The 70,719-nt window shown below is 47.6% G+C and overlaps 2 protein-coding genes and 2 long non-coding RNA genes across 9 annotated transcripts in view; 1 reads left to right on the top strand and 3 right to left on the bottom strand.

The window, feature by feature from the left end:
* Positions 1 to 2,103: 2,103 nt before the first annotated feature.
* On the bottom strand, positions 2,104 to 59,741 carry LOC134478855 (uncharacterized). The gene is made up of 2 exons (XR_005489261.2): positions 59,463 to 59,741; positions 2,104 to 4,436 (listed from the first exon to the last, which is right to left on the bottom strand). It is a non-coding gene; the product is annotated as an uncharacterized LOC134478855 (long non-coding RNA).
* Positions 8,794 to 52,472, bottom strand: Gpr55 (G protein-coupled receptor 55). Of its 3 annotated transcripts, XM_006245495.5 has the most exons (3): positions 48,969 to 52,472; positions 28,541 to 40,188; positions 8,795 to 12,330 (listed from the first exon to the last, which is right to left on the bottom strand). In XM_006245495.5, the coding sequence occupies exons 2-3, from the start codon at positions 28,581 to 28,583 to the stop codon at positions 11,363 to 11,365; spliced, it is 1,011 nt and encodes a 336-aa protein (XP_006245557.1). In that variant the 5' UTR covers positions 28,584 to 40,188; positions 48,969 to 52,472; the 3' UTR covers positions 8,795 to 11,362. The 3 variants fall into 3 exon arrangements, with proteins under 3 accessions (NP_001414365.1, XP_006245557.1, XP_063123703.1); NM_001427436.1 differs by lacking the exon at positions 48,969 to 52,472 and having other exon boundaries at positions 8,794 to 12,330; positions 31,570 to 31,803; XM_063267633.1 differs by lacking the exon at positions 28,541 to 40,188.
* Positions 59,742 to 66,157: 6,416 nt separating the features above from the next.
* The window catches only part of Srp14l1 (signal recognition particle 14 like 1), a 4,744-nt gene continuing 182 nt past the window's right edge, over positions 66,158 to 70,719 (top strand). Inside the window, exons 1-3 of one of the 2 annotated variants that reach the window (XR_010054844.1) lie at positions 66,216 to 66,676; positions 68,000 to 68,146; positions 70,599 to 70,719. The exon at positions 70,599 to 70,719 is cut by the window's right edge and continues 182 nt beyond it. Coding sequence is in view for 1 of the 2 variants with exons in the window: in XM_063267914.1 (XP_063123984.1) it covers positions 66,280 to 66,684 (405 nt within the window). In the remaining variant the exon portion in view is untranslated. Of the gene's footprint in view, positions 66,958 to 67,999; positions 68,147 to 70,598 lie in introns of those variants that run through there. The other variant, XM_063267914.1, reaches the window with a different exon arrangement.
* Positions 67,032 to 70,719, bottom strand: part of LOC120094730 (uncharacterized) — a 15,649-nt gene continuing 11,961 nt past the window's right edge. For all 3 annotated transcript variants that reach the window (XR_010054850.1, XR_010054846.1, XR_010054847.1), the window contains one exon: positions 67,032 to 68,162. This is a non-coding gene — a long non-coding RNA (uncharacterized LOC120094730). The remainder of the gene's footprint in view (positions 68,163 to 70,719) is intronic.

The following is a 70,719-nucleotide window of genomic DNA, read 5'->3' on the forward strand; positions in this document are numbered from 1 at the left end:
ACAAACCAGACATGTCCAGCGCTAAATCATGAGGCTGCTCTCACTTGATCATTAGGGAGATCGACGCTGGCCTGGGGAGATGGCTCAGCAGCTAAGAGCACTTGCTACTCTTGCAGAAGATCCAGGTAGGCGCCCCAGCTCCCACACAGTGGATAACAACCATCTGTTGATGCCTCTCCTGGTACTCCACACTTGTGCTGGTACACAGTCTTCCATGCAGGCAAAACACTCATACACAAAAAATGAAAATACATTTTTTTAAAAAAAAGATGAGCACACACAATACTCTTCCCAAATGAGTAGATCTAACTAGAATACACAAACTACTAGGGAAGCCCAAGCAATTGCTTAAATGTCTTGTGGAGAAGTTAATGCATTGGCCTTTAAGGAAACATTTTAATTCCTGGGACAGTAACTGATACACAGAGTTGGAGTTAGGACTGTCTTCCAGTGTCACTTGGTGCTGTTTTGTTTTGAGACAGAGTATCAGCTGGCTTGCAACTTGCAGCAATCCTCCTACCATGCCTCCAGAGAGCTGAGATTACAGGTGAGGACCACCATACCTGCTTCATTTTCACAGTTATAGAAACATTTTGTTGCCTTTTTGTGACTGAGTTTCAAGTAGACGGAGCTGTTCTCAACTCACTCTGTAGACAAGGACAGCCTTGACCTTCTGACCCTCCTGTCTCTGCCTCGCAAATGCTGGATTACATGTATGTGCCACCAAACCTGGCTCATAGAACCCTGTTGGGTGGAAGGGGTGTTTGTCTGTGTATACGGGAGCACATGTGTGTGCAGGTGTGTACACATACACAATGCATGTGTGAACAGCAGAGGGCATCCTTGGGTCTGGGTCCTAAGGTACCTTCTGCTTTGTGTTTGAAGCACGAGATCGTTGGCCCAGAATTTTGTCAAAAAGAAAAAGTATATATATGTATGTGTGTGTGTGTATATATATATATTTTTTATATACTTGTCATACGTATATTATATTTGTCAAATATATAGTATTTTATGTAAATTAAATATAATATATTCTCAACTCGTCACTAGCAACTTGACATCTGTCTCTGTTATTCTGAGGCACTGTTTGAGTCAGAAGTGGCTTTCAGTGACCTCCCCCACCTAGCTCAAGGAAAGAGATACAGGCCCCCTTGGGTCCCCATATAGCAATGGCACTATCAGTCAGAGAGCCCTCTCTAATGTTATTAGAGGGTTTTAGAGGTGTTATTTTAATCTTAAGAAAAATGTGACCATCCTGGTAACAGATGCATGTGGGTCACACCTACTGTGAAGGCTGCCCGCACAGAGAAATGAGAGGCTTGGGACAAGACCCATTCCCTGTTGTCATCTGTAGGTTCTATTGCCAGGATCTGGGAGCTGAGCCTCCCATGCCTTCTGGTTGGAAGTGAGACCTGGGGCTGTTGCTTGGCAGCACAGCATCGAGGAGCCTTGAGAGGTGATGAGCAGCATCCATTTCTAACCTGGGAGGCAAGCCTGTTCTGTGCACTGAATCATGGAGTTGGGCTGCTGCTCTGGCTGCCTTGAGAGGCATACATCATGGTGGTTTTTTTTTTTTTTTTTCTTGGAGCTGGGGACCGAACTCAGGGCCTTGCGCTTGCTAGGCAAACGCTCTACCACTGAGCTAAATCCCCAACCCCCATCATGGTGTTTTTAAGGATTGAGTTTATGGCTCCTGGGGTACTCTGTGTGTCTTTCAGTTCCTGAGAACCCCAGGTACCCTCTTAAGCAGTGAAGCATCAAGGCTACTTTTGTGTCTCGGTGTTCCTTAGAGGTACGGGAAGCATGCAGAACTTGGCTGAACACTTAACTTTAGATACTGATCTTGTATACCCTGTCAGGCGTGCGGACCACCATTACATCCTATTACAGGGAGCATGTAAAATGTCTGATTGCTTGAAATAAACTTGTCCCAGCCTTAGTCTTGCTGAAGTCCTTCTAATCCAGCCTGAGTTATTCATTTCCACTGACCATTTCAGGAGACCCTGATTCAGTAAGTAAGCTCTGGTACTTATGGTTCTGCAGCATGGAAGGGTTAAATAAGGTGAGCCAGATGAGAAAAGCATCCCAACCAGGTCTGGGTTGTGTTGTGTTGGCCTTTATTGGGTGCAGAGAAACTACCTCAGGTAGTGCAGGGCCTTTGGGGAGACCTAAGAGGGTCTTGTAGTAGAGACATTGGAAGAGGGCATAGAGACTTGGTACGCATCCTACATTCATTCAGCAGTCAACATAGATCTCTCTCTCTCTCTCTCTCTCTCTCTCTCTCTCTCTCTCTCTGTGTGTGTGTGTGTGTGTGTGTGTGTGCGCGCACACGCGCACGCGGTGCGTGTGCCCTCAGTGGCATACTCTTTGATTCACTGCTGTTCTGACACTACTGTCAGATACCATAGGTTGAGGGCTGGGTCCCCCAAACTCTCCACCTCCTTCTGTCACCAGCCCTGGTTGTCTTACCTAAGCTTCTGACCCTAGAGTTCTAAATTGGGGTTCCTCCAACTCACTCCTTAGGTTCAAATAATTTTCTAGAGAAGGTAGCTAGAGAAGGGCTCAGGAAAATATGAGTTTACAGATATAGTACAAAAGGTCCAAAGGACAGATGAAGAAATTCTCAAAATATAGTTGGAAGGAAGAGGTGCAGGGCTACCACGCCCTTTCTGGGTACTTTGTCCTCAGGGAACCTGCATACTCTATGAAAGGCCCAAGCTCTGCCCTCTGAGGTGGAGGGGAGGGTGTGCTGTAGAGGCTTCCTTGCAAAAGCATGGCTGATTAAAGCATTAATCACTGATTAACTCGACCCTCAGCCCTTACTTGCCAGGAGTTTGAGGATAGATCTGAGAGACCCAGCTCTTCAGTTCTGCTCAGGCTTTCCTATGAGCAGCCCCACCCGGAAGCCACCTGGACCCGACCCCCATCAGCCATCTCATTAGTATGCATATCCAGCTCGCCACTGTAGCGATTCCAGGAATTCTGGGAATTAGTTATATATCAGGAATATGTAAGACTTTTCACAGTATCACTTTGAGGGAAGCTGATGAAGCTCACGTGTCTATGAGCCTCACTGTTCTCCAAAGCTAGGTCCTGCTACATGCCAGTTTCCAGCCCCAACTAACCAGCTTTATGGGGTCATTCCTTCATCGGGTCTCTACACGGACTTGGGAGAGTGTTCATCATCCTCACAAGCCTAAGGGGAAACCTGGCTAATTATGTTTCTCATTCAAAGTAAAAAAAAAAAAATGTGCCTCCCCTCCGCTGTGTCTGACCCCATTTGGCGAAAGTACATTTCCCTCTGTCATCTGGATTTTCTCCTGAACAAACCGACGAAGACAAACGAAACCGGAGAAAAAGCATACAGATCTGTGAACGCGCAAACACGGAAAAACCAGATCACGGAAAGTCACAAGTGCATGGCCACCCACCAGCTCAGCGGGGTGCAAAAACTAGGCACACCCCACTTCTGTTGGGGAGGAGAGAGTGTAGACAATTTTGAGATGACTCATACATGGCTTCTGGGGGATCCTAATGAACAGCCCAGGACAGAGTCTCACGGGCCATAAAATATGACAGTGGTTTGTAAATGATTCTCCCAGGGACTGAAGGAGGACTCCGTGCGTGACAAGTCTATTCTGCCACATGAATAGATAATGAAAGCACAAGGTCAGAGAGACCTGAACTTTGGAAGTGTGGGGGATGTAAGACCCCTCAGCCTCTCATAGCTTTGATCTTCCGAGTTCTGTTTCCTGGGCTCTAACACTTTAGATTCTTTCTCACCAGAAGGACAAGAAACAAGGCTAAAGCTTGAGAACTTACTTCAGGCAGGATATACAAAAGGGCTCTAATGTGAAACAATGTAACATGCATCCGGGTTGCACTGGTTGCTGAGGCTGAGGACTTTTCCCACCTCCCCCACCCCTGCCCCCACCCCCGCAAATCTCCCCCCTGCTGTACTCTGGAGTTTGGTTATTTCAGCTGCAGCTTGGGAAGAGCACAGCATCTCACGGGTGCAGCCCGCTGGTTAAACCGCAGAGGATTGGGGGCTGTTTCCACGGATGTCTGCTCTTGGTTTTTCCTTCCAGTGACCTCTTTGCTTCTGGTTCCTATGGAAACAGCCCTAGGAGCAAGGACAGCTGTGGTCAAGAAGTAACATCAGGTGGGACCCTCTCCTAAAAGCGAGTGACAGAGCAGGAGGACAAGGATGAGGACAGAAGGGCTGAGAGAAGGGAACAGGGAGGTAGGAAGGACTGAAGGAGGGAATTTGAAAGGAGAAACTCTGAATTCACAGCGGGGGCCAAAGGCAGAGTCTGCAGGGAGTGGGAGGGCCTTGGGGATACTCTGGAGGATGGCAATTAGGGGCCCCCAGGAGCTTCCACAGCAGGTCAGATAAGGACGTCCTGGGAGGGTGGAATTGATGACATCAGCTCCTAGGAGGAGACAAAGACATAAATATCAGGAATAACGACGACAATGTAGCTAGTGTGACCTGCTCACTGACCTAGATTACAAAACTCCTCCCCTTATTCCTATTGCTGAAACTCATTGCTTGGGTCCTTATGTGTTCTTCAGACAGGAAGATTGTCCCCAAATTATTCAAGGTTCCCAGGGTCCTCCTTAGTCCAAAGAGTGCAATGGGAAGGTCAGCTTTGATTGCTGACTTCTGAAGAAGGACAAACAACGACTTCTCCATGCTGTCTACCCCTGAGGCTCCAGTCTGGATCCCTTCAAGGGAGAGGAACACTAGACCGTGGTGTGTGCAACAAGAGGGGCTGCTGGCTTCAGACCAGAACCCCACAGTCCCCAGAATCCCTGTGGATACCCACCACAGCTAAGTGTCACTGGCAAGTGAGAGGGGCTTCTTTGAAGAAGCAGGGGCAGGTAAGCCGAGCCCCACTGCTCACAGGGGCTCCTTTTTCATCCTTTAAAGTACCAGAGCCTGTGTCCTCCTGCTGAGGCTGCTGATGGAATTCTGCTACGTCTAGAAAACACTAGCCTATTGGAAGGTGTGTGTGTGAGGGGTACTATTGCAGTCACCTCAAGCAAAGCCAGGATGGTGGGCAGATGCGAGCACCTAATTAGCCAATTCTCTCCTCTTCAGAAACCACTGTCTCTGCCTTTCTTGTCCCATTCAAGAGTGGGCACGTGGCATTTGCCCAGGAAGCACAAATGCCTGATGATTTAGAGTACCTGTAGATGCTGGAGCGTCCCCATGTCATTCTGACACCATGGATTATTTCCCCACCCCGCCCCACCTCCAGGATCGTGATTACAAGGGTGGATGCTCAAAGCATTTATTTTGAACATCTCCAGGCTTCATCCTGCCTTGAAGGAAGGCCAGGCTTGGAGCTCCAGGTCTGGATGGAGAAAGAGCAGCAGGATCTGTGAGGAGAAGGCATGGCAGTGGTTCAGGGAAAGTAGCCAGACTCCAAAGTGTGAGCACCCTGGAAGAGACACTGGAGCTGGTGGGAGGGGCAGCTTGCAGCCATGAGGAAACTGAAGGAAAAGGCCTTGTACTCATGTAACATGGGAGCCTGAATTCATAGGCCTGATTGTTGGGTACTGAATCTGTGACCCCCATCCCCTATTTTACAAACAAGGACACTCTTATTTCTTTGTTTTATTTTTTTATGTTTTATATGTGTCTGGGTGCTTTGCCTCATGCTCATGCAGTTCCTAAGAAGGCCAGAAGAGGGCACTAGATCACCTCGGACTAGACGTCCAGACTGCTGTGGGCCACCAGGTGGTCACTGGGAATGGAAACCCGGGCTCTTAACTGCTGAGCCATCTCTAGGTCCTGAGGAGACTCTCTAGCTAGAATCCATGCAGGATTCCCAGAGCAAGAGGGAAGTCCAGGGACAACAGGACTGACATGTCTTTGTAAAATGTCATGAGCTCAGAGCCGAGTGTACTGAAGTTGAGGAATTAGAGGAAACACTCATGCTCTATCTATTCAAGGTCACCAAGTACAAGCCTTGTGGACTGAATGTTCAATTAAGGTAAAATGAAATGCTAACTGTGGAGTCCGACCCAGACAGTCCTCATCAGAAGGAATCAGAAATCTTGTTTTCTCTCTGCCATGTGCAGACACAGTAAAAAGCAAACATTTGCAGCCAGGAAGAAGAGCTCTCACCAGGGACCAGACACAGAGCCAGGCCAGACCTTGAGCATTCAGCCCCCCAGGATGGTGAGAAATGTTTTTCTGCCTCTTAAGCCGTACCCCATACACTCCATCAGTCCCTGGCTGTACTCTGATATCTGAGTGTTCTGCAGAGTGAAGTCCCGGGGAGGAAATAGCAACGGCTCTAAGCTCTATTAACCAATCACCTTAAACATCCCTGCCTCTGCAGCTAAACTGTCTTTAACACTCAAGGGATGTTGGCCCGGTGCCACTCTTCATGAATGTCAGAAGTCCGTTTGCCTGCTTGGTTCTGAAGGTTTCTCATCCTCTGGTCCAGCAGGTGCAGGCAAGCTTACCAAGTGCCTCTGTGTTGGCACGCGTTCCTGCCCCACTCTATAGCAACCCAATGTGCCTGATGGCCTTCGGTGAAAGCAAAGCCTCAGCTGCCCCTTCAGGGGAAAAAAAGGTGGTGCTGAGGTGTCGAATAATATGGCAGGGGTTTCCTGCTGCTGGAGATGGTCTTTCCCAGAGCCTAAGAACGTCAGTCTATAGTGCGCGCATGCGCGTCTTGTGTGTGTGTATCTCCCCATCTACCAGCTGATACTGGAGTCCCACCCCCAGCTATGCCCTGCCGTGAAGTATATCTAGAGTCTTCCTGAACCATCCCAGGGCTTCCCTCTACTGGAGAAGGTAGGGGAGGAAACCTGTCTTCTCCCTGGATCCTTGCCCCCAGCACTGGGTCTCTTACATCAGTCCCATCTGTAAGCAGGCTCAGCTTGTGTGAGAGGCACTGCCTCTGAGAATCAGCCATATTGGGATCCTCGGGTCATCAGGGCTGGCTTATCCCTGCACGATGGTCCTAACCGTCCTCACTATGAGTCTTTTCCAAGATGCAACTTGAACGAGCAACATAGGCGTGTGTTTGAATCATCCAAAGACATCCTTAGAAGAGAGGGGCTCCTTAGTGAATCACTCTCCTCAAATCACCCTAAATACCCAGCGAGTGTGTGTGTGTGTGTGTGTGTGTGTGTGTGTGTGTGTGTACTGTGCAGTACAACACCGCTCCCACCCCCTCCCACCCCCATGACTGTGTTACACCCCATGCAGACAAGTTTTGGTTGTAGTTTCTCAGGTGACTGCCTCAGAGCAAAAGCACTGTCTGGGGCCTCAAGGTGAACTGGGGCTTGCTCCCACAAGCATTCCTTTGAAGTGACACCTTCTAGTCTTTCCTCTGCAGACATCAAAGGACAGAAGGCCTCACTTCTGCTGTAGCTCACAATGGAGGCCCCCCACCCCACCCCCCAGCTCGGTTCACAAAGGGAAGAGGGGACAGGCATTTGCTCTGCTTACTTCTGTCTGTTCCTTCACTGCCTGTGGTAGCTCTGCCCTGGTCTTACCAAGTAGTGCATACTGTGGTAGTTTCTGGGGTGTGCACCTCAAAATCAACGCCTCTGTGAATCTTTTTTTTTTTTTTGGTTCTTTTTTTCGGAGCTGGGGACCCAACCCAGGGCCTTGCGCTTCCTAGGCAAGCGCTCTACCACTGAGCTAAATCCCCAACCCCCACCTCTGTGAATCTTTTAGTTCCCTGTCCTCAGAATGGGATTCTCAAAGTACCCTCAGTCAGCCACTCTGTTGCCCCAAAAGGATGTTGTCTATAATGGAGGTGGCCCTCTTACGATCATGGAGGATCTTGCAGATAGCATCGCCATATGGGTCCTTGGGTAGGGATGTGACTACCCCTGCTTAGTTGGCACTCTTCATCCCAGGCTGGAAAACCCATCTAGTGTTTTCCTCATTGACATCTTAAGCCAGCCCTTTCTAATCCTTTTGAGTCTCTGCAGCTGCTACTGGGACTACAGTCATTTCAAGCATCTTTGAAATTACTGGTTATTCCCAATAACTTTCTGTAGGGCAGAATTTTCTATGTGGGTGTTCTCAGAATCCTGGGGCATCTCCACCATGTTCCTGTAATGACTCCAACTTCAAAGGGTCCACAGGGAGGGGACTCAGGTGACAGAGCTGACCGAATGCAGCTCTATGAATAGGCACTCTCCAGTCAAATCCTCTGGAAGCCAAGGGGATAGGACCCAGCCATGAGTTATCTAGGGTTAACCGAAAAACCTCATTAAGGGATGAGGATGTCACATCCAAGTCACGGCTTGGAACTTGTGTGTACCTAGGGGAAAAGGGGTAACTTAGGCCTAAGTCTATAGGGCCATGCTTGTCAAGGGTTCTGGTAGGTACGGGGGAGTCCCCTGTAAAGAATAGATTTATACTGTCACTAGACAGTGAAGAAAAGCATCACTAGTGGAAGATGTGTGGTCTAAAGGCCTCTTGGACTGGACCTCTCACGGATACAGAGCCAGTGTCACGATGGAACAAGATGGAGAAACAGGCTGAAAGGGACTGAGACAAGTGTGTGGGACCTTTAAGACCCAGTGGCTTCACAGATAACTGAGCACACACGTGACTATGCATTAAACTGCACAGGGCCTGGATCCTGACCCATTGGGAAGACCAGCCGTGCATGATGACCACCTGTGACCTACCTGTTTGTTAGAGGTAGGACCCCCCCCCATGCCCAGGGGCCACACTGTTGAATCCCTTGGCAGGGGCCATTAGAGACCCGTTCTTCTCTGGAGCCAGAAACAGAAGCCCGAGACAAGGTACATTGAATGAATTTATTTGGTAAATCATGTTAATCGAATTGGTTTTCCAATTAATTTTGCTAGATCTTGCAGTTGTACATGTAGCCAACGTGTCAGGTTTTCCTAGGCTGAGTACGAATAAGGTCACATTTATGGCTAAACAATAGCTCCTAGCCCCACTGGCTTTAGTAACAGGAATCTGGGCCTTTTCCACAACTAAGTCCTGGGTTTCCCACTCTCACTGGCTGCATTCTACTACACTTCGACTCTTAATGCTGACCCACCTAATTTCTGGTACTGCTGAGCCAAGTGCCACTTGAGGACCCATTGGATTGGTGACATACACCAAGCATGTCTCCTTCACTTACTATTTTAGAATGAATTGGTGGGTGGGTTCTTAAACCCTACTCCCACCCACATCTCCTGGTCCAGGGTCATCAATCTGACACAGCTGTATCCCTCCAGGAACCCTGTCCTTACCTTTCCCCAGTTTATGGCTCTAGATTTCCCCACCCTCTTTGGTAATGATACTCTTGGGACCTAGATACATTTCCACCATAGAGTTTTGCTATACACATGCCAGATTTTAGCTCTGGTCATCAATGAATGGGGTTCTGAGTACTCAGCCTACGACTACAGCCTTTGCTCTGGGGAATCTTGCTAGGCAGAAACACTTGCACATGGAGGGGACTTCTCGACAATGTTGGATGGGCGAACAGCTCCTTACAGGGAGAGAACACAGAGGAGGTGGTCCTGAGACCTACCCACTCACGAATGAACCTAGATCAGACCCAAATGTTCTCCTGTATGTCCTGGTGTCACGGATGTTATCTCTGTCCCAGTCAGCTATGGGACAAAACAGCATTCAAGGCTGGGGGCCTCATTTCGGGGTGTGCATAGCCCTGAGTCACCACCAATGGGTTCCTGAAGGCCCAGTCCTGAAGTGGGGTTCTGATCTTCAGACCCTCACTTCCCTATAGCCGCTACCAAGGTGCTTAACTCTCTCTTCCTTAAATACTCCTTCAGTGGCCCACAGGTGGATCCACAGTGAACACTGCCACCTCCATGGCCTGTAAGTACCTACCCTTCGATGGCTTCCAGTGGAGTGGAAGCAGTAGACTCTCGGGAGGAAGCTGCCCTCCCTCTGCCCTCCCTCCTCACTTTTCCTATCTCCTCCATTCCTCAACCCTTCCTGCCCATCTACCTTCCTCCTGCTCCTCCTCCTTTATCCCCTCCTCTTTTTCTCCCTGTCTTTCCCTCCCTCCCTCCTCTTCCTTCCCTTCCCACTCCTCCTTTTCCTTACATCTTGCTTCACCTCCATCTTCTGCCCTGTGGGCAGCTCCCAGATTCTAGCTACAGCTCCGTCTTCTCATTCCCCTGCCCACGTGATCACCCCATCCCTAGCCTCTTACCCTGGAGGATCTACCTACTTAGCTCTCCTTCCCAAAGCGTGTGAAGAAGCCTCGTGGGTTTCTTCTCGTCCCACTCCTTCCGTCTTGCAAAAACACCCCACAATTTATCCTTCTAATCATTTCACCCTCAGCAATGGCTGAGTCATCACAAGCGAGGCTTTCAGCTGTCACGGGGAGCTCCTTCTCCAGAGCGAGAGGAGCCAATGAAGGTTCCAGGGTGGATTCAGCTGTCTATCATTTCCCTCCAGGAACTGATGAGCCCCTCACCACCTTCCTCAAATCTAGGCCTTCGTGCTGCTTGGTAAAGATAATCCTCCTCCTAACCCCAATCCCTGGCTAGCTTCCTAGATAGTGTCACCAGTGCCAACTGCCTATCTAGGCCCAATAAGAACCACTTCCTCATTCTGCTATGGCTGAACTACATTGAGACTAACTCTTTCCATCCTCTTCATATAGGTCTAATGAACTTCTAAGTTAGAAGGCTGGTCCCCTTCAAAAGAGCTCTCTTCTTAGGCCGAGTCTTAGTCTTGGGACAGCATTGCTAGCAGACAGCAATAGGAGAGGGGCATCCAGTTCCAATTCTAGCGAGTCGCTTTCCTTCCTGGGGTATTCTCTAGTCCCTTGCCACTCTGTCCCTTTCTACTCTGTCCCCATTGGCTCCATTGTGGTGTCTCCTGTTTCCCCATGACCTGCTTCACACAGCCCCCTCCCTCCACTTAATCCTTCTCAGCCCTTAAAAAAGCCCTTTTTGTCCTCATTTCTGTGAGGTCCTTGCCAAGAGAGCTTCAGAAGAGACTGGAAAAATGTACAAGCTTGCTCCATCTTGAAGGCATATTTCTTCCCTACCCCTGAATCACCCTGCCCTTTCTCTTCCTTTCTAGGCTCTCCAACAGAATGGAAAGACAGGGAGGCTGAGAAACAGACTTTTCGAGCTACATTTTGTTTTTTTGGTTCTTTTGCTTCATACATTTTAGACTTAGAAATGAAGACTTCACCTGGTTCTTTAGGAAACCCAAAACAAGTGTGACATAGGTCACCCATCCAGGTGATGTGAAAAGGTCATGGGAGTAAAAAGAACAAAGATGGCACCCAGCGAGTGTCCAAAGGCAAGCCTAGGATGGTCCTTATGAGAATTTGGGACTGCAGTTTCCTTCCCTTGAGAGGGGTACCTTCCTTTAAGCCCTGGAGACCATGGAATCCTGATGGACCAGCTGGACTTGGGAAGGCCGGTGGACCTTGATGCCCATGCGGAATTCTTTGATGGCAAAGTAATAGCAGAAAACATCGAGGCAGCAGTTGATGTTAGAGAAACACAGAGACAACTGCAGGAACAAGCTGATGCCCTGCTTCACTCTGCAATTCAAGATAAAGCCGTTCCTTACCAGGAACTGCAGGAACAAACCCAGGTGCACTGGGAGAAAGGAGACCACGAAGACGACAAGATTGGTAGCAATGGTCCAGATGATGCAGGCTCTCTTTCGGACCCACTGGTCGTCCCCCTGAATGCTCAGTAGAATGTGAATGCTCCTATAGGAACAAAAGCCCATGATGCCCATAGGAAGGAGGAAGCCAAAGATCTCCAGGGGGAAGAAGACTCTCGCACTCCACGTGCTGTCAGACATGTTGTGGAAGCACTTGTATCCCTCCACTCCCCTGTGGAAAGTGTAGATGGGGATGCTTCCAACCCATACCAGCATCCAGATGATGCAGCAGATCCCAAAGGTTTTCCTGGGGGACCGGAAGTGATTGACCAGAAGAGGGTACTGGATGGCGAGGAGCCTGTCCAGGCTGATGAAGCAGATGGTGAAGACACTCCCGTACATGCTGATGAAGTAGAGGCACTCCACAAATGTGCAGAAGACCAGTGAGGGGGAGGACTTCACTTGTGGCAGGATCATCTTGAATGGGAGGGAGAGCACAAGCAGTAAGTCGAAGACAGCCAGGTTGATCATGTAGATAGAAGTGGCCATGTATTCCAGCTGTCTCCTCTTCAGGAAGGCACCGAAGCCCCGGATGGCCAGGAGGTTGAGGACCAGGCCGAGGAGGAAGGTGGGAATGTGGACTGCCAGCTGCAAGGTTTTGGTCAGGTTGTCCACGAAAACGAACGAGCAGTTGTTACTGTCTAGCTGACTCATGTTCTGGCCTGCAACACCAACAGTAGATGAGAGTCTTCTCACTCCCATGAGCTGGTGAACAACAGAACTACTTGGCAGAGGATGGCGGGAACTTTGATGACCCCTGCTTTATGTATGGCAAGTAATAAACACAGAACGAGGGGCTGGGGAGGTGGCTTGGGGATGAAGCCATGCAAGTACGAGGACTGGAGCTTACACCTCTGGAACCCACATGGATGTGGATGGGCATGGTGGGCCACTCATAATTCTGCTGCATGGGAGGACGGGGAGACCAAGATCCCCAAACAAGTTGGTTAACTAGAGTAGCCAAATTGGTGAGTTCAAGAAGAGAGATCCTGCCTCGGTGTATGAAGTGAAGGTGATTGAGGGAGAAACCTGCCTTCAACCTTTGACCAGCATATTGCACACACACATGCACGCTCGCACGTACACCCCTACAAAAATTGGACCCTTCTTTGCCTGAGCCTCTCTCCCTTTTTAAAAATCAGAGCTCTCATTGAAAAGAATACCAACACAAGCTGAGTCACGTTGATTTAAGCAAAGACGTCACTGAAAACTGACAGGCCCGGTGGTGTGCATCTGTGCTGTGAACCTATCATCCAGAAACTGGATCCAGAGGCCAGAGGAGCACAAGCTGAAGACCAGCTGTGAAAACCCAGAGAGACCCTGACTCAAACGTTAGGAAAAAATAGAAAGAGGCCTGGGATACAGTGCAGGAATGGAGCACCACACACACAGTACCTCTGGTTGGGGCTCCAGCAACACAAACAGGGGGAGAGAGGGACAGGGAGGGGGAACGGGTAGGAGAGAAGAGGAGGGAAAGGAAGGGAAGGGAAAATATTGGGGCGCAGTAGGATCTGGGTTTCAGGCACTGTTTACAGGCTCCAGCTCTTCTTTAAGCATGGACCCTCTGTGCTCCTTCACCCACTTTTTTTTTTTTTAATGTTTAAACAGGAAGAGGGAGAGGGAGAGAGGGAGAGAGAGGGGGAGGAGGGGGAGTCCACCCTTGACTGCAGGGATGATCCTGACCGGCACATCACGTTCCCCCCTGGACACAGGAACTGAGTTGTCCACTGGTTCAAGGGAAGGCGTGTGACAATTGAGTCATTGGATCCACGCCTGGGCTCTTTCTGGGTGACTCGAGGTGACAAGATGGGAGCAGCTACAGCCTTTGCTGCCCTTGAAGAGGAATCCAGGCCGGAAATGAGTCTTTGTGGAAGAAGGGGCATTCCCAGAGGGAATGAAGTGGGAGACTGAGGTTTGCCTAGGACAAGGAAAGGCCTTTCTTTCAAACTGAAGGAAGGACAGGAGGGCCAGGGCTGGAGGTGTGCCTTCCTGAGGCAGGGCCAGGCTGGCTTATGAGTCTGCCACTTTAGGGAGGTAAGAGTGTCATTGTGGGGCTCAGTATAAAGGAAGGGGTGCTTGGATAAACAGCCCATGCCTTCGGGGCTAGACTTCTAGAAAAATGATGCAATTAGGACCTAAGACCTGCCTTTCTCTCGCTCATCCACCACTTGCTCACCTTTCCCTCCTCTCTCTGTCTTTCTCTCCATGTGTGTCTGCCCGTCTCTGTCTCTGTCTCTCTCATCCTTTTTTCTACTTCACTCAAGCAAGGACAAACTGCTGATGCACCAGGCCCTAGACACTGGGTGTCAACCAGCCCACAGGGCCCCTGAATTGAGGAAATGGTTTCCACATGGCCTCTTCTCTAACCACCTCAACACCAGGCACCTGGGGAACAGGTACAGCCAAAACCTACTCCATCTCTCTTTCTGTCCTTCCTTTACCCTCCCCAAGGTCCTGGCTACCATAAGATGCAGAGAAGGGGTGTCAACATAGCCTGTCACCAGAAGAACCCTGTGCCAGACGTCGGGGTGTTGCTTTTAGCTTATGCTATTATACTGGAGATTTTTTTAAAGCTGAAAAGGCAATTTGGACATTCAATAAACTATCTGAAGAATACAAACCCACATGGTACCGCCACGGTACCCCAGGGCCTCCGTTGTACTTTCCAGAGCTAACCATGCAGGACTTTCTCCAGGAGTTTCTAGTTATAATAACATTTTTATAAACATAGACATAAGCGTGGTATCCTCGAAGTTAAAAGCATAACCATACCTACAGTCCTGTCCCTTGCTTTTTCAGTGAACAGGGTTCCCTAGCAATTGTTCCCCATGAGTATGCATGACTCAATTCTAATAAGCCTCCCTGAATCCATTGTGTGGATGGAACATCACTCAGTTGACCAGAAGCTTAGTAACAAACATTTAGGCTTCCAAGTGTCTTCCTGGGTAACAAGGAATTCCACATCCCACATCCCTGTGACTTCTTTGCTGCATTGCCCCTGCCAAGAGAATTCCCACTCCTTGGTTGTTTCTCATGGCTTACAGCTTCCTAGGGAGCATGTGAGAAGAAAAGATTTGGGGCTGGGGATTTACCTCAGTGGTAGAGCGCTTGCCTAGCAAGCGCAAAGCCCTGGGTTTGGTCCCCAGCTCTGAAAAAAAAAAAGATTTGGATATTTTTGGGTGGGGAGGTGTGTGCATGTGTGGAAGCAGAGGTCAGTCAGTATCAGGGTCCTTCTCTGTCATGCTCCAACTTTTTTTTTTAAGACAGAGTCTCTCACTAAACGTGGAGCTCACTGCCCAGTGGGGCTACAGGCCTGTTCCACTGTGCCTAGATTTTATGTGCCGGGATCTGAAGGCATATCCTCATGTTTGTACCCAATGTACCCATTGACTCTTGCCCCACTTTTAGGTATGTTAAAGATCCTAAATGGAATACCATTCCCAAACTCTTTGTAACTCCTCTTTAAAAGAAAAAAAAAAAACAACCCCAATCTATACAATAGACATGTAGACATATTTATAGACAGACCTTTATTAAGTGTTATCTGTTAAAACTTTAAGATACACCACTTGATCCAGATGGCTTCCTATGTGTCTGTGATTTCCTATGTGTGAGCTTTTCTTACGCTCATGTCACAGAGACACAGGAAAGCACCTCCCCTGTGACACATACTTTAGACCTGTGCTTGCTAGTTTTTATGTCAACTTAACACAAGCTAAATTCATCGAAGAGGAGGGACCCTCTCTTATACCTCCATAAGATCCAGCTGTAGGGCATTTTCTTAATTAGTGATTGATGGGAAAAAGACTCAGCCCACTGTGGGTGGGGCCACCCTGGGCTGATTGTCCTCGGTTCTATAAGAAAGCAGGCTGAGCAAGCCATGGGAGCAAGCAAATAAGCAGCACCCCTCCATAGCTTCTGTATCATTTCCGGCTTCCAGGACCTTATACTTTAATATAGGCATCAACTCCTACCTCCATTCAGGTTCCTGCCCTGCTTGAGTTTCTGAACTTCTGAGGACGAACAACATGTTATATGGAAGTGTGAGTGAAATAAGCCCTTTCTTCCCCAAGTTGCTTTTGGTTATGATGTTTCATCATGGCAACACTAACCTCAACTAAGACAAGACCCCTGTGGTGTGATAAGTGCCTCTTCGGTTGTACTGAGGAATCTCTGGCAAGGATCTCAAACTCAGGTCTCTGATGTAACTCTGCTAAGGGTAGGATAGTGGGAGAGTCGTGCTGCAAGAGACTTAAAAGAAATACAAAATGACAGGCTGCTTCCTCCTGATGCAAATATGTGGAATGCTCCAGGACAATCTCAGAAATAGCTTCTGTGACTCAGAAGGCACACAGTAAACATGTTTGGCTATTGTGTTTGACTGCCACACAAGCAAGGGCCAGAGTTCAGATCCTCAGAACCCACCAAAAAAAAAAAAAGTCCCAAATAGTGGTCTATGCCTATAAGCCCATCTGGATCCCTGAAACTCATGGGCTAGCCAGTCTGTATCCATGAGCTTCTGTTTCAGTGAGAGTTACCTTGTCTCAAAACATAAAGGTAGAGAAAGTTTGAGAAAAGACACCTAACACTGACCTAAGGCCTACACATATGTGTATAAGTATGTAAGCAAGCGTGGGCACACACAAATACACACACATGCCTGCACAAGCTAGATATCGTAGGACACACTTATCTTAACACTTGGGAGCAGAGGCAGGAGGACCACTTGAGCTCAGGAGTTCAAGACTGGATTGTATAGCACAATGAGACCACCAGCAAAAGGAAAAGAAGGTTGGAAGGTATGGTTGTTTGAATAAAATGGCCCCCACAGGCCCACAGGAAGTGGCACTATTAGGAGGTGTGGGCTTTTTGAAGTAGGTGTGACCTTGTTGGAGGAAGTGTGTCATTGGGGGTTGGGCTTTGAGGTTTTGGAAGCTCAAGCCGGGCCTAGAGGCTCACTCTCCCTGCTGTCTGTGGATCCAGATGTAGAACTCTCAGTTCCTTCTCTAACACCACGTCGGCCTGGACGCTGCCATGCTTCCCACCATGATGATTATGGACCAAACCTCTGAACTGTAAGCCAGCCTCAATGAAATGTTTTCCTTCATAAGAGTTGCGATGCCTCTTCACAGCAATGAAACCCTAACAAAGGCAGAAGGGAGGGAGGGAGGAAAGGAAGAGAGGAACAGCAAGAGAAAACTGGTCTGGTCAAAACTGATGATCTAAGCAGCTGGGATAAGTCTACAGAGACAGAGGGAGAGGGAGAGGGGGAGGGGGGAGGGGGAAGAGGGAGAGGGAGAGGGAGAGGGAGAGGGAGAGGGAGAGGGAGAGGGAGAGGGAGAGGGAGAGGGAGAGGGAGAGGGAGAGGGAGAAATAGAATCCAGGATCCAGCTGTTGGCATCCTCAGCAGAACTACCTTAAAGTTCCCATTTAAATTCCTGAAAGACATCAAATAGAGCCTTCTCAGAAGATGATCTTTGAAGACAGAACATTCACTCTACAGACAGGCATAAAGCAGTCAGAAATTGCCAACGTTTCTTCCAGCTAATGGCAGAGTTATTAGAGGGTCTGAAATATTAATATTCTCAATTCCTCCTGAGGGCGAGGAGAATCATCTTTTAAAGAGTCTTCAAAAGGAAGCTGAAGTGATGGCCCAGTGGTTATGAGCACTTGCTACTCTTCCAGAGGACTGGAGTCCACATTTCAACACTCGAATGGAGATTCACAATGGGGATTCACTTCCCCGGGCATCCCACACCCTCTCTGGCCTGCTGTACACTTACACAAGCAGCAAACTCTCATACACATAAAATAAAAACAAATAGATCTATTTTTAAAAATCTGGGTCATCACAGGAATGAGATAAGAAGGCAGAGTTGTACTCTGGGAGAGGGAAGAAACAGACGTCCTTAGAAAAGACAAAACTGCTTATAATAAAGACCAGTCCATACTCGACCTAAGGTGGGAAATATGGCACCTTCTGTTCCAGCCAGGACAGGCCTGCGACAATCTACGGATAACACTGTGGGGAACTGAGTCCCTTCAAGCTAAAAGCAGTTGCTAAGACATAGCTAGACATCCAAGAAACTGATTGAGGAACAAAGCAAGAAGAGGGTAAACATTCAAATCCTCAAGGAAGTAGGTAAGAAGAGCTTTTCATCCACAGTCAGCTTTGAGAATATCATGGCTATGGTCGTGAGGCGTCCCTAAGCCTAGCTGTCTGTAGGAGGAATTCTGTAGTGGTTTGAATGAAAATGGCCCCCATAGGCTCAAAGGGAGTGGGACTATTGGGAAGTGTGGCCTTGTTGGAGGAAGTGTGTCACTAAGCATGTGCTTTGTGGTTTCAGAAGCCTAAGCCAGGCCCAGTGTCACTCTCTCTTCCTGCTGCCCACCAGTCCGAATATAGAACTCTCAGCTACATCTCCAGCACTATATCTGCCTGCACACCACCATGCTTACCAGTGTGATGATAGTGGACTAAACTTTTAAACTAAGCAAGCCCAGATTAAATATTTTTCTTTATAAACATTGCCATGATCACAGTGTCTCTTCACAGTAACAGAAACCCTAACCAAGATAAGTTCTAATAAAAAGAACTGGAATAGCCTAGTGCTATCATCTCTGATGGCTGAAAGTAGGCCTGGGAGGACATCACAGTGGGTTGAGGGAGGACATCTCAGGGGGTTGCTAGGCTGTGTACCTTGTTGCTAGGGCTCGGGAAGCAGGTGTTCTGGAAGGGTGATCAGAGCAGACAGCAGCATCAGCAGAGTGGTCCTGACGCTGCCTAGACATGAGACACTGGCTGGCATCCCAAGGATAGCAGTGAGACTGTCCCAGTTTCCCTCCTGGCAGCAGCACCCAGGGGCAGGCTACCTGTCTTTAAGCTGGGATTGCTGGGCTCCCTTAATTCTAGAAGAATTTGAATGGGGGTGGATGTGAGGGAGTAAGTTCAGCTTCCTACCAGGAAGAAGGAAGAATTAAAAAGGGAAAAGTCAGGGGCCAAAAAAAAGAGCTGAGGAGCTGGAGGTGGCTGGGGTCATTTACTTCCTGCAATGGTGTGAGCCCTAAGAAGTGACACTGACTTAGAAAACAAAAACCACTGAGAAGCTAGAAGCCAGTATCTATGCAAAACCTCTGGACAGAGAGCCATGCCCAGGTGTTCTGCTGATACTTTATTTTATCTTGTTAATTATTTATACATCGATCTATTTATATTGTGGATAGCAGACGTGCAGTAATAAACCAACCGTGTTCCTTGCACACCTCTTTGGAAATACTTAACACCAGCAGAGAGATGAGGAAGAACATTTGGATAGAAGAATCACCTGATTCTTCTGAATCAGCCAGATTGTCGCTGGGGAGTGAGGAGCACAGAAGGCCTCTGTCAAGTGTGCCCCCTCTTCCAAATACCACTTCCAAGTTTCACGATTCTGAGCGTTAACAAAAGAATTCAGAGTGACTATCAGGTGGGACTCCTACAGCAGAAACTGTAGAAGGGGCTTTGGGATGAACATGGTAGTGACAAAAAATCATGGCAGTAAGAGATGATCTTACAAAAGGCTGAGGTGCTGCTCAGTGACAGAGCACCAGCATGCAAGGAGCTCTGGGTGATATTCCCAGCACTGGGGTGGGAGAGAGAGCGAGAGAGGGGGAAGGGAGAGGGGGAAAGAGAGAGGGAGAGGGGAAGAGGGGGATGGGTAGGGGGAGAGGGAGAGAGAGAATGAGACGGGGAGAGGGAAAGGGGGAGGGAGAAAGGGAGAGGGGAAGGGGGAAGGGAGAGGGAAAGGGGGCAGGGGAAAGGGAGAGGGGAAGGGGGAAGGGAGAGGGAAAGGGGGAGGGAAAAGGGGAGGGGAAGGGGAAGGGAGAGGGAAAGGGGGAGGGAAAAGGGGAGGGGAAAGGGGGAGGGAAAGGGGGAAGAGGAGGGGAGGAGGGAAGGGGGAGGGGAGGAGGGAAGGGGGAGGGGAGGGGGAGAGGGAGAGGTAGCAAGAATAGAAAAGTTGTGTTTGTAAGGTTCAGTTCCAGTCACAGTTATAGTTTCAGGCATCTGTGCTGGGGGTCTTGGAACACAGGCCCAAGATAAGGGCTGATGTATAATGTATGCAAATTAACAAGGAAGGAAGAACATGTTTAGGTTGTAAGAGCTGAGGACAATGAGTGACAGACAGTATCTCTTCTTTAATCTATCTAACCTCTACCTTTATAAATTAAATTACATTTGTGATTAACATGAAATAATTGCGCATATTTCTAGTGTGTGGTGTGATGCTTTGGTCACAGCAGAGCTGAAAGCATTTCCTCTCTTGTGTGTGTTCGTGTGTGTGTGTGTGCGTGTGTGCGTGTGTGCGTGTGTCTCTGTGCGTGTGCGTGTGTCTGTGTGTGTGTGTGTCTCTGTGTGTGTGTGTGTGTGTGCGCGCGCGCACGCCTGTGTACATGTGTCACAGCAAGTCTATGGAGGGTGAGGGCAACTGGCTTCTCTTCTGCCATGTGGGTCCCTGAGACTGCAGGCTGGAGGCCCTGCCTGCAAGGACCTTCGCTTGCTGAGCCATCTTAATAGGCCAAATGCAGGTTGGTTTGTTTGTTTTTAAAGAGCCTTAAAGTAACTGGCGACTATTAAAAATGGGTATCTGTGAGACATAAGGGGGACTAGACTAGTTGAGAAGAGGAAAGGGACAAGCAGGTTATGTGGGGTAAGGGGGAAGAATATGGTCAAAATACACAAATATACGAGAATGTCATCATAGTGAAACCCGCTATCACGTACGATTGGCATTTGATAAACGCGTGGCTAGAACAGAACATCTTCAAAATCACCGAAGACGATAAAGGAACAAAATCATCAGACTGTGCAGCACAGAGTCACTGTAACAGGAAAAGAAACTAAGCATTGGATGACAGTAAATATGAAACATCCCAAAATTCTCAGTTCAGTTAGAAGTTATTATCCGAGTCGGGTGTAGTGAAGCACCCTTCTCACCCTAGCACTGGGGAGGCAGAGGCAGGCATTGGTTCAAGGTCAGCCTGGTCTACATAGTTCTAAGCAAGCCAGGGCTTCACAGTGAGGGCTTCACTATAAAACAAACAAACAATGACAAAACCCAGGAATATTATCGGACTCGGCTCTTATCAAGGATGCACAAGTGACAGTCTTTAGTGTGACAATCTCATGACAACAGAGAAAACAGAAACAGAAGCAAGCTCTGATAGCCAACGGCAGAACCGGCACAGAGCCTCAAGAATAAAGTCACCCAGCACTGGGAAGGCTGTCTTCCCAGGGAGCAGCGGGTGAGGCCGGGGAGTTGCTGGAGGGTATGATGGAACTACAGGATACTCTACTTGTGCGTGCTTCTGTCAACAATGAAGCCTACTACCCTGCACGACAAATGCATGCTTATAAAAATGTATATAAACAGAAACGGGAGGGGTTATTTTCTACTAATAAAGGGAAAATAGAGACTGGGAGCATAGCTCAGGGGTAAAGCACTGGTCTGGTGCACACAGGTCCTAGGTGCTCCGGCAACACAAAAAATAAAGAAGAAAAGGACGATAAAACCGTGAAGGCCAGCACCACAGTCTCCTTCACGGACAGCCCAGTACAGAAGTAATAAAGACAGAATTGAGAGACCTGCTAACCAAGGCAAATGGTGTCAGCGACTTTAACAGGTTCAAACAGGTCAAGCAGAAAAAAAAAAATATGCACTAGAACAGAATTAAACAAACTATAATTGATATTACTCAATGGTTCTTGAGTCTGGTTTTAAGCAAATAAGCAACCTATTTTTAGCCCTATGCATGAAAGAAACATTTGCCAAAATGAATTATCTATCTAGAAAGAATAAAACACCCATTAAAAATACACGGTAGGCCAGGTATGGTGGTGAGTGCCTTTAATACTGGCATTGAGGAGGCAGGAGGAGGATCTCTAAGGTTGAAGCCAGCTGGTCAACATAGAGTTTCAGGTCGGCCATACATAGTGAGACAACGTCTCAAAAACAAAACAAACAAACAAACAAAAAACAAAACCAAAAAACAAAAGAAAACAAGACAAACAAAGAAACCCAAGGCGGAAATTGTGTTGTCTCTAGTCTCTGACCACATACAAAAGTATAGAAGAAAAATAATCGGCTTTTTAAAACTAAAGTGAAAACCAGAAAACAAAATGCTTGAGATGTAGTCAAGAATGCAAGAAGGTTTTGATTTGTTGTTTAAAAAAAGTCAATTCACAGGACATAACCGAACCATTTGGACACAGATATATACCCTGGCCACTGTAATTTATGTTTTTTTTTTAAGAGAAAAAAGGGAAAAGAAAACTAAATAAATGTATTAGGCAATCCACTTAAACATTTAGAATTCGAGTGTGGAAGAGTCGCAGGGAAATTAGGAGAAAAATAAAGATTAAAAACAGAAAAACCAGAATCCGGAAGTGACTGGGTGTGGGGCAGGGGCAGACACTGCACTAAGACCAGGTTCGCCATATTCTAAAGCAATCCTTGGCTGTGATCAAGAAAGCAAACTGAAATGTTCGTCCAGAAGTGGGAGACATTAAACCTGGAGAGGAAGGAGATAACTGTAGCCAGAGACGCTGCCCAAAGTGTGCAACCACACAAAACCTTCACACGACTGAAGACTCACAACACGAGACACCAATTACCCAATCTGAACAAAATGGAGAAACATCCATTAGACTAGTAGTAATCATGACAGAAATGGTGCACTATCAGAGATTGCTTATGAATCAAGCAGGCGCCTTTTTCAATGTATTAAGCAACTGGTGATTCCCAGACGCTGTGAGAACTATGTCAGAGCACAAGAGAATCTTTACTGAGTGTCTGCCGGAGAAGCTTGCACAAGTACCAGGCTTGATATGTATAGCACAAAAGAGAAAGACCAGTGCTCGGATTTTACATGTGACCATCCTAATGGAGAGGCTACCCCGATAGACTTCAGGACACTGTGATTATAAACGCTGCGGCTAAGTCAGATCTGTGGCAGAATTATAAAGTAGTTTCAAAGCAGACATCTACAAAGACTGAGGATCATATCATTTTAAGGGAATGAGAGCCATGCTTAGATAGGCAGTTTTTCATGACAATTATTTAAATGAAGGGATAGAAAGCACTTCTTAGAATGATAAGAAAGAACTCGCTGACTCCCCTAGCAACTTAGTGTTTCATGGTAAAATAATAAAAGCATTCTTATTGAAATCAGACGCCAGCATTCAGATATCCCAGATAATGTACCAAGACGTCTGGCAGAAATAAGATAAAATTAGGTACCACTCCCACCCCATCCCCCCCCCAACACAAAATCAATAATAAAGGCACAGTCAGTGAGTGGAGATGATTAGATAACATTCGTAAGAACTGACTTGGGTCTTTATCTGATGACAGGAAGCTAAAGATACTCAGACTCATTAAGAAATTGCACTTGACAAAAATCAAACCAGAGAGAAAAGCTAGATGAAAATTTAACATGTGACAACCCGTTTATTAGAGTAATTGAAAAGGAAAAGACAAGGCCAAGGTACAATCCTCAAAACTTGAGAGAGAGAGAGAGAGAGAGAGAGAGAGAGAGAGAGAGAGAGAGAGAAACAAAGAAACAAGGGTCTAGAGAGTTGCCACAACGGTTAAGGACACTTGTTGCTTTTCCAAAAGACCCAGGTTTGATTCCCAGTACCCACATAGCAGACCCTACTTATCCGTAACTCCAGTCCCAGAGCATCTGAGGCCCTCTTCTGAATGCCATGAACACCTGGCACGCGCCGTACAAACGCACACGGAGACAAGCACTCATGCACAGGCGGCAAATACATTTTAAAAATTTTTAAAGAAAAAGAAAACAGCCCAGCTTTGTAGAATAGAAACTTTCTTTTATAAATTAAGATAAAATAATATGCTGGATAGAACAAAATACAACAAATATTTTAGATAAGGTGTTCCAGAGACAAAGAACACAGAGAAGGATTTACCGAGAGATAAAACGTTTATCAGTCTGAGAAGCCAGCAAGGACTCGGCAGTACTCGAATGAGTCTGCGAGCTGGTACGTAGCACACAAGTTAGAATATTTAGTTATTCATAAACCACAAAACTCATACTAGCTTTCTACTTAGTAATTTGTAGGCTTTAAGCAAACTGTGTAGAAGAAGAAAACTATGTAGAGAAATATGTTCTTTTGGCCATTTTCCCCCCCTAATAATAAAAAATGTACACATTGAAATGCTAAGCAAGGGTTAAATTCACTACAGTAAATTCGCTCAATGGAAAAATTTTTGGTGCTATGTTTATGCTGACTGTTACATAAAAACCCACAAACTATGAAATTATACATTCAGAATGATTGCAAGTGTGATTTTTAAAAACCCACACAGAGAGGGGAAAAAAAAAAACCTAGAAAAAAATTCCATATGCTGGACTCTAGCCGTTGGGTGGTAGGTGGTTTTTAAATTACTGTCATTTTATTAATTTTTACGTATGTTCTTACCACAATAATACAGGAAAACATGGAAGCCCTGAGAGATACTTTAAAAAACTATGTCAAGTGCCAGGAGCGGAAGGAAAAGGATAAAAATAGCTTTTGAAACCAAGTGTGGGCTGGATGAACTCGAGGCGTGGTAAAGGAGTGAGGGCCACACAGGAGGAAAGAGATGCATTGAGCTGCCCCGCGATCAGCTGAGGGTGTCATCTTCCCAGGTTGGACAGAACCATTTCTTTGTCTGTTTGCTTGCTTGTTTGCTTTTTTGGGAGACAGGAGTCTCACTATGTGACTCTGGCTGGCCTGGAGCTCACTATGTAGACTAGGCTGGCCTCAAACTCACAAAGTTCCAAATGTATCCAGTATTTTAAACTTTCTTCTTCTTCTTCTTCTTCTTCTTCTTCTTCTTCTTCTTCTTCTTCTTCTTCTTCTTCTTCTTCTTCTTCTTCTTCTTCTTCTTCTCCTTTTTTAATAGCCAGGTGGACAGATTCATATCTATAATCCCAACACTTCTGAAGCTGAATCGGGAGGATCTCAATGGGGGCCAACCTGGGCTACATGAGATTCTGTCTCAAAATGAATAAATAAAGTTGGTGGAAATAATGTATGTAATGCATAATTCACTCAAAGTCTGATTAGCTATTAAAAAACAAAAGTACAGACGTCAGGGTTTTAGCTTTGTTGTTGTTTTGATTTGGTATTTAGGTTAAATGATTTTATCTAGTTTGAAAAGACAAAAAGAAGAGAAATTTTATGATCGAAACTGAAATTGGAAAAAAAAAACAGTCTCAATATAAAAGGGGGTGACTCTTCTGAAGTTAATGCAAACACAACAAAGAAGTTTAATATTAATGTTTTCTATGAAGAAAAGCCCTCACTTAAAAATCCAAATATATTTTATGGGTAAGAAACGGAGAAAACGAAGAAGTGGGGGGGGGATGCTGAGATGACGGCCTCAGCCTAATTCATCAGGCTTGTGATATGCTAAGCGAGAAAGAAATGGGAAAGTATTTTTTCTAGTCAAAAGAATTGCTACAGCAGCAGAGACCCTGTGAGGATAACAGCCATGACAAATAGTGAAATTTGAAACACTGAATTTATGTTCCAATGAACACGGTGAAGAAATACATGCTGGGAATGTGCCAGAAAATGCAAAGCAAAGTAAGAGAAACGGAAAAAGTAGTTGTAGCTAATGACCGTGGGGACTGACCCTAAAAATACCGTTAATCAAATAAAGAAGGCAGAGCTCTGGCCGGCCCAGTTCTCAGGAGAGCTAGCAGCACAGGGGAGAGAGCAAAACCTGAAACGAGGGAGTCTCTGTGGACGAGAGGGTCTCATGCAACATCTGTCCCCAACCTGAGTCCAGGATGCACTGAGGAGCAAAGTGGTTCACACTCCTGCTTGGACCACGAACAAGTTATTAGAGGATCTGAACCCCGCACAACCACAGTCCCTTAACTGACATGGAAATGACTTTTCTACCCATTCTCGTTCATTTCAAAGACTCTCCAGCATAGTCTCCTAGATAACTCGAGTCAGGGGTAAAAATCGGAAGTGCATTACTGAAATATTGGAAAGGAACAGAGACAAACACAGATGTAGCTGCAGCAAGCGAGAACTCCTAGGTATTCTTTTCCACTGTAGGGACATAAGAAAGGGGGTGAACCAAGACTACCCTGACACCAGGTAGAAGAGAAACAGGCTGCAGAAGCCTTTCATGGCTTTTGTCACTCTGGGCCCCAAGACTGCCTGGTTGCAGAGGCTGCAAGTGAAGAAGGGCTGCAGAACCCAGGGAAGAAGCAGTAGGGTGAGCTGACCCAGAGAGGGGAGAGACCATCCTCTGGGGCTCAGGGCAAGTTCCACAGTGCAGGGGAGGGGGGTAGGAGATGCATAGGAAGAGTGGCCACCCCATGCTTCAGGGAGCCAGCCTATTTCGCTGTAAGTACTTCTCGCTGTGAGTGAGCTCCATGTCATCACAGGTATGCAAGCAAAAGCAAGAGAGCTGCTTATCCAGAATGCGCGCGCACACACACACACACACACACACACACACACACACACACACACACACACAAAGGTCTTGTTGCAGGATGTTTTTGTTTGTTTGTATGTTTATAGCCTGAAATGAAATCTTTTCTCGACACAGTGTTGTTTTCTAAAGAGAAAGAGTACCCACCACATGAGAAGCATTGGCCCTGGGCTCTTTTTCGTTCATTCCTGGCTCTGCCAAGGGGGACTTGGCTTTAGCTGTTCTTGCCTATCCATAAAACCTTGCTTAGTCCTGGACCTTTGGAGTCAGCCTCACCGCACTTCACCACTCTTCCCACCAGCTCCACCATGCAGCAACATGAACTCAGATAGCCGTAGCCCCTGGGTGCAGGGTGGCCCCATCTGCCACACTAGGACAGACAGAAGGTGCATCTTCACAGCTGAGACTGAGAATCCAAGCTGTAAGGCTCCCTAAAGTGGCCCACATTTTCCAAACATCCCAAGTAAAGGAATGGCACACTGCACGCACACACGAATGCTTACAGGCCAAGAGGATGTCCCCTCCCCCATACTACAGCAAGCTCACCAGTCCCACTCACTGCTCTAGACCTCCAGGGGTCTAGACTGAGATAATACCCTAGATCATGGGAGAGCACAACTGGTATGGCTTCAGGAATTCAGCTGGAGGGGGGCCAAGCATTCCTTTGACCAGTGCTGGCCCGTCCAGTTTCCTTGCTTGAAGCCCTGGTGTTCTTGGGATTCCCAAGTGAGAATGTAAACCCCAAACCCAAAGCAGCAGAAATGACTGCCAAAGCTGGGCCTCTGCAAACCAGAGTGCAAGGGTACAAGATGGTCAGTAAAATGCTTGCTTTATGAACAAGAGGTCTCAAGTTAGAGCCTCAGCTCCCACACAAAATTAGACGTGTGGTTCCCTATAATCCCAGGTCTGGAAAGACAGAGACAAGAAGACTCCTGGGGCTTGCTGACCACTCTAGTCAAGTCAGTGAGCTTCAGACTCAGCGGGAGACCCTGACTCAAAAAAAATAAGGCAGAAAGCTATTAAGGAAGACATTCAACATTGACCTCTGACAGAGATGGGGATGGGGGAGGGAGGGGAGAGGGAGGGGGAGAGAAAGGGGGAGTCCATGAATGTGAACATGCATACATACATACATACATACTCAAGAGCACACACACACACACACACACACACACACAGACATCCATGAATGTGTACATACATATATACACACACACTCAAGCACTCAGGCCTCAACACTTCTAGGGTAGGGGAAGCAGCATTCCTGGTCATCCCACAGGAGTTGCCCTCTGAAGTCAAGTAGGGAATCATCTCTGTGCAATAGGCAGATGTCCCTGCTGTCTGGTAGTGGTGAAATGATGAGGGAACCCTGTCTTCTTTGCCTTTATATCCCCAACCCACACAAAACTGGTCCCCGAGAGGGTCTTATTAATTAATGGAAGGCAGGGAAGCAGGTAGGTAGCAGGCAGCAGGCAGCCAGGCAGCCAGGCTGATCTGTTGCAATGACTATTGACCCCTTAGGGGAGCTATCTAGAGATGAGAAGAACCTTCCATGAGGTTCTGGGTGACACTTTGCACAACCGTGCCCCCACCCTACCCCCACCTTGAGTAGCACAAAAGCCCAGTCCAGGACAGACCAGCAGACATTTTCTGACCTGACCTTACAAGTGAGTAAGAATGTAGAATTTTCAAAGCTCTAAAGGTGATGTGTTCTCCCCTCCACTCCGGACTCTCCAGGAGATGCTGGGCTGGAGTTAAGAACAATCACTTTATAGGACAGAAGTCTGAGCTGATCGCTTGCTCACCAAGATATAAGCAGACCCCATCGTTTACTGTCCTCAAGAGCCCAGTCAAGGGACTGATACTACTCCACCCCAAGAGAGGTAAAGGGGGAGGGGGACAAATGATGAGGCTGGTACTTTGCTCCCCCACCCACCCATGGCTTGTCAGGAGCCTCTTGCCTGGAGGTTGTAGGGCTCCTGAGAATATGTAGTCTCTGGTGCTTGGTGATTTCCCAGCCAGATTTCAGGGGACTGGACTGTGGGCCAGAGGAGATTGGTGGCACGCAAGCAAAGATGGCCGTGGAGGACTCCTTCACTGCCTACAGTGAGCTTCCCCCACCCTGCAACCTTGACTCAGATCAGGAGGAAGTTGAGGCTTCATAGAAAAATGTCACCAATTATCAGGGACAAACCAGGTCTGCCTGCTGCAGGCTGCTGCTGTCACGGAGAGCGCTCCTTGGTCACCTGCTACATGGGGAAACCCACTGATTTTGGACAGGTATGGACAGAGCCCAGACCTTCAGGAAAGCAAGGTCAGCTCAGAGGCACTGGGCCTCAGTTTCTCTAAATGGCCAAGAGACTGTTATTACCTGTAGGTAGTCCAATGCAGCTGATTAAGCTTTGAGGTGTCATTTCTCCTTCAGGACTCAGCCACCTGCAAGCTCTGGGCAGAGCCACTTCCCCTCTCTGAGCCTGAACTTCCTTGGTGGTTGGGGGTGGGTGCAGGGGTGGGGTCAGAGACTCCTAGGCAGCTCCCGAGTGAACCTGTTTGACTTAGGGGCTGTTCCTCAGGGGCCCAGAAAGGGGGTGGGCACAGTCCACACCCCTCTGAGCAGAACTAAAATGTTAGGCAAGGACAGTGAATTTCTGAAAAGGGGGTCCACTCTCTTCTGTCCGCTTAGATGTACACTCACTCAGCACCCAAAAAAATAAGAGTCAAGAACGGAGGGAGGGCATGAATGTGAAGGATGAGGATCAGGAGTGTAGGCTGTCAGGTGTGAGAAGATTTCTTCTCTCACAAGAGCACCACTCAAGAATAGAGAGGTGTTGAGGAGGGTCGCCAGGACATTTAGCCCATTTGGTTCAGGACAGGGAACCACCAGTCAGAGAGGACAGTGATTAATGGAAAACTTCATATTTAGAGCATGAATATGAGCCAGCCCTCGTGATCCAGTCTGGGCTTATGTCAGATCCACACAGGTGTCTGCAATGATGGTGAGCAGACATTTCCCTGGGGCCCTTCTTCAAAGGAAAGCTGAGCCAGACCCTGCAGGAGGCTCTGCAGGGAGCCCTCATAAGATCCAGGCAATTAGGAAAGCCAAGCTGACTGCAGTTCTTGTGCCAGGAGGAGCCAGGCGAGGTCCTCTGAGTATCAAGGTAAGTCTATTTTTATAGACCATGCATGCTGTGACTTTCATGTGTCTACAGGAATAGAAACTCCCTAAGGTGGGCCTGAGTGATTCATACTGGTACTCGGGTGCTCCCTGCATAAATAGCACCTTCTGTGGGAAGCAGGGGTCCTCTGGAGCTCAAGCACCCAGTGTTCAGTGACAACGATGGCAGATCTGTGACAGCCATTCCAGCCCCCACTGTCTTTCATTCCGATCACCCCCAGGCTATGTGATGGGTAACACCAAGCACGTTCTCTGTACTGGGACACAGAGATTAAGCTGCCCTAGGAGTCAGACCTTCCTTAAGTGCGGAACCTTTGGTGTTCTCAGCCACACCCTAGCCATAGCCTGACTACAGGACAAGGCAGAACGCCTAGACCAGGGCATAAGATCAGGGCTGATGGAGGCTTGACAGGCAGGAGTCAGACACACAGGTGTCCCATACCCACCATGTTACCCAGAGCATGGGTCTGGAAACCCAGCAAGGAGTTCACACAGTCCTGCTGCTACTCAAGGAGGGCTCGAACACCTTTGGCTTTTGCTCCTTTCTTTTTCTTTCTGTGTGGGGAATGGGTTGGGGAGCGAGCTCTCATGTACCCCAGGTTACCCTCGAGTCCACCATACAGATGGAATTATGGGCGGTTACCATCCTGTTTCCTATATTCCTTTTCAAGAAGAATAAGCCTTTCTGTTGCTTGCTCTTTAAATCCTTAAATGCTTGGTCATGAGGCAAATACGAGCAGGAAGACATTTAATAAGGCTATGTAAACTGTCACTGTCCCACCTCCCCCAAGTGCTCTATAAAACCTGGAGAGATGGAATATCTCTGTAGCAGTCAGGCAGAGACCTGCCCATGGCTCAGAGCCCCCTCTCCAGCTCCCCACATCCCTTTGGAACATGAAAAGGCACGAATTAAAAACTTTCCTGGGGGTTCCCTAAGCCTGGGATCACTGCCTTGATCCATCCTACCCTCTCTTCCTGAAGAGCGAGCTTTGGGAGTGGGGCTCTGGGGAGACGATTCTCAAGCACATACCTCCAACTTCCTCAGGTGCATCAGGCATCTAGAGCTCTCCAGGAAGCAGTTCCTTCTCGGGCTGAAAAGCAAGCCCTTCTGACTGCTTGCTTAAGAGCAGCTTTACTACCACATCCTCTCCTGACACTGCTCCATTCACCCATCGAGGCCCGGCACCTGCTCTGAGGGACAGACTTGCCCTGGCAGGGGTTTAACCTCAAGATGAAGGGTTAACCTAAGGGGTAGAGGGTTAGGGGCCAACCTTAAGCGTGGTCAGGCAGGGAGACAGGGAGCTGAGAGAGGCCAGAGGTACAAAGAACAGGTCGAGTGGCCTTCTCACACAGAACAGTGGCTTGGCAGTCAGAAAGACAAGGTGTGGGGGTGTCTCTGAGGATTGGGGTAGGTTGTCTCTGTGGAGCTGAGGTCTAAGGATTGCAGGGAATAAGAGCAGAGGCTTGAAGCCAGTCAGCCAGGGGTAGGAGCTGCTCAAAGTTCACCTTGAACAAACACACCGAACGGGAACCTCATATTGGAAGTTGACCAATAAAAAGGAAACCATATGTGTTCCCCCAGCTCTTCTTTAAATCTGGATCATGTCAGTGGATGGGGCAGCTCAGGAGCTCGATCCACGTACTGCCCTTCAGGGGCAGAAGGAAGGTCAGAGTAAGAAGTGGCCATGCTGAGAAGGAATTGGGACAGGAAGTGGGAATGGGGTGTCTGAGACAAGGTCGCAGAGTCACCAGTAACACCCTGATTCCTAAGAAAGCCCAGCAAGCCAAGAGGGTGGCCCCACCCCCTTTGAAGTCTCTGTAATTTCTCCTCGACAACTTCCTCATCTTCAACCTGGGGTCACAAGTTCATTCGATCAATAAGCCCTTGCCATTCCCTCTTTGGCAGCTTGTCTGCAGTCTGTCCAAGACAGGCAGGAGCAGCTTCCTCAAAGTCAGTGAAAAACAGATGAAGTAAGAGGGCAAACAAAGAACACCCAGCAACCCAGATGAAGATTCAGACACTTCATCCCCATGGATATATGCAAGTCTGCCATTGCCTCCTTTAAAGAGTGTGTCTGAGGAAGACAAAACACAAGCAGCAGGGTACCAGCCCTAAGAGGGAGCTCAACAACAAAGGGAAGGCAGGATAAACTGAAGAAGGAGAAGCAAGGGGAGGAAGATGGGTTCAGGACCCTTTACACCCACACAGTAGCTGCTTGCCTCACCTCTACTCCAAATCCTAGGTTTGGTGGCACTTCTGTTCCCAAGCCCAGATGATCCCCATGAGTGGTCAGACAGCTTAGGAGCACCAAGGAGTCCCAGCCTTGGAGTCTTGGCCAAGTCTCCAAGGGAAGTCCCCTTCCCTGCCCTCTAGGTGGACAACATTAGCCACCAACGAAGGCTGAAGATGTCCAGCCTCCTTGAGAGCGGTCACATGGGCCGCTTACAGAGAGCAAGGTGTTGGATAGTTCAGGTCAAGACAGGAACAACAGTGGCTTAGAATGCCCCTCCCCTCCTCTTCCTTCCTGGAAAGTTGACTGAGAGCTCGAAGGAGGAAGTTCTAGGTACTCAGACGTCTGTGTGACACCTGCCTGCTCTTGTGTCATGATGATAGCCAATTCTCTCAGGGGCCTGGCTGATGTACTGCCTATTACTGCTCCTAGCTATGGTCCTGTGTGGATTCCCCTGAATATGCAGATGCAGACATAGGTAACTCTTCAAAGCTGATGTTTGCACTGGTGCAGAAAGACCACAGTATCCAGAGGGGACACTTCACAACGAAGGTTCTAGAAAACATAGACTTCAACCAAGGTTTCTCCTGCTGCTGAATTCAGGGTACGAGGAAATACTGTGTTTTATGTTAACAAGGTCCTCATGGTGGGAGAGAAGCCCACCAGACCCTTTGGCACCTTCATGCCACCCACTGCATGAAGCCTCCAATATCTTGCATACATATGTATGTCAATGTTCCTGCATTCACACCACTGGCTTCATCTTTGGCTTCTACTGGAGCTGAGGGAGGTCTGACATGAGGTGGAAAGAATTCTGGGCTGAAACAGTGATTCTGCCTCTATCTAAATCTAGCACATTTTCTCATCTCTGATGCCACCGCTGATCTGCTTAACATTGCCAAAGTCACTGCCACCAACTCATTTTTTAAAGGAAAATTAATTGTAGTTTTTCTTTCGTCTGTCTGTCTGTCTGTCTGTCTACCTACCTACCTACCTTCCTATCTAGTTTTAAGACAGAGTGTCTGTGTAGTCCTGCTGTCCTGGAACTGGCTCTTTAGACCAGGCTGACTTCGAACTCACAGAGATCTATCTGCCTCTGCTTCCCAAGTGCTGGGATTAAGGATGTGTGCCACCATGTCCAGCCTGCCTAGCCATTGGAAATCACTAATTCTGTTACAATACCTTGTGCTTTTGTTCTCACAAAGGTTTTATTCCTTTGGGCTCTTTAGCAGGGAGAACATCTGCAATCTTTACTGGAGGTAAACACCAAGAAAGACATCTGTGGTGAAAAGAAGATTGACTTGGGCTCGCTCACTCACAGATGGCCCAGTCCATACGCACTTGCCTCTGTGTTTCTGGACCATGACGCAGGATAAATATCATGACAGTGGGACTGTCTGGCATGAGCTCTTCACCTCAAAGTGGACAGAAAGCAGAGAAAGGAAGGGACCCCGGCTACCGTACAACCTTCAAAGGCACGTCAGGGGGCACCACTTCCTCTACCTAAGCTCCACATCCCAAAATAGTGCCACCATCTGGGGACCAAATGCTACCCCCCAACAACACTAGCAAACCCTCCACAGATATAGGAACTCAGTGCATTCACTTCCTTCTTGGGTATCTTTGACATAATCTTGACTCTTTTTTTTTTTTTGGTTCTTTTTTTCGGAGCTGGGGACCAAACCCAGGGCCTTGCGCTTCCTAGGTAAGCGCTCTACCACTGAGCTAAATCCCCAGCCCCAATCTTGACTCTTTTTAATCTTGGGGTGAAGGGTAGGAATCCTTTTCCAATACCAAGAACTGGAGAGTCAGGGCTAGGGCGAAGAGTCTCTGCTACTAATGTGGGTGCGGTGTGCCACTACCTGCTCCCTGTCCCCCATGTACCCACTTCCTCTCTCTCTCTGATGTCACCAAGTATCTTCCCAATCACACCTTACTCTAACGCACTATTCAGTCTTCATCTTCAGTTCCAGTTGGCTCTACTAAGCCACCTTGACTGCTTAAGGAAGGAGTTGTCATTGAGGGTGACAGCTGCCCCACCACTTTATATGTCCTAGGGATTAGCCAATAGGCTATGACCTTGGGAGCGGGGGAGGGAAGTCAGTTAATTCTCCACACTATCTAGGACAGGAACACTACAAGTGGCTTCATTTATAGAGCAGGAAACTGAGGCAGGGGGCTCAAGTAACATGCCTTAGATGGGCATCATCCCCGAGAAGGGGGTCACGACCTGCTCTAGTCTCCATCTCCATAAAGAATAAACAATGACTACACTAGCTAGGCATGGTGGCGCACACCCTTGATGCAGAGCTGTGGTTTGGACCTTCTCAGGTAATGGTGCCTGAGAGTCTAGAACTGTATCTGTCAGCAAAACCCTGTACTGAGTCCTCCCCACGCCCCATGAGGCAGGGCTGATGAGTGGCCCCACTCTGTACGTGTGGCAATTCACACCCTGAGGTTCAGTTGTCTACAGCAGCCCCTTAAGAAACCAAGTACTCTGCTAGGTTGGAAGCCGAAGGAAATGAGGTTACTGCAATAAAGAGGTGTGTGTGTGTGTGTGTGTGTGTGTGTGTGTGTGTGTGAGAGAGAGAGAGAGAGAGAGAGAGAGAGAGAGAGAGAGAGCGCACATGTGCTCAATGCAGCATTAGTCACAGTGGAATCTACCTAAGTGTCCATCAACAGATGAGTAGATGAGAAGATGTGGCACACACATGAAATGGAAAACTATTGACCCTAACAAAGGACAGAATCCTGCCAGATGTGGTGATAAAGCCTGTAATCCTAGCACACGGGAGGCAGAGGGGAAAAGATTAAGACGTCAAAATCACCCTTGGCTACTAACAGATTTGAGACCAGCCTGGCCTACATGAGACCCTGCTAGAGAGAAGGGGGAGCAGGTGAGGGGAGAGAAAAGAGAGAGGAGAAGAGAGAAGAGGAGAGGGGAGAGGAGGGAAGGGGAGGAGAGGAGACTAGAAAGATGGCTTATTCAATAAAGCGCTTATCATATAAGCCAGAGGACATGCTTTAAATGCCCTCAAAGCCACATTAAAAGAGTAGTCATGCCCTGCGCACCTGCAATCGGAGCCCTGGGGACAAGAGAGAAAGACCCTGGAGATTGCTGGTGGGCCAGCCTAGTCCCCAGTCAGTGAGCTCTAGGTTTAGTGAGCAATTCTGTCTCCAAAACTAAGAAGAGAATGCAGAGTGACTGAAGAAGGCACTGGAGATTGACGTATGACCTGTATACGGATGTACACACAGAAATATGCTGACACGGAACGGGAGAAGAAAGGAAGGAGGGAGAACCTTGTGATTTACATCACCATGAGTCAAACGGGAGATCATCGTGGTTGTTGAAAAACAACGGCAAATGGCGTGGAAAGACAATTGTCACATGATCCGACTCACAGGTCATTTCCTAGGAGTGGCGAGAAGGGCATTCCCAGAGGCTAGGGGAGAGGCTGGTCTGAGAGTAAAGACTACATGTATTGTTTGCTTGCTTGGTTTGTTTTGTTTTGTTTTTTGAGAAAGGGTCTGTGGTGGTTTAAATAGAAATGGCCCCATAGACTCACAGTTTTGAATGTTTGGTCACCAGAGAGTGGCACTATTAGGAGGTGTGGTCTTGTTGGAGGGAGTGTGTCACTGGGGGTGGGTTTGGGGGTTCCAAATGCTCAAGCCAGGCCCAGAGTCACTCTCCCTTCCTACTTCCTTCTGGTCCAGATGTAGAACTCTCAGCAATGTTTCCAGTGCCATGTCTGCCTGTATGCAGCCATGATTTCTGACACATAATGTGCTAAGCCTCTGAACTTTAAGCCAGCCTGAATTAAATGCTTTCCTGTATAAGAGTTGCCATGGTCAAGGTCTCTTCTTGGCAACAGAACAGTGACTAGGACAGAGTCTCACTATGCAACCTTGGCTGTCCTGGAACTCACTCTATAGAACAGGCTGGCCTTGAATCTTAGGGATTCTATTGCTACCCACTCTGTCCCCAAGTGCTGTGATTAAAGGTGTGTGCTACTTTGCCCCAGCCATCACCGTTTTGTGTTTGTGTTTGGTCCTCCCTTCCCCACCCCTGGCACTGGGCATGGAAGCCTTGGTATCTTCCATATAAAGTCCATTCCCTTCACCAAGCTACATTCTCAACACTACTGTGCATTTCTAGACAAGAGAAAAGAGATCTTTCAATGCTTTATCACAAAGAATCAGTGTTTGGGGTCATGGGTGAGCCTTGATCATTATGAACCTATACTAAAGGTTGACATATCACCCCACAAATCTGCACAAGAAAGGCTGCCAACTGCAAACTATTGAGGAAGATAAGCCACAGCCCAAACCTGGTCTGCTTGTTGCCTGCCTCTATCCCACTTTTCTAGGTCCATGAAATCCCTGTCCTCCTCACACTGACTTCATGAGATCTACTGTCACCTTTGCAGTTTAGTTCCTCACCCTAGTCACAGCACAGTGGAGTCCCTCTCTGCCTCAGAGGGCCTCCAGGACTGTAAGTGAGGTCCCAATCTTCCACTGCTCAGGTCATCCCCAGTCTGGGTCAACACTCCAGCCAACATCAGCACACTCCAGGACGACTGCAGCTTATCAACATGAGAGTCATGGTTCCAGTACCCTTTCCTGGGATAAGTTGAGCCCCATCCCAGCCTAGGCATCCCCTCATCTAACAGACCAGCCATAGACACTTTCATCCTCTAGCCTCACCAGACAAACCTGGTTTCCCGGGTGAGAGAGAGGCTCTGACCCTTCGTCCTACAGCCTAGCCAGTGTGTGCATCAAGCTAGTTCCTGGCCAGGGCACCTGCTGCTTAAGGAAACCCTTCCACCCAACTTCCTGGGGCACCTGCACCATCAGTAAGCAGTTGTTATTTTCAGCATGAGCCAGAGAGCAGAGGAACTGTGAGGGATGTCACCAGAGTACAAAGGGCTTCCTGGGAAGTATGTCCTCAGTGCTCTAGGACTTAGGGCGACCGGAAGTCTTGGGCCTCTGGGTTATGCAATTCTTACATTTCAGAGACATCTACAAAGGAACACCCAATTTTGTTACATAAGGCACACACCATTATTTGAAGAGCAAGCTATTGTGGAAGAGAAACTTTCCAGTGTTCATTAAAATAATTGAATCTACACTTCTAAATGAAAAGAGCCAGGGCATGAATATTTATAAGATGGATTCTCAGAAGCCTCTTGACTGAACGCCCCCAGAGCACTGAACTGGAGAAGGGGTGAAGTATGAGGACAGTCCTTCATGCTGAGTTGGGGGTGGGGTTGAATGTCTTGTGCTCAGCCAGCTGCCCACTCCCTCTGCACTAGCCCTGCCTCTCCCCATCCCTGAGCCCATCCTTGCCTGGCCTCCTGAAACAATCCCACCCTCAAGCACTAGGGTCTCAGTTTCCACACTTGTGCAGTGGGCACAGCTATAGACTACAGGCAATTCTCTGTCTCTCTGTTCCCGTCCACTACATCCTTATGAAATGCTAAAAGAACTGAGTCTAGAGCAGATTCAGATTCCAGAGCCTCAGGTCTCCACCCACCTGCACTCTGATCACCCCATCACTGCTTATGCGCCCCCTCTTCTTGACTGCCTACCTCATCCAGCTAGGTTCCTAACTCCCACCAGCCAGCCCTCTCCCTTGTTGGAGCCCATAGGCTCTTCAATGCCTGCCTTCCTGCTTCCTCTCTACTCTATATACTTTTCTTTGGCTGCCCACCTCTGGGTGGCCCTCCCTGGCCCTTCTCTGGCCTCTTGTCCCCTGAACTAGGCTATTGTACTTTTTCCCGACCACTTGCCTCCTCCTACTTCCTCCCTAGGATTTCCTGCCAACAGGCCTAGGGACCCATGACAGTGAGCGTTTGGGGCTCTGGAAGCTGTAGGAGTCAAAAGTCTGCTGGACACAGGGCAGAACATACAGCAGGCAGCTTCTGTGTAGCCTGCTAAGGTCATGGAAGCTTTAGGAAGCCCCCAGTTCACAATGAGTCTACCCATATGCATTGAGGGTCTGATCCTAGTCGCTTCACCTTCAGGACAAAGAAAATAGGAAAAAAACTCTCTTTTGTCTCTTTTCTTGGTCTCCTCATCCCCAGGTGACCCTAAAAGCCAAGATGTGACTCACTCTGTGCCTCAATATCTGTCCTTGAAGTACCTTCCTATGGTGGTTTGTAGGTGGTGTATGGTGCTTGGCCCATGGGAAAGAACACTGTTGGGAGGTGTGGCCTTGTTGGAGTAGGTGTGGCCTTGTTGGAGTAGGTGTGGCCTTGTTGGAGGCAGTGCATCACCATAGGGGTGGGCTCTGAGAGCTCCTAGTGCTCAAGCTCTGCCCTCCTCAGAAGACAGTCTTCTGGCTGCCTTTGGAACAAGACAGAACTCTCAGCTCCTCCAGCCCATGTGCCTGCATACCGCCAATGCTTCCCTCTATGATGATAATGGACTGAACTTCTGAACCTGTAAGCCAGCCCCAATTGAATGTTGTCCCTTATAAGAGTCACCTTCATCATGGTGTCTGTTCTTAGCAATGGAAACTAAGACAGACACCCTTGAGCCAAACAGGTCTCTGGAACCTGGGGCAGGGGATCCTTCTCTTCCTCAGAGACAACTGGCTGGTACCCCAATTTCTGGACCACCATAACCATATGACCACCCAAAAAAGGCTCCTGGTGCCATGCTTAGACAAAGAGGCTATGTGTGACTTCAGCCTGGCCTTGTTGCCAGTTCATAAACATGTCTGGAATATATCAGAGAAGGCTTCATATTAAACAGACGTAGGCCCACTCAGGAAACCAGAGTGTGGAGTCCAGAGCCTAGAGGCAGCCCCATCCCAGCATAGATCCAGGCCCAGAGTGATTCCTGGATCTACAACAGGAGGGCACACTCTATCAGCTGGATTCCAGGGGGGTCTCCACTGGGTCACTTGTTCTGGTTATTAAGATGACTTGCCTAGTTTGTTCCATCCCGAATCCAGAATAGTTGTGCTGTGCAGTGCAATCATCCTTTTACCTTCACAGGCCCATAGCCAAAATCACACATCTGTGCTCAGATGTGCACACACAGAGACACACGATCATACACATGTAACCATATACACAGACATACCTAGGGACATATCCTAGCCCAGAAACGCACTTTTAGAATCAAACATATAACCAAACACGCACACACACACACACACACACACACACATACACACACACACACCCAAGGACGCAGGCATGCAGGACGTACACAACCACAGTAATCATCAGGGAGGCATAAAGTCAGAAAGTTACATATGCCCTCAGTAAGGCACACCCTGAACCCACTCACCCACTCGTGAACCCCATGTGGCTCGTTAGTACCCACCCTACTGCTGAGCTCCTGGGCCTTCTCGACACTGCACCTCCCAAACCCTCCTTACCAAGGCACTTGCTTCATAGGAGAAAAGGAACCCATTGTTCAAGAGATACCCAGAGGGGTTGGAATCAGAGTCTTGGCATCGTGACCTGAGCCAGTGGCAAGGACCAGCCAATGGCCTTGCTAATGTGGGACAATGACACTCATGGCAGCCAACGCTATGGGGTGACCCCAGACCTGGGGACCACTTCACGACACATGGACAGATTGAGGGTGTTCTTCCCGAGGGTACTTAAAAAGTCTTTAGCCTCTAAGGCTTCCAAAGAGCCGCAGACCCTATAAAAGCCGCTAAGGAAGGAACCCTGTGGGTACAGTCTACAAGGAGCAAGAACTCCACTGGGGTTAATTTGGATTGGATCTTTTATAGAACAAGTTTATTAAATTTTAGCCATATATAACAATGTATAAGAAAATATACTTAAGTGGAATTTTTATTACAAATGAAATTGTGCAAATAAATAAGCACTTGAAAGATTGTAAGTATTTGACAGACTAATGGAAAATCCACAAGGGGGAATGCTGGTTCTAAGAAGAACAAATTATGGTAATATTGGACATCCCCCTCCATTTCTATAAATAGCAAATAGCGTGATGCAACAGAATCTACAGACACAGAGGATGAAGTCACCACCGCTCTTGCTGGATATCCTCATAGAAGAAGAACGGAATTTGGTAGAAGCGAAAGGAGCCAGACTGACTGAATGTGTCACCAAGGACATGACCAAAGCCAGCACTCAGGTTTAGGTTTCGGTTCTGATAAAAACCAATAGCAGGCTGGAGGTGAGCAGGCTGGAGGTGAGCAGGCTGGAGGTGCGTTTGGCTCTGTGGCATTTTGAGTGCTTAACACACACAAGGCCTCAGGATCTGTATCTAGCACTAAAAACCTGGAAATAACTAATGAACACAAAGAAAACGGTCTTCAGACTCAGTCTTCTTAGAAAGGTGTCACCTGGGCTTGGTGTGCAGGAGAAGGGAGTGTGGTTCTAGGAGTGAATCGGAGAATCCAGGGCCAAGGAACCAACTTAGGCATGGCAGGACCAAGAGTGCTGCGATATTCTGAGTCCTGACGCAAGGGCTGGGTGGGCCTGGTGGGTATCAGGAGAAGGGGCATGGGGCCCAGGATTGGGCTGGAGAGAGAGTAGCTCCAAGGGTTTAACGTTTCTAAAGAAGATGCTCCATCCATACAGTGAGAGTGTCAGATGCAGAAAGGCTTGGGAGTTATCCCTGTGAGGAGAGGAGAAAAAGCTCATGAAATGTGTGTGAAAAGTGACCAAAACTCTGGGGCAGGGAAATGGCTCAGTAAAGATGCTTGCTGCCCAACTTGAGCTAGACCACCAGAGTCCACATGGTGAAGGACAAAACTGACTTCCCCAGGCTAGCCCCTCACCTCCGTATGCCACTGTGCTGTGCACATACACAGTAAATACTTAAATGCTTTCTTCTTTTCAGGACAGGCTTTCTCCATGTAACCCTGGATGTCCCCGAACTCACTCTGTAGACCAGGCTAGCCTCTGCCTCCTGAGAGCTAGGATGAAAGGCGAACTTAATTTTTACATTTTCAGACTACCACTACCCGGCAAACTTAAATTTTTAAGTAGCAAAACTCTGGGTGCTGGGACTGTGGCTCAGTGGTGCAGCGTTTGACCAACAAGCATTAGACCTTGAGTTTCATTGCTGGTGAAGAGGAAGGAGGGCGTGGATAATGAACTGCAGGGAAGAGTAACATCAAAGAGACTGACAGAGATGTTAGAACCATGAAGATAGAAAGACATGGGTCAGACACAGGAGAACTACAATTCACAAAGGTCCCGGGGAGTGTCTTAGTTTGTGTTTCTATTGCTGCTATGAAACACCATGAACTAAAAGGCAAGTTAGGGAGGAACAGGTTTATTGGCTTATATGTCCAGACCATAGTCCATCATTGGAGGAAGTTGGGACAGGAACTCAAACAGGGTTGGACAAGAACTCAAACAGGGCTGAATGTGGAGGCAGGAGCTGATGCAGAGCCATGACTGGATGCTGCTCACTGGCTTGGTTTTTCTCACTGCCATTTTGCTAAAGCCAACTTTCAACTTAGGTTTCCTTTCTGATAAAAAAGCAACAGAGGCCTGAGGTGTGTTTAGCTCAGGGGTATTTTGAGTACTTAACACGCTCAGGGCCTCAAGCTCCGTTTCTAGCTGAAGATAACTAACCAGATGTGTTGATTCTCGCTTCCCATGGCTTGCTCAGCCTGCTTTCTCACAGAGCTCTGGATACCAGCCTAGGGATGGCACCACCCATCATGGGCTGGGCCCTCCCACATTGATCACTAACTGAAAAAATGCCTTACAGCTGGATCTCTCGGAGGTGTTTCCTCAACGGAGGCTCCTTCCTCTCTGATGACTCTAGTGTGTGTCAAATTGATGCACAAAACCAGCCAGTACATGGAGATTCCTGATGAGAAGGTTGGCAGGTGTGAGAGGGAACCATCTAATTTGAGGAACAAACTTGTAGGTTAGCCAGGGGACATGCTACACCTGGGAGGGGAATAAAGGGGCACCATGTTGCTGGCTGCACGGTACACACAGGTTCTGTCTCAAGGACCAGGGAAAATAACAAAAATGTGGATATCAGCCCACAAAACTTCATTTCCAAGATGAGGCCAGACTGCTCCTGAGGTGTGTTTGTTAAGTTACGGATCAGAACGGAGTCTCTGGAATTCCATTAGGTCATTCTCTTGCCTCCCAAGGCTGCTAAGATGCTGGGCTGGATGCTAGGTGGGAAGTAGGCAATACTTAGAATGTCAGTGCTGCTAATGTGTGAACAAAACTGGCCTGATTCACTCTTTCCTAAGCCAAATATTGTTTGTCTAGCCTTCCTTGTCCCTTCTTAGTCGTCTAAGAAGTGTATCAACACACTTGAAAATACAACCAGCTTCTTTAAATAAAATGACCCTGTATTTAAGTTGGTTGGGTCTTATGAATGGAAATATGAAAGTGTGTCCCATAATAAATTAGGATGACAGTGTTTTATTTGATACTGGATAAACATCTGAGCATTGAGCAGGTCCCATTTCAGGTATTCAATATCATGCAGCAAAGACCTTAACTCCTCTAAGAAGAACAGTAATATGCATTTCTTGAATTGTGTCAACTATGAAAATGGGTTTCACCAAAACCACCAAAGAAAATGGGGGGAAATTTGACTCAATAGAATGATAGAAATGCTTCCTTTGAAATTTGGTTAGACTCACTCTCGTACTAATAGTTGGGGGCTGTGTAAAACATCACGCACAAGCAAAAGCTAGTCTTTTTGCTGCCATGGAATGAGTTTTCTTTAAAAGACTATGTAGTGGTGGTGGAGAGATGGCTCAGCACATAAGAGCACTGACTTCTGCTGCGGAAGATCTGGTTTCAGTTCCCAGTCCCCACATGTGGCTCACAACCATGTGTTAACTCCAGTTCCAAAGATTCCAATACCTACTCTGACCTCTGAGAACCCTGCTCATACATGGAGCACATACATACACTCAGGCACACACACATGCACTTAAACTGTTTTGTATAATATAATATAGTTAAGATTATATGGGGACAGTGATGTCGCTCTGATGGCTTGCCTACAATATGTGAAGCCATAGGTTCAAGTCCCAGCCACCCATAAACAAAGCACAAAACTCCACACTCAACAATTCCAGCACTCAGAAGGTAGAAGCAAGAGGCCAAGCGTTCAAAGATATCCTTGGCTACAGAGAGAGGCTAGCCTGACACATCTGGGGGGAAAAAAATCAAGACAATCCAATGTCTTCTGTCCCTTCTCAAATAGCATGGCTTGCCCTCCTCTCATATTGCTCAGAGAGCTATTATTATTTCCCCATGACCATTCACTTGAAGGAGAGGCAGGGAGCTGAGGCCACTGTACTCAGGGAATGGAGGTTCCAGGCGCTCATTTGGATGACTCTCTCCAGAACTCCTCTGAGGCTCACGGAGTCTAGAGCTTCCCATCCAGCTGTACCCTGGCCCCCGTGGGCTGTTTGGAATCCCCTGGCACTCCCTCCTGTTCTCTTTGGACTCTGGAAGGATGCCACTTTGGAATGAAAGAAAACAAAGCTCTCATGACTTCTTCCCAAGAGCCTGACTCACAAGAGCCAGATCACCCTGGGGTCTGTAGAAAACTCCAGGAAAACCACAGCTTCTTCCAGAGTTCTTTAAACATTGACTCTGGATTGGGGAGATTGTTCAGTCAGTGAAGAGCATGAGAGTCTGAGTTTGAACCCCTAGTACCTACATAAAAACCAGGCACAGTAGTGTGTGTGTGTGTGTGTGTGTGTGTGTGTGTGTGTGCGCGCGCGCGTGCGCGCGCGCACATGCACGAAATCCCAGCATGAAGAGCGAAGGATGAGACAGGAGGATTTTTGGAACTCACTGTATATATAAGCTAGCCAAATTCATGACCCCTTGCCTTTACATGCACACATGGACACACACACACACACACACACACACACACACACACACACCAGTCACCTCAGCTTCTGCTACCGTTCCCTGCCACCATGCACCACACCCTCAAACTGTGAGCCAAAGCAAACCCTTCCACCCTTCAATTGATTGTCAACTGTTTTCCCACAGCAATGAGAAAAGCAACTAATACAGGCCCCCAAACAACAGAGTCTAAGCCTGTCCCTTTGCCTGAGAGAAAAGAGAGAGACCGGGGTGCAGACAAGGCTATGCTCCGAAGGGCACAAGGGAGAGCACAGGTGATGCCAGGTGAGCTAAACAGGCGCAACCAGAACATGGTGGCTCAACCCACCTCACTGAAGACATGGGGGACACCATGAGGAGGTCCACGCTGTGAAACAACAGCCTGACACCACCACTCTGCACCGAGCAGCTCCAAAGCTGAGTAGTAAAGCATGCTGGGCAGTGGTGACTCACACTTTCCATCCCAGCCCTCAGAGGCAGGGGCAGTTGGATCTCTGTGAGTTCAAGGCCAGCCTGGTCTACAGAGTGAGTTCCAGGATAACCAGGGCTACACAGAGAAACCTTGCCTCAAACAAAACAAAACAAAAATACTCATTTATTCAAATAATACCCCACCCTTAGGTGGACAGAAATAGGTGAGGAAAGACTCATACTCATTGATGTAACCAGGACTCCCACAGCTGAAATATCTTTGCAGATGCCAGAAAGAGCTAGTTCTCTGGGCTTACAGTTCCCCTTGAATCCTGTGACGTCGTATTGTGAAAGGTGGATGCCAGTGGCCTGGAGCAGACACAGCCTCCAAGGGCTTACTCCTTGGCCTTTGCCTAGACAAGGACCCTACAGCCAGATGGAAATAAAGAGAAAAAAGGGTCTACCTAAGTACCTACCAGGGTCTTGTTGGCAATAGGGAGCGGCTCCTACCCTCTGCACACCTCCCTTTTGCGTCCACACTTGACATTAAGATTCTGAGTTTGGAGCTAGGGCTATGACTCAGTCAGTTAAAAACTCGTGTGCTGACATGAGGATCTGAGTTCAGATCCCCAGAAGCCATGGAAAATGCCTGCATCTGTAATCCTAGCCCTAGGAAGGCAGGCACAAACAGATGCCTGGTGCTTCCTGGCCAACCAGGTCTGCTGAATTGATGAGGTCCAGTACCATCAGGGCCCCTGTCTCAAAAAAGTAAGGTGAAGGCAGTTGAGGAAGAGACCCAGTATCAACCTCTGGCTTCTACATGCACGCACACATCTATGCATACCATGAGCACATGTATGAACACAAACATGCACATATTCAAAGACACACACATCCAGTGGGGGAAAGGGTCAGAATTCGTGGTTGGTATTACTTGATGGACTGTACTAACCTCAGGACTCAACAGCAAACTCAAGGCCATCAGCCAGTGGGATCAAAGGTCATTATCTACGAATGCTGTGAGCTCTGAGGAAAAGCCAGAATGGGTGGCTGTGTCTTCAGGGCACTGACTTCGTGTATGTGTACAGGGGCTAAAAGGAAGCAAATACAGACTCTGACACAGCCTACACACACAAAGTGACAGCACCCTGTGCCTGAGAGCAAGTTCTGAAGGGTGGGCCAGTGTCTTATAGCGTGATACTCCCGAGGTGTGTAGCTGGCAGACAGAGCAGAAATGTGGCTCTCTGGCCAGCTGTCCTCCTCTGCTCCTGTCCTAGGGAGCACTGGGGGGCTTCAGGCCTAGGTTGTATAGGGGACTTCGGGGGAATGGAGTGAGGACCGTGTGGAGTACCTAAGGCTTAGAAGTATCTCCTGAAACTTTCGGAGGGAAGCCTGCAGCCACTCCAAGGAAGCGGAAACCCCACCCAGAGCCGGCCCGGATGCTACAGCCAGCCACAGTTGTCATCTGAGTGCCTGGGAGTCCCAGCGAGCAAGAATTCTCTTGCCAGACTGAACGCAGGTCTGTCCACTCCCCTGGTCCCAGACATCCACCCTGGACTCTCCTGTGTTTCCAGGGTCCTCTGACGCTGCATGCTGTGTACCCATCACCTCCTAAGCTTCCCTTCTTCTCTGGGAGCACCAGGGCCCTTACACTTCATGGCTTTCCCCTGTGGGTAAGTGCCTCACTAAGAGAACTGGACTGTGTTCAGGGAAGGCTCAGGGACAGATGTGGTTGCAGTCCCCCTCCCACTCTGAGTCATGCATTTGTCCCCTCCCTGTCCTGCAGATCTCAGGTTGAATATCTGGCCCCCAGCCCAAGTCAGAGGGTCCTTGACATCACTTCATAGCTCACCTTCATCTTCAAACAAAATGTCAAGGACTTGATGAGTCTGATTTGTGTCTCTATGCTGTGGAGACACACTCCAATGGCTCTCATCTTTCTTGCTTAATGAATATGGAAATGAGCTTAGAGCATATTGAGTTGACCATAAAAGATGGCCTTTGGTCTACAGCCTAGGGGAAGTCTGGTGTTTTAGGGGTGGTAAGTCCCCAGCCTCTACACCAACACCCATAGGCATTGCCCATGAAGCCTATGACCTGAAAAGGGAGGCCTCAGGAGGCTAGTTTTGGGGAATAGGGAATGAACAGATACACAGGTTACTGCCCCTTCTTGGTAGAAGGCAGGCTGAAGAAAAGAGGACCCTAATAGCTTTTCTGGGAACCTAAGAATAGTCCCCAAAAGAAGTTACTCGATTTTTCTCAGTCTATGAATAAGACTCAAAAAGACCACCTGCCTGGTGACCAGATTATATGCCCAGATATAAAAGACTCACTGTGGGGGAGGGGCTGCCTAGAGTTCCTAAGTATCTACATGGCAGGAACTCACCATGTGCCAACCCCAGTGCCCAGCAGACATACCATTCTCACAGCACCTAGAAACAAATGTGTCCACTGGTGGGAGATAGTGAGATTCCCAGAAAGGGAGATGATGGGAGGAAGTGGGTAGGCAGTTGAACCAGAAAAGTGCCCAAGAGACGGGAAGGGCAAAGGAGGATTGCAGTGTAGAGGGCTAGGAAGGAAGGGCAGAACTCCAGGCAGGGTGCCTGGTTCTATTCCCTTAAGGCTTTATGAGGAGGGAGTTATGCATTAAAGAGGGGAAAGAGAAAAGCAGTGGGGAGAGGGGGAACAAATTCTGAGGAAGGAAACAAGGGAAAGAAAAAGAGAGGAGAGAATGAGAGGGAGAGGGGAAAAGGAAAAAGACAGAGAGAGGGAAGGGAGGGGAGGAGAGAAAAGGAGAAGAGAGGAAAGACAATAAGGGTCAAAAAATTCTTTCTGTAGCATAGCCATACCCATTACAGAGATGGGAACACTAAAGTTCCTGCTGAAGTCTGGCATGGTCAGTGCTCAGTCCAGAGCCAGAACCAGACCCCTGTACAACCTGAGTCAGACTATGTCAGGCCCTGTCTTGGTTCGTGAGATTTTATGAATGGATCTCTTTTTAGATTCCCCTGGGGGCTTGGTTGACTGCTGCCCTCTGGAGCGGGTTGAGGGATACGGCCTTGCCTCTCCCAGAGCCCATCCGCAGGTTGGTTGTTTGGGAGATGCCTGGGCTCAGAAGTTCCTGCCAGGGGGTCTGCCCCAGGAAGGATAAGCCTGGAATTGGATTTCCCAGTGTTGTTCCTGTCCCCCTTGGCCTGAGAACAGTAACATGTCTGAGCATGCTCAGTGAAGACACTTTGCGTTACCATTGGCCGCAGCAGCATCCAAGCCTCCTGCACCCTAGGAAGAAGCTAGAGAAGATGATGGCAGATCACTCAGGGCCACATATGGGACAGGCAAGGCTGCAGTGAGAGGAGGGACAAATCCCCACCTGCCCACCTGTGACCTGAGGCAGTTTTTGTGACTTTGATGACACGGAATGCATAAAACAGCTCTGACCTTCATGTGGAGTCTGAGCTGACATACGCACCAGCCCATGGGCATCAGGAAAAACCCAGAAAGGCAGAGAGCCTGCAGAGGGGACTCGGAAAGACTGACTCCAGGAACCATCAAGGTTCAGTGCAGGGACACTCTCAGCAGGGTTGCCTGTGACTTGTCACGGGATAAGATTGTCAGGGTGGAAGTGAGATGGTGTGTCTGCAGAGCCGAGGCTTCATCCGGGAATTATAAAATCCGTGTTTCTGAAGGCTCTGTCACAGATAGAGAGGAAACTTCTTCATCACAACTCTCTGGGCCCCAGCCACTGTGCCAAAGATCCCAGAGAAGAGGCTCACGCCTTCCCTCACGATGACCAAAAGTCCTTCCTGATGCATCCAGGGGACAGGACAGACTCTGCACTGGGCCTTGCAGATGTGACAATGAGCCCAGAATCAGCTCCAGGTGACACACGGTGAAGAGCCTGGTGTCCACAGCCCCCTGTGACAGGAACAAGCTCTTTCCTGCCTGACTCTGGGCCTTGTTGATGTCCCTTTAAGACAGCAGGAGGACAGGACATGCAGTATGCTAACTCAGGCAGAATCTGGGTGATTGAGCTTAAGTGTGTATGGGGGTGGGGAGTGTGCCAAGTTCACAGGACACAGGAGCCACAAGCAGTGCCGATGCTGTTTGAGGCAAAGACAATGGTTTAGGCAGGTGCTGAGGGAGAGAGGATTTAGAGGCAAGCACCAGAAGGGATCTTGGTTATTGCCTGTGCATTAAAAACGGGCCCTTCAGACAGGCAGGCAGCACAAGCCTATAACCTCAGGACTTGGTAGACTGAGGCAGGAAGAAAGATTTTTTTGCGTTACCCTGGGCTACATAGCAAGCCTGTCTCAAGTGGGAAAAAAAAGTAACAGTAACAAACAAAAAAGATGCAGAGATAAATGACTTCATTTCTTTGAAAAACCCAACACAATGAAAAGAAAAGGTATTTGGGAAGAGGGTGGAACCATGATGTGCAAAACGGAAAAAGGTTCGCATCAACATAGAACATTCTAGAGATCTATTGAACTGAACGGCGAAAGCCATTAACAGTTAAGCCTGCAGATCTGACGATTGTTCAGAGCAGCTCTGAAAAGTCTTCAGTGGGGGAAAAATAAGCACGAGAGCTGACAGGAGTGTTAATTAGCTTCGTCTGATCATTTCGTGGTGGGCGTATGCTTGTATCGCAACACCACTGTGGTACACTGTAAATATGAACACTGTTTGGCTCATGGTGGAGAAGACCGGCCTGCGTGTCAGCCTGGGATGCCTGGAGGGATGAGTGAGTGGATGTGTGGCAGCGACTAATGAAACAGGGCTCTGATGGCCAAGGACGCTGAACCAAGTGTATGAGGTGTAGGGTGGTCCACAAGGTGCAGGCAAGTTCCCATTGCAGCCCCCATGTAGAGCAACCCAAGTTGGGAGGAAAGAGTAGCAGGAAAGACTGGTCTTCTAAACCCTAGGGCCCTTGGGGGCTACAGGACAGAGCCAGCACCATAGACACTGAGAATCTCCGGGACTCCACTGGGGTTCTTTGGGACACTCCTCCAAAGTGAGAGAAAAATCTTAGCAATATCCTGTTAGTGAACCCCCAAAGTAGACAAGAATGTTCGCAGGTGTGTGCTAAACCTGGGTCCACCCAACCCAGCTTCCCCCTCTGTCCTTACTCACCCATCTGCAGAGACCCATCAGCTGTCCTTAGCACTCTCTTTAACGGCTGCCAAGCAGAGCACGGACCTGGCCAATACCTCCGTTTTCTAGCCACTTCCTCTTGGCCCGAACCATGGTTATTTTGTGGTGTGGGTCTAGTTTACTGAGGTAGGTCTGTTGATTTAGGTATGTGGATAGGAAATGGGGGTTGTACAAGGTGTCATTACTGATATCAGTGACAACAGATAACCTTGGCAGACGCCAGACAAAGGCAGAACATCATTAGATGTGCTGAGACAGCTGCTTTTGAACTGCAGCCAGCCAACTGGGAGCTCCCAAGCAAAGGGCAAGAATGTAACTAAAGAGCTCACTGGCAATCTAGAAGATTGTATCCTAGTTGCCAGTGCAGTAAGGGATTTAGTTGTCTTTTCAGCTGGAGGGGGGGAATAAAGTCCGTTTCATATGCCCCGCCCCTTGCCGATAAGGCTCCATCTCCCGTTCAGAATTCTGCTGTGCTCAGCTTTTAACTTGTCATCCCCAAGCCCTTTCTAAAGAAGTGTGAACAAGCTACGAGCCAAGCTTGCAGAAACACGAACCTACTTCTGAGCTGGCCTAGGCAAGAATTCTCAGCATTTCACAGGCCGGATGGCATCTACAGCCCAGGCTCCCTCTGTGTCATTTGCTCTTTCCTGGGCTTAGCAACCACTTTAGCAGCGTAGGTGTGACCCCTGACAGTGGTGTCTTCAAGGGCTCTCTAGTCCTCGCTATCTTCTGCTCCCCACCAGGGTCTTCTGTCATTTCTCTGCCATTCTCGATATCTGCCGGTTGTCAAGTGTTGGACCTCTCACCAGGGAACACAAGGGACCACCAAATGATCTGGACATCACCCTGCCTAACTTACCTGACTACCCCTTTTCTTACATTGCCCCTCACCCCAACACACCCAAGCCTCTAGGTAATGCTCCTCTGCTCCATAACCACACTGCCCAAGAGAAGCCAGACAGATTCAGGGGCCTTTAATATTGCTTTTAACTGTTGCAAAATAATTTCTTATAATTAATTATCCAGGTGCAATGATACAAGTCTGTAATTCAAGCACTTGGGAAAAACAGGTAAAGGGAATTGGTAGTTTCAAGGCCAACTTGAGGCTGCATTTAACTGTTTCAAACACCAAGGAAGAAAAGGGTGAAGGGGAAAAGCACTGACAATAAGCCACAAAGATAAGAAAGCAATCCCTTATAATTTCAGACCCCCACATATCAAATAGAGCCCACTTTCTAGAGCCGTTGGGTTAATCTTTAAGTATGCAAAGAGATGCTGGCCAGCCTTCCACCTGCCTCTTTTCACCCGAGGCTATAGACATCTTCATTCTGCCAGGTATACAGGTCTGTATCAGCCATAATCTAGCTATATGTCATTTTGCTTCCCTCTAGGATTATTGTTTTGAATATATTCCTTGAAGGGGAATCACTGTGTTAACAGACACTAAGTTATTTGAGTCCTTACACACTACAAGAGTTCCGTCTTTGGAGGAAGGAAAAAAATCTTCCCCAGTTCCCTCTATCTCTATCACTGTCTCTCAAAGTGTGACCCAGGTACCCATGAGGCCTTCCTGAAACACTTTTAGGAGATCCACAAGGTTAAAACCATGTTCATAATAGTACTAATAAATGATGTTGGCTTTTCTACTCTCTTTCTCTTATGAGTGGGAGTTTCCAAAGGCCAAATGACATGTGACATCACAACAGATAAAATGCATGTCCTTTTTTTTTTTTTTTTTTTTTTTGCTTTGGAATTTGTAGTTATTTTTCACTAAAAGCTGTCATTGGGAGCCTGGAGAAATGGCTGAGTGATTAAGAGCACTTGTTGCTCTTGACAAGGACCCAGGTTCAGTTCCCAGCACTCCATGATGGCTTACAAACATCTACAACTCTGGTTCTGGAGGATCTGAAACCTTTTCTGACTTCCTTTGGCACCAGACACACGGGTGGTCCACATGCATACATACATACATGCAAGCAAAAACCATTCATACACATAAAATAAAATAAACAAATCTTTTTATGATAGTAAAATCTATGTAAATATTCAAAGTATTCTGGTTTTGTTTCTAAAGTAGAAACACTGATAGTTTTTATGACTCTCCATAAGGAAAGGTGTTAGGCATCCTTGAGCCTTCCCCACAGTTTAATGGACCCAGAGATCACATAGTTTGAGGACCACTGGCTTGGAGGTCCTGTGACAGAATGTGTGAAGGAGGGTTCACCTGGATGCGTGTGAGTGGGGTTTTCCGAAAGTCATATGACAATGTGACATCAGGAGTCTCAGACAAGATGCACAGAGACTCTGCACTGTGCTATCTGGTCCGTGTGTGTGTGTGTGTGTGTGTGTGTGTGTGTGTGTGTGTGTGTGTGTTTCTCCCACCTTGCTCCCCTTTTCCTAGCTCCTCACTTGTTCTTCTCCCTTTCTTTCTTTCCCCCTCTCCCTTTGGTCTTTCAACCCTCATAACAAAAGCCACACAGATAACAAAACATTCCCTTCTTCCTTTGAACTGAATTGTTTTCTCACAACTAAACAGAAACGGGGTGGCATTTGAAATCATTTTCATGATTACTAACCCCATTCAAAGTAACTAATATGTGTATTTTTTAAAATACATCCCACACATAATCATAGAAGTGAAAACGAAAGATTTCTTTACCATATCAAGTTGGCAAAAATTTACCAAGTGGGTGCCTGCCAGCATTATGCTTTGTGGTTTCTAGAAGGAAATTTGGTAACATGTGCTGAGAGCCTTCGAAATAGCCTGTTACCTTGATATAGAGAAGAGAGCTTCCTCAGTACCAGTTAGAACTTAAGAGGTGATGGGGCTCCTGAGACCTGAGTCTAAGATAATGCCCCTCCTTTTCATCAGGACCACAGAAGTCTGTGTTAGAGGACAGACAGGGCTCCCAGACCTCAGGCAGGGGAACCTCCATTGAGACCCATGGATGAAAACAGAAGGCCACAGACCATAAGGTCCTGTATTGGGACCAGCTATGATGCCCAAAGCTGCATACTTGGTAACCATGTCTTTCCCAAACCTTTGGTAATAACATACAGATCCTTAAAGGTGCAGCCTAGAGAGGTGAGGTGGCTCAGCTTGTAAAGTCCTTGGGCAAGGATGAGGGTCTGAGTTCAGATCCCTAGGATCCTTGTCAAAGAAAAGGCTGCCTAATCACATACTCAGGACTCAGGTGACTCCACCAGAACCTTCTCCCCATTTAATTTGTAAAACACAGGTAAGGGCAGGGACAGGATAGAAGGAGGCCTGTCATTGAATGAGAAGAAAGGATGGGCGGGAGAAAAGTTTGAAGGAGGAGGAGACTGGAACGGAGAGACGGAGCGGAGCCGTGGTGGAGAGAACATGGAAGCTAACGTTAAGACTCCACTCTGTGTATTTTCAGGTTGTTATTACTGTTCTTTTTGTCCCATCTTTATTAAATTGGGTATTTCTTATTTACATTTCGATTGTTATTCCCTTTCCCGGTTTCCGGGCCAACATCCCCCCTCCCACTCCCCCTCCCCTTCTCGATGGGTGTTCCCCTCCCCATCTTTCCCCCATTACCGCCCTCCCCCCCAAGAATCATGTTCACTGAGGGGTCCAGCCTTGGCAGGACCCAGGGCTTCCCCTTCCACTGGTGATCTTACTAGGCTATTCATTGCTACCTATGAGGTTGGAGCCCGGGGTCAGTCCATGTATAGTCTTTGGGTAGTGGCTTAGTCCCTGGAAGCTCTGGTTGGTTGGCATTGTTGTTCTTATGGGGTCTCGAGCCCCTTCAAGTTCTTATTAATATTCTTAAGGGATGGATGTGTACTGGGCTTTGTATGTTTAGGTGGGCAATTATATCTTATCAATCGGATCAAAGGTTATTATGTTGTATGTTCTTTCATGTGCAGATTTAAGAGAGTGTGCTAGTCTGGGATACCACATAGTTGGGATGTGTGTTTGTGGCATGGCAACCTGCCTTGGGAACTAGATAGGTAGAGAGATTGCTGCCAGGCTCAGAGAGAGGCCCTCAGCAGTGTGATATGGGATGGAGCAGAGCGGGTGAGACGCTTTGCTGATTGAGACTTAAGATATCTAACAGATATCTTGGGGCACTGCGGTGTAGACCTAGTGGGGGATAAAAGACAGTGTTTTATTTTTTATAATTTTACAACAACAAGTATGCCCCAGCAGGATCTATATATTCCCAGCACTAGGGAGGTTAGAGACAGGAGGATTCCTGGACTTTGCTGGTCAGCACACTGAGTTAGTGAGCTCTGGGCTCACTACAAACAAACAAACAAGACAAAAAAAAAAAAAAAAGCAAAAAAGTGGTAAGCAATTGAGAAAGACGACCAACAACTTCTGGCTTCTACATGCAGGCACATGTGTGTGCATGCACGTTTTTAATGGTCCACAGAGAATTGTTGCATGACCCAGGGATGTTTACAGCCACCCCAAGCTTTCTGAGTGACCCCCTCCATGGCCCCCTTTGAGTAAAGCCCCCCTGCTTTTCCCGTGGTTCTTTTGTCCCTCCATGACCTCTCAGAGTCTCACCAAATCTACATACAGCCTACTGGCAGCTACAAACATCATGGGCATTTCTGAAGTTTGGGAGCCACAGAGAGACACAGCACTCACACGGCAGAAGCATGTGCTTTGGGCTATCAGCAGACATTTCCACTTCCAAAATGGCCGGTGGCCTCCATGACCCCTGCCCTTTTACCTCCCTCCGAGCAATGGACAGCCCCGAAGATGTGATGTGTCCCCGTCCCAGCTTGGTTCAACCTTTGAAATTGAAAATGCGGGGTTGGGGATTTAGGTCAGTGGTAGAGCGCTTGCCTAGGAAGCGCAAGGCCCTGGGTTCGGTCCCCAGCTCTGAAAAAAAGAACCCCCCCCCCCAAAAAAAAAGAAAAAAGAAAATGCAGTGATTTGTTAAAGCCAGCAGGAAAGCCAAGCGGTCAGACAGCTTGCTCTTCCCATCAGAAGAAGAGGACCTTGGGTTCAGCAGACTGTAATGACAGCACTGAGAGGCAGGGGTAGCTGTAAGCAGTGCCCAACAGGAGGCTGGTTAAAGACCTTGAGCTTGAGTCTGCAAACACTAGGAAGAAAGACTGGTTGTTCCCCCAGGGCTTCTGAAACTTCCTGCCCCAGGGGAATCCCAAGGAGAGTCATCAGACTTGGGGGCCCAAAGGCGTGATACACCCGCCTCGGCAGGCAAGTCATGTCAGCTGAGCTCATTCTGAGAACATCGGCTTCCAAAGCTGCCAACCCCCTGGCTTTTGATCAACAGAGCTTTGCCTCACATAAGCCAAGGTGCCCAAGAAGCCAAATCATAACCAGAAGACTGAGGAGCAAGTTCCATGACTCAAGGGTTTCACAGCCTCTGTTATGCAGCCCCAAGCCTGAAGTGGCCCAGAAACCCTCCTGAACAGTGCTTTAGATTGGCAGGTCAAAAAGTCCCTCCCTCTGGCATCAGGCAACCTGCAAGCATCTTTGGACCAGGTCCCATAGTCTTAAGCCTACCAGATTGTAGCCTACAGGGAGAGCACACTGCCCGTGACAGTCTCTCACAGATTTCTACAATGGCGTACTGGCTGGTCTTATGTCAACTGGACACAAGTTAAGAATCATCAGAGAGGAGGGAGCCTCAATTGAGGAAATGTCTCCACAAAATAGGACTGTAGGCAAACCTGTAAGGCATTCTGATTGATTGGGGGCAGGGGTCACCCATTGTGGATGGTGCTACCCTGGGATAGGTTCTTTAAGAAAGCACGCTAAGCAAGCTATGTGAGCAAGCCAGTAAGCAGCATCCCTCCATGGCCTCCGCATCAGCTGCTGCCTCCTCCAGGCTCCTTCCCTACCTGAGTTCCTGCCCTTCACTGCTTTTTGATGATGAACTGTTATGTGTAACCATGAGTGGAATAAACCCTTTCCTCCCCAACTTACCTTCAGTCACAGTGTTTCATCACAGCAATGGTAACCCTGACTATAACAAATGGCACCTAAGCCTTTGCTCCAACTCTGGAGTCACTTTATCATCGGAAGGATGGCACTCTCTGGATCTGCTTCCTGTTCTGTTGTGTTTGGCTTTCAGACCATAGTCCTAGTTCCCTCCTTTTCATGTAGTTGACAAAATCCTCAAAGGAGTTTCTGTGTCCTGACAACATCCCAATCCTATTAGTTCCTAGGTCAAAAATTCCTGGGCCCTGGAGTTTTAGCTGTAACCAACCCTGGCCCTTCCTTGCTGGCTCTGGGGCTCTTTCTGAGAAGCAAACTTTTTCAGAAGGCTGTAAATATCCTCTTAATGGGAGAGGGGCAGGTGGGGAGGGAGAGAGGGAGGGAGAGGGAGGGGAAATCACTTCTGTCATAGGACAGCAGCTGGTAACTGCTGTTTGGTGCCCTGTACCAAAACAAAACAAAACAAAAACAACCAAGAAAAGAGGACTGAGAGAACAAAGTACAATAGCCAGAACCAACCAAACGCTGAAGGCTACACCTGCACAAAGTAACAGCCTTTGCATTACGGGACTGTGGTGAGGAGTCAGTGAGTCAATATATAAAAGGCACGCAGAGCACTGTCTAGACCGTGAAGCCCTTGGCAAAGATTTGCTGCTGGGTTTCAATGTCAGCCTGCCACAGAGAAGTATTACCTGAAGAACAATCCTGATTCCTTCAGTTGATGTGCCCTAGTGGGGCACCCTCTGGTAGCTGTTCGGATTTCAAAAGGGCAAGGGAGAAGGCAGACCCTTTGCCTCTGTTCCTTGGCCTTCCCTCTTGACAACATACCTTCTCCTGAATCAGAACCAGAATTTCTAAGCTTCTGTCCTGGACCAAAGACCAGCAACTCTCCAGGAACCCTCTATGTGTTGAAACCAGATTGGGACTGCTGAGGTATACAGTCTCAAGGACCTAACAACTCCAGGGTCGTCAGCCTCTGAGGTGTGGGATAGTCGTTACTATTCAATATCAGTTGACCTAATGAACTATATATATATATATATTTCCTATTCATATTTATTCATACTTAATTTGTGAATATTTAATTTGTGAATATTTAAATATTCATATTACTTCATATATACATATACATTTATATTCATTCTATTAGTTCTGTTCCTCTGAGGAACCCTGACAAACGGATATACCTTGATAGGTTTTTTTAAAACATTTATATATTAATTATATATGAGTGCACTGTAGCTGTCTTCAGACACACCAGAAGAGGGTATCAGATCTCATTACAAGATGGTTGTGGGCCATCATGTGGTTGCTGGGATTTGAACTCAGGACCTCTGGAAGAGCAGTCAGTGCTCTTAACCGCTGAGACATCTCTCCAGCCTGACAGTTTTTTTTTTTTTTTGTTTTTTTGTTTTTGTTGTTGTTGCTTTGCTTTAAGCTTTAGTGCTTTTCAAGTTTCCCAAATACTTTATGTTGGAACTTCACAGAGTTGGAAAATATTGCATATATGGCATACCACTCAAACAAACAAACGAGAGCGCTACTTGATTCCTGCTTTCTTTTTTCCTGAACCTGGAATGCCCAGGGAAACCGTCTTACCCTTTACGAAATCTCCACCAAACGGTTTGAACTGGCAGGTGAGAAGAAGCATAGGGCTTTTCTTTCTTTTGGTCTCTTTTTTATTTTTTTTTAAGATAGAGTCGTATTGCATATCCCAAGCTGTCCTGGAACTCACGTACGTAGTCAGTCTAGCCTTGAGCCTGTGATCCCTCCTGCTTCAGCCTGCTACGTGCCATGTGCCCCTACGCCTGGTCAGAGGCCTCTTCCCGCCGCGGCTGCCATTAGAGATGGATTTGTCTTTACATTTCTCCTACCATCTGTATCCCTTTGTTATGTGACAGCCATTTCTCCTGTCATTAAGGGCTGATAACTTTCCTCATTTCTCCTTCCCATAACATGGCCATCTCTGAGTACTTTGAGTGTCAACGATGAATTTCCAGCACACCACTAGGTTTATGGAAAAGAACACAAACAGATCTATACTCTTAGTGATTTTGTTTCATTTTCAGAGATGGCTCAGTAGATAGGTCCTGACTTCCTGCTTTCTGTGGCTCCTTAATGTGACAACCACTCTGTAGCCTCATTATGAGTAGGTGCGACAGCTAATCAGATGTTCTTTGAAGGAAAAAAAAAAAAGGCTTTCACACAAACTCTTGGTTCTATATATATGTGAAATTCCCACAACCTAAACAGGGGCTCTTTCGTGATACACATTCTCTTCAGCCAGCGTCAATATTTGGGAATCCATTCATTGCTGGCTCAAGCAAAGCCAAGTGTGGTTCAAGTAGAGAGACCATTACCCACCGGCTGTGGTTGATCAGATGCCCATAAAGGAGTTTCCTCCTCTAGGAGGCATGGCCAGACAAGACTATCATGGCGTCTTTAAATTAGAGGTTTCCTGTTTCTCCAAAAGGAAGCCTGAGGGCAAAGCCAAGGTCAGCTCTTTTCCTAGAATTCATTTGAAAGTAAAGTTCACTTGCACGTTTTTAACTCTTTAAATTATTTTTCATGTGGGGCGCATATGTGCACGCATGTGTGTGTGTGTGTGTGTGTGTGTGTGTGTGTGTGTGTGTGTGTGTGTGCACAAAAGAGAAAGATGATATACATGCCATGAGCTGGGTACAGAGGTCAGAGAATAACCTGGGGAATCGCTTCCCCCCTGCCACCATGTGGGCTCTGGGGACAGCAAGTACACTTAGCCTCTGAGCCATCTCCCAACTTTGTTTTGTTTGTTTTTGGGTTTTTAGGTTTTTGTTTTGTTTTGTTTTGCTTTGCTTTGTCTTGTTTTTCAAGACAGGATCTCTCTATTAGGTAGCCCTGGCTGTCCTGGAACTGGCTATGTAGACCAGACTGACCTTGAACTCACAGATATCTGCCTGCCTATGGGGCTAAAGGCATTCACTATCACAGAGAAGATGAGAAACCAATGAGCGTTTATTTACTATTTTTTACCTGTGGCCCATGTGTGCATGTGTGTATATAATATATAACCACAGCACCATCACTCAGCATGGCCCAGGAATTTTCCATGGACATAACATCAGTGATTCTTCGTTTTTACACAGGGTCTGACTGTGTAGATCAAGCTGGCCTTGAACCCTTCCAAGACTTTGTCTCCCACGCTGTCTATTGAATATTGCCCCTAGCACTGGGTTAAGGAACTCCAAGTTCATCAGATCCTTTAGTGACTCCCAACTACCCTGAGTAGATACTGTCATTGTCAATTGAAGAGTGAAAAGACTGAAACACACAGAAAGGCAGCTTTCTCAAGGTCACTTAGATCCTCTTGACCTGAGAGACCATACTCCTGACCAGCCAGACCCCTAAACCACTACATGATCAATTTTCATACACATGACAGTGACCACAGCAATCTTGAGTGCTAACTAATGAATTCTTTGTCCTTCCCGCTGAGTTTTACCAACACACAACCTTTAAAACCCCAAGAGTGTGTAACAAGGCAGTGATTGAAGGCTGGGGATCAGTTTTACCTCTCCAGGTTTCCCCTACTGGTCTCATGATGAAGGTCTACAAGATGCTCATTCAAAGAGCAAAGGGGGATTGGGGAAATTCTTAGATGTGAGGTTCAGGAGGTGGCTCTTCCTGGAAGTTATCACCCTATTACCTATCACCATGACAGCCAAGATCTCAGGGTAACCAAGCTCGTGGGCTAGCAAGCTCAGCTGAGCCATGCCAGTGGGACGGCAAACTGGAGGGGAGAGGATCCAATTCACAGATGGTCCATTCGCCCCCAGCTCTACTCTTGAACTGGGTCTCCATGGGCTCTAAGGCAACCATCAAGGTCATGGTCTGAGCTCTGAGTATCAGATTGTTTACAAAGTCAGAACAAGACAGGGAAACACTCAGGAAGCCACTGCTGAGGATAAGATAGAAAATATTCTGGTTGGAAGATAAGGAGGGGTAGCCACCAGTTAGGGTGGTCTGACACAGAACAGGATGCCGGGAAGTCAAGACATTCCCATGGGAGGATGAGGCAGGAGGGTCATGAATTTGAGGCTAGCATTGCCTACACGTTGAGACTGCAACAACAAAAACAGGAAGAGGAAAAAGAAAACATAAATTCTAGGAGGAAAGTCAAAATTACAGACCTGACAATCAGCGAACGACTGTATAAAATTCCAGCCCCCTGAAATTTTCTAATATTACTCACTTTCTTACTCCATGTCTGTCTGTATCTGTATAACGTGTGTCAGACAAAAGCGGAAAAAATGTCTTTGAAACCCTGAGCTATATGCACAGGTAGATACTCCCCTCAAGAAACCATGCAGAATTCTAACTGACAAAAATGAAAAAAGAAAAACAGCAGAAAGCCATTGGCTTCTTCTGTCTTCAGAAGAAAGAAAAGAAATGAAGCCAACTGAAAACCCAAACATTTCCCCGGATTCCCTCAGAGAACTAAAGAGATCTGCCGATGGGAGACGGGAATATAAACACTTACAACTTACCAAGAGGGGAAGTCACGCCGGAGCCAAGAACTGGTGTGGCTCTCACCTGGAAAGTGGGCAGTCAGTGGAGGCCGAGTATGGGCTAGTTTAGTAAGAGCTAAGACCGGCTGGGATCCAAGCCTAGGGCCCTACACTTCTTAGCATTTACTCCAAAAGCCAGATCAGACTGGCTCTGAAGACAGGAGTGAATCCACAGGCTTCAGGCAAGGGGAGGGGGAAAGTAACCCTTTCTTTCACAATAAGTCCGGGAAAAGTAACCATTTTCAAAGTCCAGTACAGTCTGTGTTCCTAACCAAGGCCTGCTATAAAGAAACACTTTGACAAGGACCTTATCTTCCTAAGGAGGTCAGGGCAAAACCACAGCTCCAACCTCTTTGGCTCCCCAGTCTAACATCAGAGCAGAAAAAGAAAGGCCAAGAGCCACTTCCGAGGGTCACATCCCAAGGGCCCAAGCCCCCTGAGAGTTATCAGAAGGTTCCAGAACATTGCCTTGAAGTGTTGGCTCCCTTTGGGCCACTGTTGTCATGACCCAAAACTGGTAGCTTCAATGATACAGATTTATTCTCACAGCACTGGAGCCTGAGGGTTCAAAACCAGGACATTTTAAGGGCCACATTCTCTGACGATACCTAGCAGGAAGTCTTTGCCTTTTTCTGGGTTTGGAAACGTCCTGAGCATAGAAATATTCTTGGCTTTTACCGAAGAAGAGACAAATTTTTACCTCTACCCTTATGATAGTTCTTGTTAATCTCCAACCTGACATAATCTGGATTTATCCAGGAGACAAGCCTCCAAGCATACCTGTGAGGTATTGATTAGCCTCTGGGATTGTGAGGGATTGTCTTGATTGGGTTCACTGAGGTGGAGTCAACCTGAAAGTCTGCCGCCCCTTTCCCAGGTTTGTGTGCTAGACTGTGCGCACAGAGGAGAGAGCCGGGCACCAGCATCATCACCCTCTCCTCCCTGACCACAGACCCTGTCTGACCTGGTGCCTCATTCCTCTGCTGCCTTCACTTTCCTGCCAAACTGTGAACCAGAAGATGTTCCGCCTTCTGCCAGCTGCTCTTGTTCAGGATAGTTTATCTCGAAACAGAAAAGGAACCGCCACAGCTCAGCATCCTCAGCTGAGCCCCAGATTTAAACTAACACGAGTAGATCAACAAGAAAACTACCTACGTAAACCAGGTGGTGTTGGTGTACGACTTTAGTCCCCAGCACTTGGAAGGCAGGGGAAGGCAGATCTCTGAGTTCAAGGCCAGTCTGGTCTATAGCATGAGTACCAGGACAGTCAAAAAAGAAAAAAGAAAGAAAAGAAAAGAAAACAAGAACAAAGGAATAAAGCAAGAGTCCTTGCTTGGAAGGAAATTGTCTGGGCCCATTTCGTGCTGATAACAACTAAATACCATACACTGGGTAATTGACACCATTTATTTCTTATACTTCTGGAGGCTAGGAAGTCCAAGGTCAAAGTATTGATTGGTTTGTAGTCTGCTGAATGTCCATTCTGCTTCCCAGAAGGTGCCCTGAAATTCAAGGCCCTTACATAACAGAAGTAGCAAAAGAAGCCCCTCCCCCAACCTCTTCTACATTAGCATTAATCAGTCCATGAGAGTGCAAACTTCAGGACCCAAGCATGACCCACTCGGCCCCACCTCGTAACCTTGGGGCCCCACTGGACATTCAGATCCCAACACATGAATCTGGGGGACACATTCAAACCACAACAGAACTAAAGACCCAAGAAGCAATGAGACGGAAGCAGCATCTACTTTGATATGTTAATAGATAGCTCACTTAGCTATTTGTCCTGGGTTTCTTAGAGACCTAACACAGGCAAAGGAACTTGAGCTAGGAGGTCCCTGCTAGGTCCTCTCCAACTATGTTTTGGTTGTTAGCTTGGTGTTTTTACAGGACTCCTCTAACAGTGGGAGGCCGGGTGTCTTTGACTCTTTGCCTACTCTTGGGACCCTTTCCCTCCTGGGTTGCCTGCCCAAGTCGTGATATGAGGGTTTGTGCCTAGTTTTATTGTAACTCAATGCACCTTGTTCAGTTAATATTCCTGGGAAGCCTACTCTTTTTCTGAGGGAAAAGAGAGGAGGAGCGGATCTGGGGGAGAGGAGAGGTAGGAAGGGATAAGAGGTGTGGGGAGAGGGAAAACTGGTCAGGGTATATTGTATGAGAGAAAAATAAATAAAACGGGGAAAAAAGAGTTAGTTGAACGGGAAAGTGAGGAGACAGACACGGACAGTTGGATAAAGTTTGTTTGTCCAGAATTTTCTCAGCCTTGACTTTTATCCTCGATATAAGAATGTCATTTTTCTCCTGATACTGGGAGAACATCGTCCATGCAGGGGAGGTGGCTTTTATTTCTTGTCTTCAAAATATGCACTGGGGGGTTGGGGATTTAGCTCAGTGGTAGAGCGCTTGCCTAGGAAGCGCAAGGCCCTGGGTTTGGTCCCCAGCTCCGAAAAAAAGAACCACAAAAAAAAAAAAAAAAAAAAAAAAAAAAGATGGACTGGGAGCTCTGGGTCATCTTTCAGATACCTGCCATCCATTCTTTCCTTTAACTAAATAGAGTCCTTAGGTCAAAGAGTAGTGCAGATTGGGGTACTGTGTGCTAAGTCCCTTCATCTCTGAATCTTTGTCCCCGTGTGTCCTCTTTTAAAAGGAGCAGAGATGTGGCTCCATTGACAGAACACTTGTCTATTACACAGAGCCTTGCCTGGGCCCTGCTCCATCAGGGCACATGGACATGGTGGCCTATGCCTGTGAGCCTAGCGCTTAAGAGATGGAGGCAGAAAGCTCAGAAATTCAGGGTTATCCTAAGCTACATAGTGAGTTTAAGGCTAGCCTGGGCTATATGAAATCCCATACCAATGTCTGTCTGTCTGTCTGTCTGTCTGTCTGTCTGTCTGTCTCTCTCTCTCTCTCTCTCTCTCTCTCTCTGTCTGTGTGTGTGTGTGTGTGTGTGTGTACACAAATAGAGAGTTGGGTCTCCACCCAGGACAGAGGTTCCGATATCTGGCTAGAAGGGAGTGATTTTCCCTGAATGGAATGTTGCAACCCCAGCTTCACTAATTACACATGTAAAGACCCAGTTCCCAAAAAAGCTCCCAATCTGAGGTTCCAGGTAAGACGCATTCTAGTTGTGCTCCAGTAAGATAAAAGCAGGTCTCTGCCTCTGGGTATCTCCTCCTCTCTGAAGAGCTCACCCAGGGATATCCACCAGTCACTGGGCCAAGGAGTCACCCTTCAGGGAAGGTGACCCATGCTAAAGAGGTAGGAGGAATAATTAATCCTCTGATGAGCTCATGCACTTTTCCTTCCCAGAATTCTCATGTCCTAAAACAATCCCTATAGCTGCCGTGAAGAACTTTTGGGTCTGTCCATCTTGAGTCCTGACCCAGAAAGATATAACTCCCTTTTCTTCTCTCCTCTCTCTTTCTTTCAGATGCTGGCCAGAGCCTCAGTATAATTTTTCTGGTGCTGTGGGTTTTTCCTCTAATGCTCCCCTCTCTGCTATATCGCTGCTTGTCTACCATGTGGCTGATATCCCTGCTGGCTTAATTCTAGCAGCATAGCTTTATTTCTCTTGCATGCCTCTTGCTTTGTTTGTGGTTGTTTGAGTAAGAATGGCCTCCCTATGGAGGCTGAATATGTTTGAACACTTTGTCACAAAGGAGTGGCACTACTCGGGAGGGATTAGGAGGTGTGGCCTTCTTGGAGTAGGTGTGGCTTTGTTGGGGGAAGTGTGTCACTGTGGGGGATGGGCTTGGAGGTTTCAAAAGCCCAAGCCAGGCTCACTCTCTCTCTTCCTGCTGCCTGCAGAACAGGAAGTAGAACTCTCAGTTACTCTCCCGCACCATGTCTGCCTGCGTGCCACCATGTTCTCTGCCATGACGACAATGGACTGAACCTCTGAAACCATAAGCCAGCCCCAATTAAATGTTTTCCTTTATAAGAGCTGCCTTGGCCATGGTGTCTTTTCACAGCAACTTAACACTGACTAAGACACTATTTAAACCTAAATCTTGTACCAACCAGGACCTCAAATGTGGACTGGTATGGCCACCAGACATCTTTGTTCCTCGACCCTACTGTAGCCACCTTGCATGAATCTTTCTCTGCTTTTCATTTTTACTTCTTTAATTGGCTTATGGAGGGCCACTGCCAACGCCTGGTTTGTGGCAGTACTGGGAGGTAGTAGAAACAGTAGGAGGTGATGCAGCATAGAAGAATGTTTATATCGTTGAGGGTGTGCCCCTGAGAGGGATATAGGGCTAGGCAAGATGGTTCAGCAGGTAGGGCACTTGCTGCCAAGCCTGGAGTCCTGAGTTCCATTCCTGGGACACACGGGATGGAAGTAAAGAACCAACTTGAGTACTCTGTCTTCTGACTTCCACTCATGTGCCATGGGGCCTGTGGCACCTCCCCTTTTACCACACATACAAATAAGAGGTAAAATGTCATCTTGTTTTAAAATCAAAGAATATTGGAATCTTGTCTCTTTCTTTCCTTTCCACTCCCCTTACTTCTTCCTTTTCTTTTCTAGCACCTGAGGGGAACAACTTCCTCTGCTACATGTTCCCACCACAGGACAGAAGTGACTGGGCCAACCATGAAACAGCCTCAGGAACAGTGAGCCAAAATGAATGTTTTCCCCTTTACGAAAGTTATTTTGTCACAGCAGAGAAAAGCTGGCTAACACAATCTGATCATTAACCCTGAACAATACTCTAGTTAAAATTGCCCCGCTAGGAAATCACCTTGTACACATTCCTACCCCCACTCCCAACTCATCCCTATACCTCCTCCTCAGTACCACCTCCACCTCCCTCCCTATCCCTTCTCCCCACTCCCACCTCCCTCCCTATCCCTTCTCCCTATCTCACATCCATTCCTACCCCTTGATCTCATCTTCTACTCCCATCCCCATTCCTCACTCCCAACCCACCCCCCACTTCCACTACATCCCCATCCCTCTACCCCATCTCCTCATCCCATCCCCCACCCCCATCCCCTACTTCATTCCCCTACTCCATCCCCACCCCCATTCCTCACCCACCTCATCCCCGCACTACCTATGTTATTCCCCACCCCCACTATCTTAATCAGAGTTTCTATTCCTGCACAGACATCATGACCAAGAAGCAAGTTGGGGAGGAAAGGGTTTATTCAGCTCACACTTCCACATTGCTGTTCATCACCAAAGGAAATCAGGACTGGAACTCAAGCAGGTCAGGAAGCAGGAGCTGATGCAGAGGCCATGGAGGGATGTTACTTACTGGCTTGCTTCCCCCCACCCCCGGCTTGCTCAGCTTGCTTTTTTTATAGAACCCAAGACCACCAGTGATGGCACCGCCCACAGTGGACTGGGTCCCCACACCCCTTGATCACTAGTTGAGAAAATGCCTTACAGCTGGATCTCATGGAGGCATTTCCTCGAGAGGCTCCTTTTTCTGTAATAACTCCAGCTTCTATCAAGTTGACACACAAAACCAGCCAGTGCACCCACCTACTCCATGCCCTGCTTCATCCTCCATATATATGCATAGGAAGTACCTTAGATTTTGTCTGTGGAAGGCCTGAGGGTGAAACACGAAGAGTCTGGTTTGATTTTTGGCCATAGTGGGAACCAAGACTCATGTGACTTTTTACAGGAAGTGGTAATTCTTACCTTGGGGGACCTCAAGACCTGAGCTCACCAGCACTGGAAGCCCAAATAGTGCTATAGAATGGTTTACTAAAAAAGTCCCCTGAGGGTCTTGTGGTCTGAAGGCTGCTCTCCTCATTCATGTGGCTTCTGTCAGGATGTCTGGAGTTGCAGGCTTGGGCCAGGTGACATTGACCACATTAAGTATTTCTAAATGAGCCTTAAAGGTCATCTGCTCCCATAACTACTTCACACCCCTCACTTCGGTCAACAATGTCCTCCCACCTCCATGAGTGAGGCAGAGCTATGAAGTGTTGAGAGTCTACAGTCAGCCAACGCCACATTCAGCTTCTAACAGGATTCTGCTCTGTATTTATGAGTCCCTCTAGTCACCAAGTTAGTAGACCACTAATGGGAGACTAATTTCCTTTATAGGTGACTGGAAGTTTCACTGCAGCCTCAGAAGCCAAAAGTGGGGACATCTCCAGCCTGTACCGAAAGAAGTTTTGGTCAGTCCATTATGGCTAGAATGGCTACAACCAAAAGGGAGGGAAGAAAGAAGGAGGGGAGGAAGGAAGGAAGGGAGGGAGGGAAGAAGGAAGAGAGGGAGGAAGGGAAGAGAAGGATGGAGGCAGGCAGGCCAGCATCAGAGGGGCAGAGCCAGGAGGATTCCAAGTTCTGGGAAAGTCTCTCTTACATTGAGAGACCTCATCTCAAATTGTTAATGAGCAGGCGGAGAGCCTGCAGTGCTCCTGCAGTGGACGCTCGTGGTACAAAATGATACGGCTGAACAGGAAACAGTTCTGCCAGGAAAACACGCTAGAACACACGCTTACCGTGTGCAAGGCTCAAGGTTTGTTCTCCAGTGTTCTCCAGGAAAAAAAAATGTGTTACCATAAAATTTGGTCACCCATTCCTACGGACACCCTCAAAGACTGAGGAACAGGCAATCAAAGGAGCACCAACAGCACTGTTCACAAGACCCCACTAAACTGTGGGAGCAGCCCTGATGTCTCTCATCTGGAAGTTGGGTGAACAGGCAGCGGAAAATCCACACTGTGGATATCTAATCCTAAAAAGGCAATCGCGCCCGCCCAGCGCAAGCGAGACTTCCGGTTGAACCTCTGGAGGCTTCTGACAGAGTCGGAAGCTGCGGAAACCGGGATGGTGTTGCTCAAGAGCGAGCAGTTCCTGACGAAGCTGACCAGGCTCTTCCAGAAGTGCTGGTCGTCGGGTAGCGTGTTTATCACCCTGAAGAAGTGTGATGGTTGCACCAAACCCATCCCACAGAAGAGTTCCGTGGAGGGCCTCGAGCCCGCAGAAAACAAGTGTCTGTTAAGGGCCACGGATGGGAAAAGGAAGATCAGCACAGTGGGGAGCTCCAAAGAAGAGAATAAGTTTGAGATGGCCTATTCAAATCTACTGAGAGCCGACATGAATGGGCTGAAGAAGAGGGACAAGAAGAACAAGAGTAAGAAGAGCAAACCAGCAGTGACAGGCGTGGCCACTACCAACCAGCTGCACCAGTGCAGTTTTCCTGTTTGCTGCTTTCAGTACCCCTGTATGTAGCTGTTTTCACGGAAGGGTCTGTCAAGAGAGAAGGGTTGGGATGGCCATAGGTTAGTTGTGGTAAGAAGCCAGTTTTAGATTTGCTGTACAGCTGGATATTCTTAGATTCCAGCTGTAAGGTCTCTAGTCACCATTGAAGAGCTATGCATCATTAATCTTCATGCTAGTTGCTGCTTTTCCTACCCTATTTCTGACAATAACTTCTAACTGTAGATGGTTTTGCCTTGTCTTTGAGATTACTGTAATAGTTTTATTAAAAGTTGTGTTATCCTACAGGTGGGTTGGTTTTCTTGGTTATATAATTTAAAATTAAAAAAAATACATTAAAAAAAAAAAGACAATCGCTACCGAGTGGAGGAATGTATTATGCAATTTCATATTCATGAAGCTTCCAGAATGGGCAAATCCACAGACAGGAAGCAGCTCCGTGGCTGCCAGGCCTCGGAAGGGGAAATGGGAAGGGATCAATTAGCAGGGGTGAGGTTTCACCATGGGTAGTACATGCATAACGTAGCAAACATCCCAAAAGTTACTGAATGCACACGTTAAAGTGCATTTTATGTAGCATGAATTTTGCCCCAATTTTTTTTCTTTTTTCTTTCTTTTTTTTTTTTCTCTTTTCTTTTTTTTTTTTTTCGGAGCTGGGGACCGAACCCAGCGCCTTGCACTTGCTAGGCAAGCGCTCTACCACTGAGCTAAATCCCCAACCCCCGCCCCAATTTTTAAAGAGCATATACTCCTCTCTTTTAAAATTATATTTTAAAATTATATATCTAAGATTTGCTTATATTTTTTATGTGTATGGATGTTCTGCCTGCCTGTACGTCTGTGCACCATACGTGTGCCGGGTTGTGGGTTCCCTCAGAGATCAGAAGAGGGTGTCGGATCCCCTGGAACTGGAGTTACAGAGGGTTGGGAATCGCCATGTGGGTTCTGGGAACAGAACTCAGTGCAGGAGCTGTGAGTGTTCTTTACTGCTGAGCCATCACTCCAGCCCCGTGTGCTCCAGTGTTTTCTTTGAGATACTGTCTCACTGCTTATCCACAGATGGCTCTGAGCTCTAATCCTCCTGTCTCAGCCTTCCAAGTTCTGGGACTGTGTGTGAGTTGCCACACACAGTCTAAAAGCATGTACTGTGACTGAAGCAGGCGATACAGACCTCACCTCTCTGCTTGCAGCATTTCATAATCTGCCAAAGACAAAATCCCTCACCCAAAATACTCCCAAAGCTCCGGTTTCCCTAAGAGGCAGGCAGGAAGGGCCTGCTGCGGGATGACCTCACTCCGCTCTGGACTTTCTCCTCGTACTTTCTCAGAACCTTCGGGATCTGGAGGATGTGCAGGATCCAGGAGGAGCTTTGCCTCCCCCATGGCCCAGCAACAAGGCACGTCACGTGGTCTTCCCAGGTATCCGGCACCAGTAGATTCCAAAGAAACCAACCACGGAAGAGCTCCACGTGAAGGTAGGATGCTCCAGTGCTAGAAGGGAAGAAAGCGGGTAATAGGGGGCTGTCAGTAGATAATAAAGTTTAGGGTGAGAAGCAAAGGAAGACATATTGAAAAAGAAAAATCAGAATGTGTGGGTGATGTGAAAAGGAGTACAGTATACAAAAGAGAAACCGTGGGAGGGGAGGCAAGGGGAGGCTTGTGTACTGTTATCTCAATTTCACTTCAGAACCACACACACACACACACACACACACACACACACACACACACACACACACACACACAAACACAAACACACACGACTTAAATGTATGTTTAGTATATTCAAAAGCTAAACTGAAATTTGACAGGACAGACAAATTCGAACAGACACAAACCAGTCTGATATTATGTTGAACTGAAAAACCACACAGAGCCAGAAATCAATTGAAGCACTCTGATTACACACAACATGTTTGCTCTGAGAATATCTGGTATTTAGTAATTGACTGATACTGATCTTATCATTCTGAAACTCTTTTCTGCACGATATCGTATAAAACAAACACACACACACACGTTCTTTACTGGAAAAGGATGAAGGGCATAGCAGTAAGAAAGAGTTGAAGGAAAGCCCTTCAATGATAAATTTGAGATTGGAGAGTCCAGTTTGAATTCGTGATTAAAAACAGAAGAATTTCCTAGTTCTGGTTACTGAAGGGCACAGAAGCCCTGACAAGTCAGTAACCATGGGCAGATACCCCAAATCCTCTACAGCCCCCTAGCATACAGAAGCAAGGGCTCCTCCAACAGCGATTGATTCCAGGTTTGGGGCTAAGAATGTGTCACAAGCCTAGAATGCCATGTCTGATCAGAGCCCTGCCTCTATCAGAACAACACTGGAGCGAGGCTTGGTGATCAAATTCATATCAGCAGCCTGTCTGCCATTATTCGATCTCAATTACATGCAATGAGTGAATCACAGATGTGGGACCCGTGCCCCAAATTCTAAGCCCAAATTCTGCACTGACAGTCATGTTGGTAATGACATGTCTACAGCCAGAGCAGACACTTCCAAAAAGGTCATGCCACAAAAACAAACAAGAAGTGATGATAAAAGGGCAAGGTAAAGATCTATTTTAGATTTAAGACGTACTGATTAAACAGCTCACAGGAATCTTGATTGCATCCTGGGTAGGGAAAAAATGTTCCCCCTTATAAAAGACATCTGGGAAACATCTGCAGAGCCCCAAATGCAGGTGGTGTGCTGTGTGCAGCTATGGCTTCGATCACAGTGTTGTGGTTTCATGGCAGAGTGGCCTTATTAGGAGATGGTGGGGGGAAGGGGGGCTTGGATTTCCTAGAACAGAAGGTCTGTGGGAAAGTGGCAAGGCACACAGAGAATGCCGTAACAGACCCAAGGTTCCTGCTACCATGGGGGCTAGACTGGCTCTCTGAATTACAGCAGGCTGATCCCCTTTTGAAGTTGCCTTGAAAAGCAGAAAGTCTCCCCTTCCGTTTCTTTGAACCTCATCCCCACCTCTTACCTCCAATTCAGCATCTGGCATAATCCCTAACCCACGTGGACACTCACCCCCACCCCCAGGCACTGTACATGTTTAGGAAAATGGCCCATGGCAGACAATATTGATGAAAGGGAGAGATCCCGATGCCCAGAGCATTGGTGGGAAATCTCTGCACCACAGCCTAGTTCTGGGCCTCTGAAGCCCCTGGTAGGTTCCAGCCCAGTGCTCTTGTCTAGGATACCGGTTCCTGTGTGGTCCCTGGGCTCTGCAAAGGAAGCCTATCCTTCACAACACTGCTGTGGCTCCAAATAGTATCCAGGGCTGGTGAGGTGCCAAGTGGGTAAAGGCACATTCTGTGGGAACCTGATGATGTGAGTTCAATCCTGGAACTCACGTAAAAGAAGAGACCCGACTCCACAAAGCCATCCTCTGGCCTCCATGCGTGCACCACTGTACAGATGCATACACACAGACACTATATTTTAAAAGTTAAGTGATTCATTCATCTACTTATTCAATTGTCTGACCAGTATTCCTGCAGCAACTACTATGCCCAGGCAGTTTGAAACCACGGGAGATGACAGAGAGCAAGCAACCATGGTCTTTGCTCTCACAGAAAAATTGACAAGCGACGGAAAGGGAGGGCCCATCAGAGATGGTGGTGGGAGGAGCTATCAGAACTGACATTTGAGTGACAAGCAGTGCCGTGTTCCGGTTTGAATGGGATTTCTTGTGTGTGTGACCTCCAAAGGTTGATGTGTTGGAAGTTTGGTCTTTAACATGGCAGTCCTGGGATGGGATGCAGTCCTTAACAGGCAGGGTCTCATGGAAGATAGTTAATCACGGGAGAGTCAGACATAGGAGGACTTCATATAGTTCTTGAGGGGTCTTAGTTAAGTCCTGCGAGACTGAATTTGTTTTTTGGGGTGTCTTGAGGGGACAATATTGTTTGTCTTTTCAGAGACAGGGTTTCTCTGTGTACCCTTGGATGTCTTGGAACTCACTCTGTCAACCAGGCTGGCCTCAAACTCAGAAATCCACCTGCCTCTGCCTCCTGCCAGTGAACTGTGATCAGCGAGTAA

The sequence above is a fragment of the Rattus norvegicus genome, chromosome 9 (genome assembly GCF_036323735.1).
Source record: "Rattus norvegicus strain BN/NHsdMcwi chromosome 9, GRCr8, whole genome shotgun sequence".
NCBI lineage: Eukaryota > Metazoa > Chordata > Mammalia > Rodentia > Muridae > Rattus > Rattus norvegicus.

What these genes read in the sequence shown, in the direction of transcription:
- Gpr55 (XM_006245495.5), bottom strand. Translation starts at nt 28,583, where the DNA reads ATGACACCTCAAAGCTTAATCAGCTGCATTGGACTACCTACAG. An exon ending in CTGCATTGGACTACCTACAG is followed by an intron (nt 12,331 to 28,540) that starts GTAATAACAGTC and finishes TTGGTGTTGCAG; the next exon opens with GCCAGAACATGAGTCAGCTA.